Source organism: Hippoglossus stenolepis, chromosome 17, assembly GCF_022539355.2.
Source record: "Hippoglossus stenolepis isolate QCI-W04-F060 chromosome 17, HSTE1.2, whole genome shotgun sequence".
Classification (NCBI taxonomy): Eukaryota; Metazoa; Chordata; class Actinopteri; order Pleuronectiformes; family Pleuronectidae; genus Hippoglossus; species Hippoglossus stenolepis.
In genome coordinates, this window is record NC_061499.1 from 18,894,890 (window position 1) to 18,966,978 (window position 72,089).

Consider the following 72,089-nt stretch of genomic DNA (forward strand, 5'->3'; position numbering starts at 1 on the left):
ATGGGCCATACAAAAGCCCCAATATATAGCCACCAAGGCAGTGTAATGATGAATGAAGAGCTCTCTGCTACCAAGCTTCATGGGAAGAGTGTTTGCTCATATTCCCTTTTAGTAACTATTGGATATCGATCAAACATGCTGCACATTGTGACCGTACTGTAAAATAGCATGAAGCTCTCTGTGCCTGTAATTCGAGGTTTGTAATTTTGTGCAAAGAATATATATATATATATATATATATATATATATATATATATATATATATATATATATATATATATATATATATATATATATATACATAAGCAGATGTGTTGTAATGCCACTTTCTAATATGATAGAACATATGCCATCAGTAAATATAGAAATAGAATAGAAAACAGAGCTTTAGAGATTATTGTATGACAGTAATGCATTCATACAAATGCTGTGTAAAATACATATTTCCAATCATTTACTTCAGTTCACATCTGGGCTTAAAGTAAAAATGAAACTAGTCAGAAAAGGTTGAAAGGATGACATTTTTCAAGTATTTTTTTTAATGGATTTCCTTTTAAAACAATTATACAGACTTTTAAAATCTAACTCTGAGGGTATAATGTGCCTGAAAGCCATGGCTGGATTAACTTAATTGGGGTCTGAGGGCAAAAAGTGAGATGTGGGCCCTCGTTGACACTATTTTTATTCAGGAATATGCACCATGGAAACTAGCTCGGGCTGCATATTTCTGTCTAAACTGTGAGAAAACTAATCAAGCCCGACCCAATCCTGACAGGCGTTGTGCTGCCTTTGTCCTAACCCAACCCTAATGCAGTTGATTTAAACTGAGTTTATAATACCTCATCCCTGATAGTTATGGTTATCCCTAACTTGTTGTGCAGTAATTTAAAAGATTTGGTCCGAATCCGGCCAGGCCTGTCAACCTTCGATGGATCCCTCAGGGCTAGGATCAAGTTTCCACACTCTAATGTGAACACGATATTCACATTAAAAAACTGCTTTGACATTTTGGAAAATATACATTTCTTTTCTTGCCATCAATATCACACCTGTCCATGAAATATCAAGCCACAGGAGGATTACTGGTTCCTGTAGCTTAGATCTAGAGTTCACTGATTAACTATTTATATCCTATATGTTAAATGTTAAATACAAAACTGTCAAATTATGGTTTTATGGGGAATTATTTGTCTGACTGTTTCTTGGCTAAGTGCAGTGGCTGTGGCTAAAAACCTTGTTCTTTCTCCATGTTCAGACGAAAAGCATATTGGTTTGAGCTTTGGGTTTACTGGAAAGTGGAATTTGAACGTTTTGAAACAACTAGACTGGCTGTTTCCAGTCTAAATGCTAAGCAGAGCCACAGATTCATTGCACAGTATGATATGATAGAGTTTCATAAGAACGATAAAATTATACTCAGAACCTTGTGCATATTTACTGCAGTTCAACTGCTGACAGTTCAGGCAGAGATTTGGGTGTGTCATGCAAGTAGCAGCTAATGTAGCGTCAAGCCACATGCCTCAAGCAGGGATACTTGATGTGTTCCTTAACTCTAAAAATCGCTGCTTAGTCATAACTTGAGGACATTATCAGACTTTGTGTAGCAGAAATAACTATAAAACTTTATATAGGAATGAATTAGTTCCTTGGAGGTATTAGGCTACACACAGGGTCCTTAAGATTAACTAATAATGTAGAACCCTTGATTGTCATGCAAAGTATATACTATAATTTGTATATTTTTTTTATTATATATTATAATAGTGTTTACATTGTAGTGCTCCTTTCATCAAATCAATGCTCGCTGTCAGGTTTGGTTAAGCAGATGGACCCAGGATGCAGAGTTTAAACAAAAGGTGTCCTTTTAATAGGAAATGTCCAGAGAAAAAACAACAAACAGAGGAATCTCACAAAAAAGTCTAAACTGAAAAACAGAGCACACGGGGAAGCTAACAAGAGACGCGAGCACAGGAGATGAAACATAACGACAGGGATAAGACAGGCATTAAGACATCGAACCGACAAGGGGACGCACAGAGACTTATATACACACAGGGAAGGCAGGGGCAATTGAACACAGGTGGAACACATGGCAGGAATGAGTAATAATAATTAAACTGAAAACACTCTTAATAAAAGAGGCAAAAATCACACTAGGAAGACAAAACCATGACAGCTCGCAAAACCTTTAGGGTTCTTAACAGTCCAAAGCTTTAGGTGAGAAGCAGCTGCTCTCATTGTATTGATTCAGTATTGTTTACAAAAATGTAACACTTTAAAAAACTCCTATATTATACCTTTGGATCCACTTTGCTAGAATTTGGTAAACTTATCATATTTCCGTGAATAATTGGCCAAACACAGAAAACAAGTAATGTCAAAATTTGGTAAATCTGGGGGAGAAGGATTTTATGATAATGAAGTGAAGCAGCCATTTTGTGCCTGTTTTATCAGACAGAAAAGTTCAGAGGATGTACTTTTGGGAGCTGACGGATTTGTGTGTAAATCTTATAATCTAATCAATCACCCAATCACTCTCTGCAGCCAATATAAATCAAATTGTTTACCAAAATAAAGTGAACAAAATTTTTTCATTTCACTCACTTGATGTATAAATTGTAGCGCATCTTATTCCACTTTTAATTTGAGATGTATTTTGGATACTTTTGTGCATAACGTTGAAGCGTCAGGCATTAGGGTGGGCATTTCAACACTGGCCTCCTTGGAGCACCACGGACATGTCATAGCTCTGTAAAAAGTTTCCCCTTTGTTTTTCTATGACCGCTCCTAGTTCTTGTTATACACTGTGATTTTCCAAAAGAATGTGGATATTAGAAAAGGCCAGATGAGGTCTAGTTATGTCATATTACATCAGGAGTATTTCATTCAAATCACAACATGGAGTAGCTAAAGTATGGATTTCAGGCAGAGACCCCAAGTAAAGTAATGCTCAAATAACTGATAGGAATGGTTGGTAGCATCGGCCGAACAGCTGGTAAATTTCCAATGTGTCTCAGCTGAACTACTTTGGTCATCACCTACAGCTACGTGATTACAATTTTGACCACGCATGTCATAACAATAAAAAAAAGAAAATACTTTCAACTGAAAACTGTTTAGAGCTTCTAGATATCTACATATTCACTCACAGACCAGAATTACATTAGTTCCAAAGTGATGACACTGCAGCAGAGCCACATGATGCCATCCACACTGAAACCAGACAACCTGAACGGGATGGCTGTCGACAAAGTGAAGTCATCTAGATTTGTAAATATAACTCTTCTGGCCTCGGCTCCTGGAAATATGATATAGTTTATATATTGCCAAGCTATGTGATGGTGTTTATTACCTAACATAGCAGCACATGGTGCCTATGTTATATAATAGTCATTGGTTTGAACATAAAAATGCATTAAATATGCATTAAATAGTCTAGCACCCCTATGGGAAATCACTGCCATTGAGCAGAACCATTTCTTGCAGAGTCATCAACTAGCTAGAATCGTCTGGCTTGCAAGGCCGACTGTACGTGCACGTGTTTGTGGTGTGAATGATCGCCAACCAACATGGAAGTAGTAAGATTAGCCTCAACATAAGAAGTAGGGTCAGCAAAGGTTCCTTCACCCCTCTAGATATATCAGAGACCTGCTCCCACTTATGTCTGCTACCTGTTTGACTGCAGTTCTTCTAGGTACAGAGCGCCAAATGCTTTATCTGTCATCGAGGTAATTTATCTTTATTTGCCCTCAACTGCTTTTTCAAGGGCAGTCTGAATAGAAATGTCCCTTTTGAAGTAGCATGAACTTTAATTAAAATGTCTCAGCGACTCAGAGCACATTTTTAACTGATTATTGTTATTACGGTTCCATTTTCTCACCATAAGTTACCCTCTACAGAAGCTTTAAAGGTTATACCTAATGGGTATATTAATGTGCTACACTGTAGATATGTAGATAACATTTATAAGAACAAATCCATTAAAATCCTTTGATTAGTAAGAGTTCCCAGCTCTAAAAGTCCTGCTTATTTTCTATTCATGTCATTCTTAAGTGTCTTTTCCAAAAGGTCAAAGGTCAGATAGTCCACAGAGGAATAAGAAAGTAAAGGGCTAATTGCACAAAGTCCAGCTGGGGGTGGGCAAACAGGGTGATAGGTTTTCTTTTACAACCTAATTTGGTAAATAGGAAAGCCATTGGTTATAACATATTGGTTATAACGTATGGACCCTTTAAAAAAGGTGCTATATGAGAAAAGTGCTACCATAATTTTTGCATTATTTCTGAATGGGTAAGCCTGCAAGACAACTACTGCATGTGACTGAAAGGAGTAGCAGAAATTCTATGACTACTTCTACTACTACTACAACCACTACTACTACTACAGGGTTCTTGCAGGTTTTAACAAGTTAAATATGAGATTTTTAAAAACTTTTTAAGACCATAATAAATTAAATTTAAGACATATGTCACATATACCAGATACTGTATGAGGAATTATTTACACTTCCCCTTAATTTAAGTTAAGGGGAAATAGCCACTATTCCCGATACATCATGTAACTCCTCAAACAAGACAGGTATCGTTCTTCCCCCCGGCTAAACCGAGTGTAGTGAGATCAATTCTGACCAACATCTGTAGATGATCAGTAATCAGTTCCATCTTGTTTGTAGTTTTACTGCAGCATGGTAATATCTGTATTATTGAGAAAGTTCTACAAAACACTGGGCAATTACAAGCCGGCCCACAAATCGTTTCTTTAAAAATCTAAAAACAGGACCTACTTTAATGTAGTTAAGACCTAACGCATGAGAGTTGGATGTATTCAAGACGTTTGAAGGCCTAAAATTCAGATTATTACACTTTAGAAACCCTGCACTACAACTACTACTTAGATAATTTTGAGTGTTCGGCTGAGGCTAAGATTAAAAAGTTCACTTATTAATGAGCATAGCTATATTTTATTTTTGTTGCCGAGCCTGTGTCGATGTGGAACAAGACGACTGTCGAATTGTTTCTAACATTGTTCCCGTCACCACTATAATGAGGGAAGTATTGAAACTATAAATTTGCAGACAGGCTAGAACTCACCAGTGTATTGTCCTTGACCTTGAGGAGGGGAAAATGATGTTCATGTTTACAGGTAAAAAGTCTTGCAATACTCAGCCATTATGTGGAATGATTGATTCACTCTAGTAAACCAGGGCCACAGATTAAAGCTTGGTGAGTCGTATGAGGCTCAATCTGTGCAACAAGTATAAACCACTCTTCTGGACTACAGACTGTGTATAAAGATAGACAACGTATCTGCATTTTCTTTTTACTATCCAGAGATTAATCATCAGCTCAATTAATCAACTACCATGATGTTTCACCCCATCTTTAAAGTATCATATAAGTTATTAAAACCACATTTCCCTGGAAATTGAACACTTGGGAATTACAGCAGTACGTAGAACATCTGCCTAAAATTATATATTGTTTTTCCCGAGATGGTTCCTTTGACATTTACATTGAGCTTCTCTGTGACGTCATGTCGTCCATCTTTATACACAGCCTATGGTCTGCACCATCAGTAAATGTATACTGTAGAACCAGAGAAGTTACTGGTTTTCATTTTGGCCAGTAAAAAAAGCATTTCAAGCTGACCAGGGACGTTTAGTTGCCCTTGGCCCAGGCAGCATCATTGTTTTGCTATGGAGAAGAAGCCAACTCTGTTGCTTGTTTTTCCAAACCACTGAAAGTAGAAACGTGGTCTGTGTATAAATCCCACTGTGTCTGAATAATTCTTCATAACCTAGATGCTGTATAATGTCAGGATGGTTTATTTAAGTTTATAATTGTGTTGTCTATTATTGAACTGTCCAGAGACATTAAATGTATGATCCTTTTTGTATAACGATGAACACTAATTTAATTTACAATATCCACTTCGGGAATGGATGTGTGGGCCTGCAACCAGTATCACTGCTGCCATTGCCAATCTATGATGACATGAGTCTGTTAATGACATCATTACGAGTCTCGAATCATCTCATCGCTCATGCTCATTCAGGTATGAATGAAATTAAAGATGAAATTAAAGATGACTGATGCATGCGTTGGTCAGCTTGACACTACTAGCAGCTGGATCCAAGGGATATAAGTTTTAGATCCAAATCTCTTGTTCTGTGGTTTTGTTTTAATTGTTTTTCATGCATCTGTTTGTGCTTGCAGAAATGTTTCCCATTCCTCATAAGTGATCCTTTCAAGTGCTTTTTCCTTGAGTTTGTTTTCCCGATTACAAGACAAACAGAAAAACAAATATTGGCTATTTGCAACTACAGCCCCGAAACCTCGATATTGCATCGGTCCACTGGTGACACCCTGATGATGATCCTGGGGAAACATTTACCATGAGCACACATGTAATCATCATTCATAAATTCACCATTCAGGTCTAGAGCATCCATGACATGATTAAATTCATTACACGCCAGCAGAGGACTTCCCCACACAGCACAATCCGATTTTAATAAGGCTTGTCACAGTGTCCTCAGTGAGATTTTCAGCAGCACAGCCACTCCATATGAATGTTGCTTTGCAAAGATGCATCTGCTTTTACAACAATGGACTCCAGGCTAAAGGGGGCAGATGTAACACAGTTCTTCCTGCCTCCTCACTTTGATTCTCAGCCTGTTTACTACCGGTCCTGTCACGTTTTACATCGTCATCCAAAGGAGAGGGTGTCGATAAAAACACAGCAGGAAAGAGTGGGACCTTTATTATGAAATCTACACTATGCATGATGTTGGGTTTCATTAACATTAGTTTGACAGTGATTCAAAATTGAAGCAACTACACATTATTAGCATGTCCAAAAGCCATATCCCATATTAATTCGACACAGTTTATACCATATACTGATTGTCATAATACACTGTTAGGGGTTAGATAGTTAGATAGCCATTTTTACCAATTTATTCGTATATGAATTGATACAAAATATCTCACATTGGATATCCATCAAACTGCAAGTTTGGCAACTCGCTGCTGAATCAAACATGAGTTTTAATTTTCCCAATCACATAATTAAATGTCCCCCTCTGCCCATCCACTACAAGCACACAAGCAGATAGACAGAGAGAGAAAGAGAGGGGTGGGGGGGGCTATGAAGACCATCCGGCATAATGAGTGTGGGGGGGCGGGGGGGATGAGGTGGGGGGTGGGCCAAGGCCATGTAGGGAGACTTCCAGTGTATTGTTACGACACAATACACAGGAAGCTCATTCGAGTCACTCAAGCATAACGTTTCTGACTTAGAGGAACCATAACAAAACGCGCGAGTGTTTTTTCCCCAGAGTTTTTGGGTTGGTAGACATGCCAGATACCCACATTAACCTGTAGAAGCACTAACAAAGTGGAATTTGCATGCTATGTCCCCTTTAATAAACTGCATGGACTAACTGGATTAGCCAACTACTAGGTGCAATTGGAAGAAGAGATATATGTCTCTTGTTCTTATGAGCACTGCATTTATTTTATCTATCTATTGATCAATTCTCCAGCTTGGATAGAAACTGGAAGATTTATTCAAGTTCCAAACACAGTTATCCATCACAAGCAGCTTCTCCACCGACACAGCCTTCAGCCTGACCCTAATCAACGTGGTGGTTAGACCAAATCAATAATAGGCTCCCGTAGAAGTTGCATGGTTCACCACACGTACATGCATCTTATTCATCAACATCAGTAGCTGCACATGATCACAACAAGAACTGAGACAAAAGATCACCATCAGTATGTTGAGGTATGTAAATACTATCTGTGCATCTACAAGGTGCAAGCCTGTGAGGTTGCTTTGACCAACAAATCTTCAGTTGACAATATAGTTTTTTTGTCATAAATCTTCATCTAGTGTAGTCAGATAAAAATAACCAGTGATGACCAGACCTCCACTTCAACAACTCCTCCTGGAGTGATCACAAAAACACTATAATGATGTAAAAAAGCGAAATAGAATGTCGAAATAGAATCAAAACACAAAATACCTCACAACCTGTAGCTTGAACTAACCTGAGTGGGTTTAATTTGCCTATTCAAGAGGAGAACATACAAATAAACAGAACCGTCAGTGCACTATGCTTTTTGTCTGATAGTTTTAAAGGTCCAGTTTGTAGTATTAAGAGAGGTCAGATATGGAGTATACAATATATGATTCTGTTTTCATTCGTGTATAGTAGTGTTAGAATCATTCTTTTATTTCTGCATCAGAAGTTGGTCCTCTTCTATGTCGGCCATGTTGCAAACCCATGTTTGTACAGCAACTTGTTCCATCTTTCCGGCTGAGGGAAAATATGAATTCTCATGACCTCTGAAGTCCTTTATATAAAGCATTAAAAAAACAAAACGAAAAGATTGGTGCTGTTTTTAGTGAAGACAGTATTTGCAGTTATGGAGGAGCAGACATACCAATGGTAAATGGTCTGTATTTATATAGCGCTTTTCTAGTCTTGATGACCACTCATATGTCTTTACAGTACAGTTTGCCATTCACCACTTCACATACACATTCATACAGTGCACTTTTTTTTCTATGAGGGGAAATTCGGTGCCCAAGGACACTTCGCCACAGCCGCCCACGCTAAGGACATATTTATTGTTCGTTAAAAATACTGCTTAATAATGCTCTTTATTTTTGTCCATCCACTTCATGCTCCTAGATTGTACCACTGAAGCTTCTGCTTTTTTAAAAACACTTGAAGATGGGCTTGAAAATTATAATCTACCTGTATCTTATTTTGTACACAAAACATAGTCGTCTTTTGTAGGGCTCTGGTGTAATTTTCAGCTTGTACTTCAGCAGCAATGCTCTGCCAGCTCTGACCGACCACATTTTACATCCCAGAAAAATGTATCACACAAAGTTGTCCTCACTGAAATATTGTAACCTCTCTGTTGCTGACAAAGACAAAAGCACAATGCAGAATTGTTTTTAAAGAAACCAAATAATGTTCAAATGAGGTTAAAAAAAAGTGTCTTCAATTTTTTTCCCAATGTTTCCACCAGTGGCCTTCATCTGTCTGTAGTGTTTTCTGTTTTCTTCTTTTCTGCACTTTAATTGGGGTTTAATCATCTTTTTGAGTGCAAACCTGTGAATGAACTTCTGTGCAAAAGAACAGTCAGTCACTGCCACAGGGAGACATTAAGGTGAAATCTATTTATTCTGCAATAACAGTCCATGATCGTGTCCTGACAGATGAAGAGAAATGATGGAGAGGGTGTGTGTACGGGATGAGTCACACAAGTGGTGCTTAAAGATGAAAGTGTTGTGAATTTATACAAAAAAGCAACAGATATAGTAAGATATGGGCTACAGTAAGAGAGATGTGTTTGTATCTGTTGAGGCAGTCACACTGACAGTACATCCTCCAGCAAATACTCGTTAAAAATTAACGAGACCAAGCAGAATATTTTTATTCCTTTAAGGAAGAAAATAATTAGTGTTGATTTCATGTTGCTACAGCCACTACAGATATAAAACTGGGCATTAAAAAAATAATAATTAAGATAAAAAAACAACCCTACCATGAATGTAGGATGGGTTTGGCACATGCATTGCTTCTGCAGAGCCTCGCTTTTGGTTGTTGACTGTCATGTTAAAGCTAAAAAAAGCACACATCCACAAATTAATATTTGATTCTATGTTTTTTTTCTAGATATTTCTCTACTTTGGTTAGTATTTAAAACGGCTACTGAGCCTGAACCTATTATGGAACACCAACTATTAAAGGTTTAGTGTGTAGAATTTATTGACATCTAGTGGTGAAGTTTCATGTTGCAGCTGAACACCCCTCACCTCACCCCCCATTCCAAACATGAAAGAGAACCTGTGGCCGCCTTCAGTTGTCATAAAAACTCAAAAGGTGTTTAGTTTGTCCAGTCTGAGCTACGGTAAAAAAAAACATGGCGGCCTCTGTAGAGGAGTTTATTCCGCTCCATTCTGTTTCATATTTTATTTGTCATTTAACCTACCTGATAACTACAGTGACTAGTTAGTTGTCACATCAATATAATATAAAATATGATATGAAGTAAAATAAATTGCTAAATATAATACCAATGTTCAAACTGGAAGAGTGCTGTCAAGAGATAAGAAAGAAAGTTTCATTTTTCTTCATCATAAATGCCGTAATGGTGTTTGTTTTAGAGCTGTACTGTACATACTGTGTCATGGTTACAACGTCCTAAAAGCGTGTTGGCAGGATTAGACTTACAAACATGATTGTGCAATAGTTTTTCTCAGCGAAATTCTGAACTTTGTACAAAAAGCTGTAAACTTGTGAAAACATGTTCAAACTTTTACAGTTTGTCTGGCCGTTTGTTGAGTAATGGCAGGCACATTCAATATTCATCAGCAGTCGTGATGTAATATATTATAAAGTTAATTTCACAGACTGAGCTACATGCACAGCGAAGTTTACATTATCCATCACAGCTGTCAGGACTCTTGTCTTTAACCTTTTGTTCTACAGAGGCTGTAATCACTGAAATATACAATGCAGTGCCATAACACCCCATTTCATGAGGGGCACATGGAGGCAGGACAAAGTCTTAGGTCTTTTTGTAACCACTTAGTGTTCCAGCAGGGGTCTAACTTAACCAGCTGATTGCACAAATCGTTTTACAGCCCATTAGGCTCACAGTGTGATCACTGCTGCAAGCACAGGGTCTTTCAAAAGAGAAAAGGGTCACTTTCACTGAAACAGGCTCTAAGCATTGCTTGAAGGGATTAAAGATGTGTCTTGTCAAAGTATAATGACTGACATCTTACTGCATTTGCTAACTATGGAAACAGTCCTGCGGTCCTTCAGATACAGAATGCAAAGCCTTTTTACTGAGTGAGACTCTCCGTCGCAAAACCTACCAGGAACTCCATCCTCTCTTCTGTTGTGAAGTTTCTCTCCTTTTTTTCTTTTGGATCTGTGTGTTTCACTGAAGTTGAAATATGTTCAACTCATGTGTAAGTCTCATTATTACGTTTCACCAAGAACTAACAGCCGTAACACTAACTGTAGGTAATAGTGCCCAGTTAATTAGTTTTGTTTCAAGACAACATTGATATTATACACTCCCTAGCCCATAAGCTAAAGGCCTAATCCGACCCCTAACACTAACCTTGTCAGGGAGTGTGTGACTCACAAATCTTTTAATACATTTTAATATTGTATACGAGGAACCTTAAGCAATTGGAAAGCATTATATTTATATTTTGTGGTATATGTTCCCCATTCTTAAGAAAATAACAACCTTGACATGACTTCTAGTGATCCAGACTTATCTGCTTCCTCCCACTTGATATAATACTGAAATGTTTCTGTTCTAAGTTTTTCGGTTTGACCGTTCGCTTGTACATTGGATCGGTAATCTTCTCTTACAACAGATATTTTGTAATGAACTTATATATTCATGTAAGGACGGCTGAGGCTCAATTTATTTTTTCATTCACCTCCGTGAACTGATCAGTAATTCAGACATCTTTCATCAAACATCTCTGCAGAGGATTCTTCCTCATTTAACTTAAACCTAAAATTAAAAATTTTTAACCTTCAAACAGCCCTTTGATAGGACCAGCCAAAACATCCTCACTTTCCCAAAATGTCCTAACTCCACTTATTGTCCACTGTCATCCTCCTGCTGTCTACAGACTCATCCCGAACAAATATATACACAGAATATACCCATAACAGGGGGCAGAATATTTAAGATTCAAGTGTCTTGTCACAGATAAGAGGAACTGTGAAAGGAATCCAAATTAATGGCCAATTTGTGGAGCAATTGCTGTAGTTGATGCCCAATCTTATTTTAAACCTGAGCAAATAGCGGGTAAACTAATCTGAGCAGTGTTGAAAAGAGGAGCGCTGCAGCCACAGGGACGTCTCATTAGAGGATGAGACACTGTCATCCAACAACCCGACGTGCACTGGCCCAGAGGGCTGTAATATCAAAGACAGAGATGTGCTCTCATTACAGGCGAGGAGCTCACACTGTAAAGTACATGCACAATGCTGTCAGGCTCCCTGGAACCATGCAAGGATGAGTGGCAAAATGAGGAGCCACCATGCAGCTCACAAAAAGTACAAAACAAACCCAGTGAGAGTACAGATATTAGGTTGTGCCCTGAGGAGAAGGCTATGCAGAGCTATGTACCCATACATTCAATATTCAAAGGCAATCCAATTTTTATAGTGACGTCAATTTGATTAGGGTTAATGGAAAAATGTAATGAGAATGTTATTACTACTGCAGGAGACACGTTTTATTGAAGCCGTGACATGCGAAAGTTGGTAATTAATCAAGAGAAAAGCTCAAATTTTGAATCAATGAAATGTCACAAGCGCGCACACGTGAGAGAAATAGTCCTGCACTCAAACTCTTCTGTTTCTTCAATATGCTGCTTCAAGGAAAATTATTTTTTCAAACAGCTTGGGTCTCAATTATTGTACATAATATTGGCTGCCATTCATATCAGTTATGACTTTTTCTCACCACAGTAATTGCTAAGAATGGGGGATGCAGCCACTTTGCTGCAACAACATCCAACAGGGCCTGCAGGAAATTTGATTCATAATATCTTGTTTGGGACCAGTGTGTGCAGCTATGGTAATTTGAAAGCACTGCTGATACAGTCAGTCATTCTGCAATATGTGATAACAGATTTACAGCTATGATTGGCTGATTTCAATCTGAATATCATATCTAACATGCTCAGAGTGACAATGCTAATATTATAGGCATTTGGTCATGAAAGAATATTATAATATTTGGATCTTATGATGGTGCTAGACAGCAAGATCACAAACATGATTACAATTCATCCTGAGGGGACAATGAATATCTCAACAGTCTACAGTCTACACTTTTGGTCATTTAAAAAAACAGCACAGAAAACTTCTTTGACATGATATCAATGTATTTGCGGCTGACTGCATAAGTAAATGTGAGATAAGATATACCTAGCAGTCTGAGTTGGGGCGAATTCAAAATTGATGAAGCACTTTTCTCCTCAAAGTGAAAGGGATTCTCAGATCATTGAGAATTTGGTTGGAGGGCATATAGATCAAGGGATTGACCAGTTTACCAGCCGTCTAAAGCCTTAGAGTTCAAAGCATTTCAGGTTTTTCCATCTTGAATTTTTATGTTAAACAAAAGCTGTGTATTGCAGGTGTTGCTGTAAGGTGTGTGAGGTCAGGGACAATTTGTGTTCAGGTTGCCAACATTTGTTCATTCCACATGAGCTGAGTCACATCACCGAACTAAAACACATGTTACAGTGAATGGCTTACAGTCCAGACTAGATCAAAGATGTGGATGTGACTTCTTACCCAAGTTGGGGTTTTTACTACTGAACAGAATTTTCAGCTAATAAAAAGACTTAAATATAATTTCTAACTTTCACTCTTACAATGGCCGGGTTGTGTAGTGGGCACTCGTAAGGTAGTACAGAATAACTGGGGCCTACAGAGCTGTAGCCTAAAAACATAATGTTTATGGTGTAAATAACTGTTCTTCCTTTTTGTTTCTGATATAAGGGGTAGAAACAATAGATGCGCTCTACCAGATTAAATTTGTGTCTTTGTGATCTTGGTTAAATATCTATCTGTAAATATTACAGAAGTTTACAGAATTGAGAAATGCCTCATACCTGCTCTCTCTGTGAACTGGACTCATCCTTTTGATGAACACTTGATCCAGGCATTACAGGAGTACAATTTAGTTTAGTAGGAGGACAAATGTGTTGACCTAAATCAAAGCAAAGGATTTAGCATTGAGCAGCTACTTCATCACTCTAGTCCTTCTTGGATAAAAGTCATCAGAGTGTCTGCATTAAAGAATCAGTCTCTAACAGCTTATAAATCCAACCTTTCTCACAGCGAGCAGGTAACATGCAGCAGCTCCGCAGGCAGGGCTGTAATTACTACTGCGACACTGACAACCAGGTATACAACAGGTCATCTTGTAAATGTCAGGAGGCTGTTCTCCAGACTTCACAGCTGACCTTAAAGCACGAGAGGGAAATTAAACTAACAACGGAACCCATAAAGACACCATGAAACTCAGACTGACATGAGCCAAACTTGTAATTGTTTCATTTTTCTTTCTTTTCCTATACTTTGCATCTTACACATCTTCACCATCAAACTAAAAACACACCTCTTCCGACTATACCTTGAATAACATTTTTAAACTAACAATTTAGTAGCACTTAAATGGCACTTACTTATAGCACTTTGTAGTTTTGCTTTTTTGAAGAAATGTTACTTTCTCTAAAAGATTTGTAAATAAGACTGACTCTGATATAAGTTATATTGTACTGATATTGATATAGATGTCTTTCTCTTCCCTGCCCTCGTGTAGGGTGTTTTGTCCTTGGTGTGTGTGCGTGTTTCTAGACTCTACTTCGTTCAGTCACCTCCAGTAATATAATGCTACAGCTGCACTCTTTTGTCTGCAAATTTGAAGTAACTTATCTGCCAGTTGTCTGTTCCTGCACTGCTCATATCTTTTGCACGTCAGGATGATCACTTCCCTGCCTGCCAATGCACATCCAGCCAGTTTTCACCTTGATTGGAACCCTGAACAGATTTATCGTCTGTCCACTCAGCTCAGGAACGTGAATTTGCTCAGAAATAGCTCAGCCTCAAAGGTAGGGTTAGTCATTTGTTTCCGAAACACTTGTTATCTGTTTAAATCCTCTTCACGTCCTGACAGCCATCAATAAATAAAGTTGTCCGAAAAAAAGTTCAACACCTGGTGTTTCTGGCCAGTATTGTAAAAAAAACATGACCAATCATTTCATATGTACCTGTCTATCACTAACCGGCCTGTCTCCCTGCGTGCACCCTGCTTGTGCTCTGACTTCAGGCGGAGAGACATGCACCTCTGAAGCAGAGACGATATCCAGGAGTTAGAGTGCTCGCTCACAGGTTTTGGGGCGTAGCTCTGATGAGAGGACTGATGGGTTTTTAGTAGGGATGCACCGATATGGAAATTCTTGGCCGATACCGATATTTAAAACAACAATCTAGCCGATAGCCGATACCGATACCGATATTTGTTTATTACTTGCATGTGGCCTTCTTGGTGTGTAACGCCAGGTTTACACCGGGCGCTGAAGCGCCGCCCCGCGCCGTGCAGCGTTATTCTCAAGCGCGCAGCCGCCTGTATGTAACCCGTTCAATGTCGGGTGTCGGGGTAAATGACGTATTCTCCAAGCAAGCCTTTAGCCCCCCCCCCCCTCTCTTTTTATCTATATGACTGCTTGTGTGGCTGTAGTGGATGGGCAAAGGGGGACATTTAATTATGTGATTGGGAAAATTGGGAAAATTGGGAAAATTAAAACTCCAGGACAACAGAAGGGGAATACAAAGTATGGGATGCATATTTGATCATTTATATCATATAAAATATGTCATTTAAATCGTTTAAAATCATTTTTCAGTCTGTTTCCTGGCGCGATACGCTCGCTCGCACGCCGAAACCATCGGTGAAGGGCGCTGGCGTGGCGCGGCGCATCGCAGCCCATGTGAACCGCACAAAGGTTTAACAGGGGGGTGGATGGGAGGCGCCTGGCTTTCCTTGGCGCTGCGCAGCGCGGCGCGGCGCTTCAGAGCCCGGTGTAAACCCGGCGTCAGTGTACCATAATCTGGATGCCAGATTGGCAGGCTGCAGAAAACATACCAATGAACATCGGCCAATGTTATCGGTGAAAGTCAAGTTTATTACCGATACGCCGATGGCAGTAAACAAGGCGAATATCGGCCGCTACCGATATACGGCCGATACATCGGTGCACCACTAGTTTTTAGCTTTTCCAGGATTACCAACCCTAGCTTTAACGATATAAGAGTAAAGTTCTAACAGCATACAATAGAATATGATAGATGATCATATAAACTGTGTTATTATATCCCAACAATAGTAATATAATCATACAATACATCATACATATAATTGAGGTTGGGATCTCTTTTGCAGCCTCAGCAGAAATACAGATTCATTAGACCAGGCTACGTTTTTCAGAATTGAACTGTCCAGTGTTGGTGAGTCTGTGTCACTGCAGCTTCACATTTCTGTTCACTGACAAGAGTGTGATGTCTCAATGTGCGATGTGTTGTTCAACTTAAGATGCTTTTCTGTTCACCACAGCTGAGAAAGAAGTGTCTGACAGTGACAACCTTCCCATTAGCTCTGACCTCTCGTCCTTCTGAGGAAAAACTGAAAAAGACTGAAGTGTGAGAAAATCCCAGGAGAGAACAGTTTCAGAGACACTCATGCCCAGACAACACTGCCTGCATGAGCAGTTGCGTGTCTGCTGTGTGTCCCGGGGCGTCAAACATGCCCGTATGAAAGAAAAGAAGATTTCCCTGATTCTGAAGTTTAATATGAACATTAACTGAAGTGCCTGTTTAATCAGGTAAATGAATGAGACTGGGACTTGAACACATTCATATTAAGAATTCAATGAAGGAACCTCCCTCAAAGTGAGACGATTTAAAGTTAATGAATTATTCTTAGTGTGTCCTCAAACAGCAGAGCCCCCTCTGCATGCAGATGTAACTGGGGAACACAAACGTCCAAGTAAGCGAGATAGTGGTAGAAGCTGAGTCTGATTAACTATCATGATGTCTTAGGGTTAGAATCAAGAGGTAATTTTCATCAGATTCACACAAGTAATGTATGAAATCAAACCTGACAAGATAAATGAATTGAATAATGTCACATTACAAGTTTTTATCTTACTGAGCGTCTCAGGAGCAGAACGAGCAGAACTTTATTGCTGCTGACAAAGTCGTCTGCTACGGTGAATGAGCATTAGTTCCTGTTGAAGCTGCCTTTGGCTACAAACGCCTCTTTTATCTCTTTTCTCCCCACAGAGTGGTTCTGCATCTGCTGCCAACAGACGAATCCTGCTTTGGTCTAAACAGATGCCAGTGAGACAAACTAGATCTGCCCTAGGTTATCCCCACCACCTGCAGCGCTGGAAATCTGTTCCAAGAAGGTCTCTGTGTCTTCTGCTGTCCCATAGGTGGGGGATGAGACAGCCTGCTTCTAGGCGTGCCAAGTCAGTGGCCTGAGGGCAGGACATGCTGCCAGGGCACGTATGAACCCTGTGTTCACTCATATTTTAAACACATAATAGTCTCGGTAAGGAATTGAGCTGGAATGAATTTTTCATGCAGTGAGAATGAAACAGAAGGGAAGTTAATGAACATTTTAAAGTTGTAAAAACTCTGTCACTCAGAACATGCTCAAACAACATTTTGTAGCAGTGTTTTCGTTTTGATTTTGTGGTTTTACTTTTTAGTGTTACATCGTCCCCAAGACATCATCTGCCATTCTGTTAACTTCCAAACCAAATCACTCCCTGAGATGCTCTGTCCTGTGTGTGTGTGTGTGTGTGTGTGTGTGTGTGTGTGTGTGTGTGTGTGTGTGTGTGTGTGTGTGTGGTGTGTGTCACAATCACATTATGGGGACTTGTTTTCTTTATGGGGACAAAAACCCACAGGGCTCACCATTCAGCCAACCAGTGCCGAAAAAGTAGTCCGCTTTTTTAATTGTTCCTGACGGTTCAGCACTTTTGTAGTTAAAGGTAATTTGAGGTTATTTATTTTGATGGACAGGAAGCAACTCTGATAGACCATTTGTGTTGAAAGCAGGTGAAAATAATTCAATGACTGCATACACAATAATATATGATGTTGAAAATCATTTAAACTTGATTTGGAGTGTTTGACATTAGTTGAGTGTCGTACTCATGTGACAGATGGCTGTTTTCATTTGTGTTTGCAGTTTAAATCAGATGCTTCCGCTGTAAAAAGTGCAATGTCAATAAAGAGTATTGATCCATTCGTTAATTAATTAAACTCATAACCATCTGCGTGATGTAGATGGAAATGTATCTCTCAGGGGATTTTTAATGCTTACTGCACAATTATCAACTTACTGACAGTGCTTTATGAAGTCGCCCTCATTCGTCTCATGAGCATGTGGCCATCAGTCCTTTTGCTGATATTTGTCAAACACTGAAGACGACTCTCCACTCTTCTCTCGACAGGACAAACCCTCAGCAGAGCAGAGATGTTTCTCTATTATCATGCTCCATAGTTTTGGAGCAGAGGGCATTGGTCAATATATACCTGCACTGAGAATTGCTACTTGTTAATAAAAACTACTTTTATTTAGAAGCAATACATTTTGGTCAAGCCCCGGCCTCACAGCTACCCCCTGACCTCCAGCCCATCTCTCCCTGTGCTCTGAGGGAAAAATCTTCTATTCCATTCTGCACTTCAGCTGTCTCTGTAACATTTAGCCAAACAAGCATCTTACCAGTATAACATATCTATTGGAAAATATGAAGACATGGTACTTCAAAATCCACCATCTCCTGCCCTGAATTGATGTGCATTAATCAAGCAAAGAAATCTCAGGAGCAACTGAGAATCCTGTTATTTACTGAGACGGCTTCTCTCCGATCAACCTTGATCAGCTGGCCCCAACTATCTCACTGTCTAAACTTGTATCTTCTTTCCCATTCCAACAAAGTTACTTAAAGAAATTCTGCCCTTAATAAATAATATTATCAGGATATGTACCACAGTCCTTTAAGCTTGCCGTAATTAAATCCCTTCTCAAGAAACCCATTCCGGACCCAAAGGTTTACAGACTGTTCAAATATCCTTGAGTAAGTTGTAGCCAAGCAGCTGTGAGATTTTTAGTCAGGGTTTAAGCTCATCACAGCACGGAGACAGCCTTGACAAAAGTCACATATAACCTTCTCATAGCTTCAGATCATCTACAGAGACTAGGACAGTTAATAGGCATGGAAGGAAACACCCTGAACAGGATTAACTCCTATTTATCAGATTGATTCAAATTAGTGTCTTATCAATACATGTTACTGACTTGACTTTCTTCCCCGGAGTCCCTTTGCCTTATCGTCCGCAGATCCAGGGCCGCGGCAGTGGTGGATCGTGGATTATTATGGTGGATCGCGAATCAGAGATCGTGAGCGTAATGGCGGATCCTGTATGGTGCTGGCTGATCGGGATCATATTGGCGGATCCTGTATGGTGCTGGCTGATCGTGATCATAATGCGGTCCTGTATGGTGCTGGCTGATCGGGATCATATTCAGATCCTGTATCGCGCTGGCATCTGATAATGGTGGTGGACCATGATTGAGGTGGTAGCTGATGGTGAATCCTGATGGTGGCAGTGGATTATGATTATATTCGGGAGGCAGACACCATCTCTACATTTAAAAGTAGGTTTAAAACCTTTCTTTTTGATAAAGCTTATGTTATGCTGCTATTGGTCTAGAATACTGGGGGACACATGGAGCTTCTCTTTCCTCCTCTCCCTCTTTATCACATATGTCTCATCAATAAATGTAACTGACTTGACATCTTCCCCGGAATCCATGTGCTTTATGGCTTGCAGATCCAGGATCACTGCTGTAGCCACATCATGGACCATGAAAATGGATCGTCAATCAGAGATTGTGATGGTGAATCATGTTCGTTGGGGCAGCTGATCGTGGATAGTAATGGTGGATTGTGGATCGTGTACGGCAGAACTGCACAGCAACAGAACGGATGCTCTGTTAATCCAGTTCATTAAGAATGTGTGTATGTCATCGTTGCTGTTCTCACAAATCACAGTTACAGTGGGGGCGGTATTGGTATTTAAAGCATAATGAAAAGCCGATCACTTACAGTACATCAGTGGGGCTACCAGTGGGTGAAATGACAGAGAACTATAAATTAAAGCCAACACCACAGGTATTGTTTACTGCTGTTTACCCCTCGACTGCTGTTTACCCCTCGCATCAATACAAACTCAGCATTAATTGTATTTTCCACCAGCACAAGTAACAGCTGGCTTCTGGAGGTCGGAAGGCTGCGCTTTTACATTGGAAAATAATTTGATGGCAAATTTCAACAGTGTACATTTCTCCAGGCTGCATCTCTTTCCAACAGCAGCCAGATTTCCTCCAGGGGGTAAAACACTGACCACCTCAGTCATACTTGCTTACATAAGTGACACCCCCCACCAACACTCCTCTGATTTTCTTGAAAGAAAAAACACCATAATTGCTCTTGGCCATAATAATTAAACCAACCAAACCAAGACACCTGCTTGATTGTCTCTGATTAGAGCAACCTGATTGTCATTAATGCTTATTTGTCCAAATCAATTCCCATCACACACTCTCTCTCTCTCTCTGGACTTTGTATTTTCCTCCATCTCTTCTACCAGCGAAGTTATATAGTGCCACACACAAATCAAGGCTTTACTGCATGATGCCCTCAGGTGTATCACCAACAGAAACACACTCTGCTGGTTTCCTCCTTGTATTCGCAACAGATAACAAAGCTCAGAGCATTTCTGTTAGCAACAATTACCTCACTAACAGGAGAACAAATGTTTCAGTGTTGCAGCCGACTGACTCTTTTATTTCAGCAGTAAGCCGACAAACTGCCATAATAGGACTCTGCTCTCCACACAGACATTTTGTGCACACCAAGCCCTCACTCCAGTCAAGTGTTAAGCAGACAACTTCCAAAGACTGTTTTGGAACAAGATCTGGGCATTTGAAACAAAGAAGAAAAGAGCTTGGACATTGTAAGAATGCAGGAATCGTTCGTCCTCAACTTGCCTGATTCACCAATTTTCTTGTAATTTCTTTCAGATCATGTTGTTCTCTAATATATTGTATTTTTCATTAAGTTGGAACAATTATAACCAAACATATAAATTAAATCTCATAATTATGTTTACACTATTTTCTTTATTGCAATTCAGAATTATAATATAAACGAGCCACACGTTCTGATGTAGTTTTTGTTCATGTGCGACAAACTGCGGGAGGAGTATGCTATTAAAATTTATGGCAGAAGAACTAAGAATAACAATAATAAGAAGTATGGTGAATAATAATATATGTGCAATGAAATGCATTACTGCACACATAATAATGTACCTGCAAAATGTTGCAGGCATATATATATATAGAGAAGGCTGCTTTGACTTGTCAATTATTAACTGTTCCCATGTAAGCTGTGTTCAGATCACATTGGCTGTTTCAACATCGGCCAACGGGAGTAACATAATCAGAGTTCATGGTTTACGTCACATAAAACTGTGTGCATCTTGTAAAGAGGAAGGAAAAAACAGAGCTGCAAAAGATATATCTAAAATGATATATCTTATGTGAATGCAGTTTCCTGCTTTTAACACATTCATGTACATTCTAAATGGCACATTCTTATGACATTTCTCACATGGTGCTTTCCACAAAATGATAAATGGACTGTATTTAAATAGTGCTTCTCCACACTTATTGACAACTTAAAGCACTTTAAAGTATAATCCATCCATTCACGCATATTTCCATCGCATACCATTCATTTGCTGGTGCAATCCTGGATTCAGTATCTTGCCAGGGATTGAACCACTGACTTTCTTTTTAGTGGACCACCCTCTCTGCCTCTTTTTTGAATAAAGGAATAAAGGAAATGAATGGCTATGTACTGTATATGCATCTTAACTAAAAGCAGCATTGTCCATTGCTGCCACAGTGTTAAAGAATAAAACATGTTTTCATTTGGCAGAGGAGGTCACAGTATTTTCTCTCTCAGCCCTTAGTAGTTCCTGCTTCTTCTTCCTCTCAGGCTGCAGGTACAACCACCACCTACCAGGAGGTCGACCAGCAGCCAAGACAAGAGCGTCTATACACCAAGCGTCACACAGTTGGCATTGTGAAACTCCAGGTCGATGTGTCTTGACACCACTGCTGGCTGCTCTACATGCCAGTAACTTCAAGTGAAATTTATCTGAGCTATAATGTGTTTTTTTTATATTTTCTTAAGCGTGCTGCATATTATGTCATAATGCAATGCAAAGAGGAAACATGCCAGTGTAACATCACTTCTAATTGACGTTATCTTGACATCCACCTGCTGCAGTCATCAATCACCTTGCTATGGTCATATAACCATTTCTTCTATATTTCAGTGACTGTGCAACTTACAGGTGTCACAGCGTTAACAGCTCTCTTTTTGTCTGTCTCTTAATTTCCCTTCTGACGCTGCAAAAAAGTCCGAACTTTCCTCACCGAGTCTCTGAGACTTCAATCTCTGAACTTGTTACGTTCGTTTCACTCTTTGATGCCATTTTCATAATTGAACTTCCGACAGATGGGGCAGAAATCGTAGCCTTATATAGTATTATTGGAGTGATAATTATGCTAATTTGTTATCCTCGTACACGCTGCCTCAAATATGCTCGTTAGAAGTGTTTGTTGTATCTGACCGGGCGTACTAGCACATGTAATTTAGGAGAATACAAACATGTTCCTGCATGAGGCCCATTGTTCTACTAACTTTCCAATTATCAGAATCTCTGCTAGAATTCTCTTTGAGTTTTCATGGTGAGACGTGTTCAAGGACAAAAAGAATTGATCATAATAAAAGTCAAAATGATGAACTAGGGAGAAAAGTAAAAGTCAAGGTGTCTCTGTGCAGTAATCCTGAAGCTGTAAATACACAGCGTCTCTCAAACAATTATTGTCTGTATGCCAGCTGCACCATCAGTCACACCGAGCTGCATTGCAGTCAACAGGTTGATAGAAAGAAAATACAAACAGAGCAGAACATGTACTTGGACGTTTAGATTGATATTCTATTTTGTCCTCCTCCGTGCCTCCCACTTATCTCCCTGCTTCAGTCTGCAACCTGCACCATCTCAACACTTTTCCTTTGTAGTCACACACAAGCCTCCTCACTTCACAGCAGGTGGTGTGGTACCAATACCTCAAATTAAATCCCAGAAAGGTGTAAAATATGGGGCCTTTAAGGAATTTAGGTCCACCATCCAGGTACCAGACTTAATATTGACTTATGGGGTAAAAAGCTATAAATCTTTATCCTGCAGAGCTCAACAAATCTTATCTCACATTTTGGTTAAAAAACTAATGTTTTGGAAAGAGATCTGAAGAGCAGCTTTTCTCCTCTGATTTCTGAACAAGAAGCAGAAACTGTCCATTTCGACATCACTGTCCCCTTTATTTAAATCGTATGGCCTCACAATCTGAATACCAACCCTAACCCTAATTTAATGTCCTTTGGCAAAAAAAAAATGTCAGCATCACGTTTGATGCCAATCAATTTAAGAGCAGATGTCAGCTTGGCACCACAATCCTCAATAAACCAAAGGGCGTGTCGACCTGACCAAGATGCTTTGACATTCAGACGGGGAACAGCAGGGCGGCCATTGTGTCAGCTGCAGCCCACTAGTAATGCTGATTAATGAGTTTGCACAGAAGTGGATATAATTTCCTTTGCCACTCATAACATCCCAGTTTTATTATGTTATTATGTCATCTGCATCCACAGAAATTTTTGCAGCAACAATAAAAATTGGTCGTGACTTGGACGTGACCCTGGAGAAGCAGAACATGCCCAACGCTGCAGCAGAGGTGAGACATCAGCTACTCTCTGGAGGTTGTCATTTCCCCCTTACAGGTTCCTGCTCTTTCATAACAAGAAACTAATTTGCACCAGACTGAACATTTTCCCCACGGGTGTTGACGAAATGACAAAAACTCAAACATGCTTTTGTCTCAGAGCTCCACTGGTAAGTCTTGGCATAAAATGGGAGACCAGGATCACTGACCATATGTTATGGCAGAAACCCAGGTCCTTTACAGATCCAGCTCTGCTAATGTCATTTCTTTTTCCAATAGGGTGAAGGCTGGAACTAATGTGACTCGACATTTACCGCCTCACTTCTCCATCTGCTCCGCCGCTGATGAAGCGGTATCCAGAAAGCTCCCAATTTTCGATTGAAAGGGGTCAACATGAAGGATCACATTGGCTGTTTCAACATCGGCATGAGTCCAACATGAGCAACAGAGTTCATGGTTTACATCATAAAAAACTGTGTGCATTTTGTACAGAGGCAGAAAGAAATAGAGCCCAAAAATTTGATATCTTTTGTGAATGCAGTGTCCTGCTTTTTACAAATTTATGTAAATATTCATTACATATCACTTACATCTCCCTTTTATCACATATAATACAAGGACACTTCATAATGCAGACTGAAGGAGCTGGGTATTGAACCACCAACCTTAGTGGACCACCCTCTCTACCAACTAAGCAAAAGCCACCCACAATCACTATCACTATTGTAATCTTATGGAAGCAATACATAATGGTAAAGAAATGCATTTGAACTAAAAGCAGCATTAACCATACTGCCACAAAAACTTAATTCAAGTTGTGTAATGTTTCAGAGGAGGTCACAGTATTCTGTCAGCTCTGAGGTTGTGCTTCCTTTCAGGCTGCACGTACAACCAGCTACTACCAGGACGTCTCCAGTCTGAGAGGCCAAGCTCAGTTCAAAGAAAGTTCACGTCACTCATCACAGCGTTTTAAAGTTATCGCTGAAAGCATACGATATTGTGTGATGGAGGCTCAGAGGAAACGTTTTTTACCATCTCTTTCTTGTCTCATTTCTGGAAGCTGTTTGAAGAGGTTTTGGTGAGTCACTCAAACTGAAATGAAAAAATGAGCTGGGCTGGGATTCTTAAAAATATGGGTGGATGTCCCAGTGGAAATGACTGAAGGACACTTTCAGAAAGGCTTCATTCAGTGAGAGACTTCAGAGCAAAGTTAATAGCGTCCGGCTGACTGTCTCCCCTCTCGTGGCCGAGCCGCCTGCTCATGTTCTTCAAGCCCTGAATCAACACAAGATCTACACAGTAAAAACGCATCAGCAGTTACGGAACAACACCTCCGGCTCATTACAGCAAAACTGAAGAATGGCCAGTCATGATCTTAAATTCAGTGCTCCCTACCTGGCAGTGTCACAAGATGGCAGACAGCATCCCAATACACTCAAGAGTCTTTTCACAGAGAGAAATGATGTGTGATTGCTGGTTGTTAATGTGCTCTCCTTGAATAAATCAGCCAAATTGAACTCCGAACTTAAAGCAGCACTTTAGGCAGATTTGGACTCAAGACACAGAGGACAATAAAACATATATATTATCAGTGTTTGTTCTAGGATTTTTTTTTTGCAACGGAGGCTAAAAAACACATTTTTACAAATTAAAATAAAATCAGTAGTGATGTAGTTGTTTCGATTATTTTGACGCTCTCCACCTCAATGCACTAAGGCTTGTGTGCTGCACCTAAGCCTTAGAGGAAAAACTCCTCTGCTCTTTTCTAATCACCCACATGTAGAAATTATCTTTTTTAATAACAAATGTCGTTTCTTCTGGAAAAATGTCATACATTTAAAAAAAACATGTTGTGTCATCATCTGCGGGAGACTGTGTGTATCTGTGCGTCTGCTCACTCTTCACAAAAACTGATGATCACATTTATTTAGATATAAATAAATGTGCGGGCTGCTGTGGCTGAGGGGTAGAGTGGTCGTCCTCCAACCAGAAGGTCTGCGCTTCAATCCTCAGTCTTCCCAGTCTGCATGCCAAAGTGTCCTTGGGCAAGATACTGAACCCCTCAATTGCCCCGCATAGATGTTGAATACACTACTTGTAAGTCGCTTTGGATAAAAGCGTCTGTCAAATGACATTTAATGTAATAATTCTGGGTCACTTTAACACTGAAGTCCTGGCTGTGCACGTTAAGTCTCATGTTGTGTGTGGGAAATGTTGGGACTTTTTAAGTGTTTTAAAAAGTGTCTGATAAACTAGAGCGAATCAAACATATATGTACTATATGTGTGCTAAGAACTTCTGATTAGTGTTGGTGTTTATTGTTAACTTGTAAAGTGAGCGCAGGTCAGCAGGTGAGCACGGAGGGAGGACATTCGGCACGGAGGGAGGACATTCGGCAGGGTAATACGGCACTGGACAAGGATAGTGGTGGCTGCTGCAAGATGTGCTATAGCAGAAACCCCTATATAAGGATCAAATGAGAAAAGCTAAAATACGTCCTTTTGATCTGTCCCTGTTTGCTATCATGACAAAATCTTGGATATTAACTGCTGTGTGTGGTTGAAAACCTGCCCACTTTAAATTCTCTGTTGCTGGTTGATAAAGCTGCCATGCAGGCTTGAACCCTTAAAGACTGTCCAATAGCCCTGAGATGCTTAGTATGATTCAGATGTTATTGAAGCTGGGGTTATTCAGCTTATAGGAAATGTATTACAGTTCTGAGAATCCTCTTTGAGGAAATATTAGAAAATGTCCTTATGATAAGCCTCACTTCTAGTGGATTTTCTGTCCTGGCACGTAAATAGCCCTTGAAGGGACAATCTGCAATACGCATACTCATAGGCTTTGTTAAACCTGGGCATTTGAGGCTAGAGCCCCATTGGATTTATGCAAAGCCCTAGATCTTAAAATATATAAACTATAATTTTACAGAAATGAGAGCAATAAAATCTGGATCTGTTCATCTGCAAGCATGCATTAAAGCTCTCAAGAGTACTATATTATTGATCAGAACACAGATAGGTTTTGGTCCTCTGTGTGTCATTCAAGCAACGTATCTACTCCACACTACTTGGTATCCGTATATTTTGTGGGAGTGTGGGAGAGAAAGAGCTCACTGGTTGGTATCTGATGGTAGCTAGCAAGCTAATCACTGAGGTAAGATTATATCCAAAGAGGTAGTGGATATAAGAAGCTTCTTCAAACGGAAAATGGATGAAGGCAACAAGTCACGTCCGAAGCTAGAGGAGGTGGAAGAAGAATATCTCCTGCTACTGAGGCAGAAGAGGAAACAGAACGTGAGAAAAGCTTCAGGTTGGTGAAGAAGAGGGATCTTTAACATGCCAACATAGCTTAGTGGTTCTCGAATGTTTTTTCATGGTGTAGAACATGAAAACAGGTATTTCCAGGGCACATATTTACATATGATTAAAAGTACTGTAGGTAAATCATCATAAATAAAACTGATTGTAAGGCAAGCCAATGTTTGATGTAAGACATTGACAAACACAGAGAGGCAGAACTTGAAAGAGAAACAATAAGAGTGCGAGAGGAGAGGTTAGATGATGTTATGGTGGATATATGTTTTCAAAGCATGAACGGTAACAATTCGCCTTATTTAGAATATAAGGGAATTAAATCACACACGTTATTCTTGAGAACGGGTGGATCTGTGATGCTGTGTATGGACGCTGCCCTCTGACCCTCTTACTACAACAAATAATACGACATAAGATCTGAAACCTTATTATTTGTCCCTCTAAAATATGGGAAAATATATATAATAAACGAAATTGACTCATACAAGTTTCAATTATTAGTTTGTATTTCCAAGAAAATTAACTAAACACTCGCCCCACCCAGACGTCAACCTGCAAACAAAGACCGGAACGTGAGCATCTCAGCTCCAAACAATTGACATACAAACAATGCCTTTCCCCCGAACCCCCCCGTTCATATAATTCATCAGATCATCAAATGAAATAGTTTGTGCAACTTAGTCCCAGAACCGAAACATGTCCCGAAACAAAGTTTAAGCTGGTGTGGCGTGGTGAGATTGCCACAGCCAGAAATATAAAAATAATCCACGCTATCCTCACCACCTCTGACCACCCAGAAAAAGATTCCTAGTCCCACAGTAATCCACGAAAATTTCACCAAGGTAATAATCCAGTTGTTGGAAATAATCCTGGTCCCTGGTTCCTCACCGGCATGTAGGTGCCAAGATGCCTTGTGTTGATGAGATCTACCCTGATATGCTGAAGGCTTTGGACATTGTTAGGCTTGTGTGGCTTACACACCTCTTTTATGTGAACGTTTGTGAATTGGTTGTGATGAAAATCCTCACCTCCAAGTTCAAGGGCATCGTTCTCTGCTAGAAAACAGTGGATTGATCACTCCAAATTGGAGGTGAGGTGCTGCCACTGGTCTTTCGAGATCTTCTTCACGAGTGAGGGGAAGATGGAGTCGGAGATGGACAAAGGGATCAGTGCAGCACTGATACAGTGCAGAGTTGTATCAGACTGTGGGCTGAGCTGCTATGCAAAGCCTTTCAATCTACGCTCTGGCCTTCACCTACTGTCATGAGCTTTGTGTGACAGAGGGAATTGCCTCAGAAAATGAGTTTCCTCCATTGAGATGCTGGGTTTAACCTTAGTGATAGGTTATTGAGTTTGTACATCCAGCGTAAGCTCTGGGTAGAGCCACTGCTCTTTCTTGTCGACATTCCTCTCCTCAGCAATGCTTTCCAACCCCATTCTAACATTTACAGAGTAAACACACATCAGCAGTTATGGATCAACACCTCAGCCTCATTACAGCAATACGAAGAAAGGCCAGGGATTGATCTTAAAGTCAATGCTCACTACCTGTCAGCATTACAAGACTAAGAGAACTCCTGCATGTAATGCAATTTTATTTAAACTGTGTTTACGGTCCATAACATTTCCTTTAATTGGACAAGAGACGTGCCGGGCACATGGTCTAAGGCACAATGCACAAGTACCTTTAACACATGTCAAAATTCACTTTTCATGGCTTAACAGAGGAAAAAAGGCAGATGAGATCTGATAATTGAAACTGCCCAGTGAACTTGCATGCAGTATGCTCCCTTGTGCTCTAAATTGACCGATAGGGAAGGTTCTTTACACAACTCCTGCTTGTTGAGCACGACAAAAAGAGCAACAGCAGGGCAAAGAGCACTGCACACATGCACCTCCACAATGAAGCAAAGCACTACACCAGAGATGGATTATGTTATATATAGTATGAGAAATGAAAAAACCTGATCATTACGAAAGTGTGGTGACACAAATTAACTATGGTAAACTCTCAAGGTAACTAATGGGAAACAATGGAAACTAGCAAAAATGTGTCTCGTTTGGCTTTTCTTTGTGGTGGATGGAAGATAGGGCCAACAACATTTTTTTGTTGCCTCTTAATTTACCGATCCTGGTCCCACTAAAGTAAACAAAGTCAATGGACTTGGGTCTGATCGGTTTTCTGTAACCTTCTAAAAGTTGTGAGTCATGTGGACTGATAGTACCACATCTATATCTATTGAAAGACTATCTTTGTGAATATCTCCACATCACAATTGGAATTATTATCAGTGTATGGTAAGGAATAGTTCACCCAAAAATGATAATTCACTCATTATCTTCTCACACCTATGCCAATGACAGCATTTTTGATGGTCCCTGAATGCACCTCGTCGGAAGATATCAGCAGACATTAATGCTTAAAATGGTGTAAATGACCTTGTTTCGAGTTGAACATGAATGTTGGGGCCTGAGGACACTTGGATGACACCACAGGAGCAATATGGAGGCATTTGGGGTTTTTTTCTGTTGTTTTTTCACGTCTGAAGATAAGCCCCTAATATCTTCAGGTGTATTGGATTCGGCTGCTACTCTGTTTACCCCTGAAACTCCTGTAGTGTTTTGTGGACTCAAACACTTCACCCACTCCTCCATCCACATAGGGGTGAGTAGATAATGAGTGAACTATCATTTTTGGGTGAACTATTCTTTTAACCTACCATGTGATGGTAGCCTATACCAAGCATATGTTTGTCAGAGCCATGCACTGCCTGTGAGACATACAGACTTTATCGTAAGTTCAGAACTAATACGTCTCACAATTCATTTCACAGTGCTTGGGGAAAAAATGATAAGATGAGAGAGAGGCTGCTGAACTGAACGTGCTGTCAGGAGCTCAGTTCCAGTGGCTGGTCATTGAGAAATGCTCAGCCAACACAAAATCCATGCACAATAATTATACATAGGCACACAATACTAGACATGAAAGCAGCCTAAAAGCCATGATAAGTATAAAAAAGGCTTTCCCTGCAATTAACTCAAATTTTTGTTACTTTAATCCAAGTTCAGACCTCTTTTGGGGGAGCTAAAAAAAAAACTGCTCTTCATCACTGAATAACACGTTCCCTCTGCTGGTGTGAATGGAAAGTTAATTGACAAAGCATGGCAGTGAAGCGCATCATTGTTAATTGGTAACAAGGTGGGTGGAAGACATGAAGATATCATAGGAACTTTTTTTTTCATTATTATTAAACAGAAAAAGTGAATTTCATTTGAGAGGAAAGATCAGGGTGTCACAACCCAAAAACATTACCCCTGAGGCAAATAATGCAAATTCCCTGGGAATGAAAGAAAGCAAGATATAGGACATATTGACCTGACAGTGGCAGAAGAGGGAAGATCACAGGGTCACTAAAATCATTAGGACCCTTTGAGAAGCATAACCATCCCAGACTTTTCATGGTGTTTGCTTTTACAGGCAGGAGTGAAATTCCAGTAGTGGGAATACTGTCACACATACTAGCTTATTTACCAGTAGTTGCATGACTGAAAATGTGCCCCAGGTTTGCATGGAACATACTTCTCAGTCCTCTGCTAAATTCTTAAGATGTGAGCTATCTGCAGTTGGACGGTTCACGCATTTTCACCATAGCTGAACCAGTCAAGGATTTGGAGGGGAAGAATAACTGAAACCTGCAAGGGACGTAGAGCTGTCATAACCTACAGGTGAAATGTTTCGTTTTGGTTTCAGACTACCTGCCAGATGCAATAGGTTACCAAGTCTTAGCAACAGGACTTCTCAGTTCCTCAGGGGAACAAGAAAAAGAAAACGGTGGTCGTCTGAACTTATATATAGACTCAGGGACGCAGTTCATCAATTTTTAAGTGTTTAATTTATTTATGCCTCTTTTTCTTACTCCCTGCTGCATACTCCATTGATGCAGAAGTTTGTAAGCAGCAGCAAACTAAACCTCAGCCTTCGAATTGCAGCCACTGAGATACTCTCGTCCAGCTTTCTGTTTTTGCGGCACATTTACATTTTTAAACGATGGGCCCTTCATTTGAGAAATAGTCCATTTCGCTGACGAATATGACAACTGCCGCTGGCAGACTTTATCGGCTACAGCAAGCTGCTTAATTAAGGTAACGTTACCTCCAGCTGGTTGTTCTCAGTTTTCTCATTTTAAAACACAAGTATGCATTCAATGATCCTGTTTGCTGCCTTTTTATATTTTGAAAATGGTGATTTTTTACTTTTACGTTAACAGAGAAAAGGCTTTTAGGATTTGGTTTAAATCTGACTAATTTAAACTTCCCTAAACCCAACAAAGATCTGCTACCATCAGTGTAAACTACGACACTTTTATATTCCTAATTTGAACTCTTGTTGGTTAGTAAATGCTCTGTATTTATATCGTGCTTTTCCAGTCTTAACAACCACTGAAAGTGCTTTAAAGTACAAGTCACATTCACCAACTCACACACACATAATATTGTTCCTCTATATGCAGCTCTTTTTCTATTACACACCATTCATACATTGCTGGTACAGACATCAGGGGCAATTTAGGGCTCAGTGTCTTGCCCAAGGACTCCCTCAGAATGCAAATCAAACAAGTGACCTTCTACTTAGTGTACGACCCGCTCTACCTCCTGAGCCACAGCAGCCCCGAGGGAAAATGTAATGTTTGAACTGACACAATATTTTACAGTCTAAATGCAAAATACTGAACCTATTGCTTGCCACCTTCAGACTCTTTAAATGTTGCTTATCTAATGGGAGGCCCCTGCAAACCTCCTCAGCATGTGGAGAACTCTGAAGCCAGTGCCTTGCTCAAGGGTCTATCCACAAGTCAGTGGCACTTGAAGTGAGCCTATTGTTGTTTCTCTCAAATTTTAAACTTCTACCTCCCAGCCTGAGCGAATGATTGACAGTCACAGTCTTCTTTTCTAGTCATCACGACGAGTGGGGATGAGCATCCTGATTACTGGCTGTTACTAAATGTCAACTCTATTACTTGTCTGAGGTGAGGGGCAAATTATCTAACACGACAAAAAAGAAATGAAAAGTGAAGAGAAGGTGAAATACAAAACATAATTATTCAGCAAAGAAAAAAATCACACATTTTCTTTGCTGTGATTAAGAATTCAAACAGTATCTCCGGGAACGGGCTGCACCCTGGGGGCTGCGGCGAACATAAAGCAATTGAAAACTGTGCCGTAGTGAGGAGTACCCAACAGTAATTAAAAAGAGACTTGCTGGAGATACAGCTAGCTCAGTTCTGTTGTAATGGCAGGATGAGAGTCAGGAGAGCATTCTCTGGAAAGCCAGTGAAGGTGAGCGGCTGATGTGGCTGCTGTGGTCAAGGCAGCAGTTCAACGTGAGAATCATCAAAGGGGCGGGGTTGGTGGTGGAGGAGGGGGGGGTAGACACAGGATGTGTTAGGGTGACTGATGGACCCGAAGTGCCTAATGACCTATCTGAATTCCAGCACAGGTAGTATATCTGCAAAGCATTTCATTTCCCAGGGGGGGGCACCAGAGCCATCAGATGAGTGTTGATGGGCAAGTGGAAAAGGTCCAGGATCGATCAGACTTTGTCCGTCCCAGGAGAGCACACAGCAATTGCGGTTTGGCTGAACTTCTGCTTCACCTTGATCAATTCTACGGTCGGACAGCACAGAGGAGATGTGATCTGTTAAGACATTTAAAGTGTAATGCTGTACAGTGGCCAATGTGAAAAGTCTAAAAGTCTACTTTCCTTTCTTAACCTCCGCCAACGAGGTTATGTTTTCACCCCTGTCCGTTTTTTGGTTTGTAAGAAATATAATGCAAAAACTACTGGATGGATTTACATGAAACTTGGAAGAACCCTTTATATTTTGGTGCTGATCCGAATCAGGGGCTGGATTAGGGAAAGGTTTATCAATCTGTCTAAAATTGGGAGATAGGGTGTTTTTTTTTGTGTGACTTTTTTACTGATTGGAATTGATTCCTAATGAATAACTGAGAAATTTGGTGCAGCTTGATTGAATTTAAGGGGACTGTTAGGCCAATTGGCAGAGGTATGTTCTACTGAGTGGCATTCTGGTTTGTTTGTTAACAAAATTATGCAAAAACTACGGTTTACCACTAAACTTGGTGGACTGATGTGGTCATGGAAGAACTAATTCAATTTTGGTGCGGATCCGGATCAGGGGGCGGATCCAAGATTTTTTCTTTCACTTTCATTAACATTGCAGCATTGTTCAACATTTTTGTTGATTTGTCCGATTAATTCATGGATCTTGTATGGGACTGAATGTTACCATATTCTGAGTGTTTTGAAATTTGTTGCAGATCCAAATAAAAATCTGGATCCAGTTAATTAAAATGTGGTTTTATAAGAGGACTGTTGGACCTTGGCAGAGGTACAGTATGTGCGCCACTGAGAACCATTATAGTTATTCAATAGTTTTTTCTTTCATTTTAGGAGCATTATTTATTTTGAGTTTTTTCCCCTGAAATCCTGTCCGCTCTCAATACTCTTATTCAAATTTCCTCCGCTCCAGCTTGAAACTTTCAATCATCAGATGCACTATTGCTGTACAAATTTCCTGTGCTCCCGTCCGTCTGTCTCCTCATGCTCAGATTGCTTCTGTGCACTCACCAAAGCTCTGTTCTCAGATTTCTGCTCTTGCACTTGGCTTTTTGTGAAATAAATGGATAGCAAATACAATGCCAGGTGCACAGTGAGCAATGAAATCATCACATCGAGCCAAAATTCTGGAGGGCTACGATTAGAGCCGGGGGGCCTGGTGCTCCTTTCAGGAAAATATATAAATGAAAAATTTATATTATTACTTTTGAATATATAAAAATGTCACTAAATCGGTTTCTGTAGCTCAGTTATCTCCCACTATATATCAGGGTAAACATTTTCATCAAGAGATGCCATTTATTTGAGTTGTTGCTTTTAATGAAAATGAAACTCACTCATTCACATAGAACATAGATAAAAAGGCAACAGAGGAAGGAAACCTCTCAACATGGTAACAGCTCAATTTTCAAATAGTACAAACTGTACATATATCCTAAAACTCCGAGACAACGTACCCTTAGGCTTGACTCACACAGCTCATTCACTTTGAATGGGAGGACATCATAAAATGTTGAACTGCATAGTGGTTCAATTGAGTCCCGTGGCTTACACAAACTGCAGAAGTTGAGTAGATGCCAGTGTTTTATTCTATTATCCGCATTTCACTGTTTAAATAGTTCAGTCAGACAACTCACGTTCAAACATTTATTGCAGCAGTAGAACATGTTTAGTGTTTGGCGTCTAGGCTCCAACTTAATCACTCCCCCCCCATATGATTACACAGGAATAATGGGAGTGATGAGCAAATACTTGTAACCCCCCCGTCGGAGCCTACAGGTGGATGCTGGGGTGGTGGAGGGGCTGAAGCAACTGGTAGCGGTACTGCAGCAGCAGTGCGAGCAAAGGGGATGATGGGAAATTTATCTCTGCTTAAATAGACCACCTGATAAGGTGGGTGTGTATTATAGATGGTTGTGGAGAGTGAGGTATGTCACATGATGTATGTCACATGATTGGCGCAGCGCAGCTTAAGTTGGCTGCCTGAACTAGATTGCTGGCGTTGCTCCATTTAAGAGCAGTTTGAACCTACTTAATTTGTACCATAGGTATATAAAGACGGATGACATAACCACTCCCCAAAAGTGAAGCCAAAGTGTCTGTCTCCCCCTGGTGGCTGGTCGCAATTTATCTCATTAATCCTACCTCCTTCATGTTAGTGCACGGGACATAAACCAAACTGAGTAGTCAAAGTACACAATAATTTTTCTCAAAGATAGTTTCAATCATTTTCGGTAGTTCTCATCACACTGATGTAAATACAAGTGCTCACTGTTCCGGTAAGTTTGGTTTTCATAACTTATTTGATGTTGTACAAACATGGTAAAACATCTTGATTGACAGCTGCGACTGACTCGTCATTGGTTGTGTATTGGTTCAAGCTTGTGTATCCGCGGAACCCCAAGACCAGGGTTCCATCCTCTAATCCGCACCACACAGACTTTCCAATGATATCCTCGGTGCAAGATGGTATTATTGGTATCCGGCATACTTCGGCGTCCCACTTCGGATAGTGGGAGGAAGGGGGAAAAATGTTTCCATCTTTACATACAGTCTGTGCTCATCCGTCCAGACAGAGCTTGACTGTTTTCATAACCCTGCTGATTGATGCTGAGGCAGAGCAGACAAGAGTCGCCAGTGAATAAGGGAAATACCCTCAGAGAACTGTGCGACCTGATTAGCTGTCAGGTGGAAAACCATCAGTGAGTAGGCAATAAATATCACACACAATTTATAATAGAAAAACACATTAATCAAATTAACTTTTATGCACCAACCAGCAGTAGCATTCTTAATTTAATTGCACTCTGTACAGTACCATGACAATAAAGCCTTTCTATTCTATTAAAATGTGATGATGTGTCAGTGTTTACAACTTGTGTTTCCTGCCATCACTGTCAATTACCATATAAAATATACATCAATTTGACAACTTCATGACAACTGGACACACTCCATCACGTTATATGATGGAATCTTCTAAATGGACCCTGCTGTGGTTAGATTGTGTTGTCAGCTGTAAAACTATTTTTATGTTATATTATATTATGTTATATAATATAAGCTTTTGCTGTGACCTTTGTAAGTGGCGTGGAAAACTCATTTCTCTGTTGCTAATTGTTCTGTCAGGAGGTAGCCTACTGCTGAGTTTGGTTTTCACCCGGTGGCAGACATTAGTGAAACCTTCTCTCTCTCATTCACCTTCCTAAATTACTTCAGTGGGGCCTTTATTGATTTAGACGTGTTTGTCTGTTGGCAGAAGCTGGGTTGATTATTTCCACAGCTTGTAAGCAGACACACCAGTTTAACTTTAACCCTTCCGTTGTGTTTGCTTCAAATTTGACACAGTTTGAATTGGAGAAGTAAATCATATTTTTTGCTCACTGAATACAAAAGGAACACATTTGAAAATATATTTTTATTTAAATGCAAAAAAAACCTCATATCTGTGGTGTTCTGGGAATTGTAGATGGAGTTCAATGTTGCCAAATCATCATAAATAACAAAATATCAACTGAACAAAAATAAAAGCAACATCAATAATAATAAAATCAATACAACAAAGGCATCATAATATAATTCATATGTTATATTAACATTTCCCTGATCGATAAAAAAAAATCTGTCTTTTAATTTATGCAAAGACAGATCAAATTTGACCAATGAACACATAACGGCTCTTGCAGCAGACGCAAAGTGGCACGAAGCGCTACGCAAGTGCGTCGAGCCAAGCACGCAACAGAAGCAACTTTCCCCAGTTTCAGACCGATGCAGTTTTGATTTTCACGCTGTTTCCGCGTTGTTTACATACTAAATGCGCTTGTGTCGATCGGAGCACCCTTGGGTCTGGTGGTCTTGATGGGGTGTGGTCTGCATGGCGCATTGTCGGCGCATTACTATCTCCAGGCAGGGAAACTGATTGTGCTTCTGAACAGTAAAAGACTGGTCTGAAGTCAGTGGCGCAGGATTCCCTTGTCATGGCACATGGTCAACATAGTAAAGGCGAGTGCTCGACGTACAACACACAGAGAATCATGTTGTGTCGTTCACTTTGCGCATGTGGATCCAATTCCTCTGCAGAGAAGCTTCCCTACTTGGCAAAGTATAAGCGCACGTGGCTTTTAAAGGGAATGAGGGGTGGAACTTTGATTGGTTTATTGCATGTCACTAAACACATTAATGATTAATTAAGAGACTAAGAAGATTGTAACCAGTTTCAGCCATGCGCCTGCATTCAGATATGTAAGCCTGCTGCTTGTATCCTCTGCCTTGAGGTTCACCACACCTGGAGACCAAAGGAATACGTAGATGGATCCATACATTGTGAAGTGTTAATTGTCTTTTCCTGCACCGATGCTTGTGATTGGTTGATACTCTTCAAACAGTTCAAGACTGTTCTTGAGCCTATCTTTGTTCTAAAGATAAGAAATACCCATGTGATTGTATAATATGATTGTATCAGATACTTACCGTATAGGTTCAGGCAGGGCGCAGCCATCACTTGGCCATTCCCTGAGTGTTGACACCCAAGCAAATGCGCCTCTTTGACGTCGGCGCAAAAGAGCACCCTGTGCTGTGGGGATGGGGATCAGAGAGAGTATAAGATGTGTGCACACAGCCAGAGCGCACACACGCGCGCACACACGCGCACACACGCGCACGCATATGCAGCCGACCCTGGCTGAGGTACCACTCTCTCCTCCTCCATCTGGATCAGTATCCTCAACTCTTTTCATGCAAACCTCTCTGATTCTGCACACTGTCCTTGGAAACTCGGACACACTTTGCTCCACCGGACAACTCCACGTATAAAGCCTGATTGTGTGAGTAAGTTTTCCGCGCCACGGCCGCAGCGGACAGAGCCACAGCGAGCGCGCAGCATGGAGCCCTACACGGTTCCCGGAGATCAGCTCTCCCTGTCCGACCTCTACTCTTACATCCCCTTCAATGTCACATTCCCGGACGAGGGCTTGTTGGGCGACGACCGGCTGCAGAACTACACGGAGCGGCAGAGCCCGGCGAGGAGCGCCGGGGGGATGATCATAGCCATATCCATCACGGCGCTCTACTCCGTCATTTGCGTGGTGGGACTCCTGGGCAACATCCTCGTCATGTACGGGGTGGTCAGGTAAACACTGTTTGCATCACAGTCTTTGGGTTTGAGCGTGACACCTGCGTCAAAGTTGGAATGAGATTTGATAAGAGCTGCACAGCCCAGACTTACATGTGAAACTGCGCTCCTGGTGTTTTCACGGTGTTCTTATTATAATAGCCTTATGATAACCCTAAAAAGAATCGCCCATGATCAAAATTTGAGTATTGAGAGTATTAAAACCAAGTTGGTGCATTTTAATCCAAAACATGAATCTTCATTTTGTTCTTTAACTTTGTTTTTTAATCTATTTCTCTCATTTTTATAAAAAGTACTGAAAACAGACCCAAACAAATTGCTTCTAATTCATCGAAAGGTTTGAAAGAGGAAATTAACTTCAACTCTTTCTAGACAACAAACCTACATATAGAATTATAATGTGTAGCTTTGTTTAGAAACCTGTAAAAATTAACAGAACCTCGTAGAATGGATATGTCATTAACCGAAATCTTTCAAACTAAAATCAACATTAATTGCACCATTTGTACTGTGCACTGTGCAGAGAGAGAGAGAGAGAGAGAGAGAGAGAGAGAGAGAGAGAGAGAGAGAGAGAATTAATTGTCCCTGCTTGCATTGCTGTGGCTGCTGCATTCTATTTGTGTGCATGTCCCAAACAAGAGACCCAGGGTTCCCTGCAGAAGGAATGGAATTGTTTTTGAATTATTCCTGCATCAAGCGACAACATGTGCAAGTTTTATGCAGAAGAAGGTTGGTCCAACCTGTCATCTCCGTCTCTCGATTCAGTCTGACTCGACTGCGCCACGGACAAAGAGGGCTGCTGGAAACAAGTTTCACCATTAGCTCACTCAGATGTGTGGACCATCAAATGTGCACTTCTGTGTTCTGGTTTGATGGGATTGTTGGCTCTCTCGCTATAAATTAAAGTCTGCGTCATGTGTTGGTCTCCTTATTGGCTCATAAACAGTAATGAAGTCGACCATAATCCCGTTTTTAAATTGAATGTGTTATCTTTTTAAATTTTTATGGAAAGTAGTGTTGGTGGTTTTAGACTCTTGAAATGTGGTCTGTGTTGACCAATAGAGTTTTCTGGTATAAATTGATTTTGTTCATTAGTGGATGTTTGCAGCATAATTTCTTATCCATGGTTACAGTTGCCCTTCCCCATTCAGCTCTAAAACCAATATAATAAAGCCTGCAACCACTTTCCCACTAGATACAAGCACCCTGTCATTTCCCAAGAAGCCCCCCCAGCCCTAACCTGTAAGCTTGTCGGAAATAAAACAGCTTATATATTTCGCAACAGCGCTGCTTGTCGTCCATCATCGTGGCAATTACCTGCTAATCTCAAACATTCCCTGTACATGTTCCTCCAATATCACCTGAAGCATTAATTACTCCACCAGGTCAAAGAATTAAACAAGCAGGTAGAATGAACCGTGGTTGTGTTTCAATATATACAGTGTGGGGAGTGACAAGGGAGTACAAGGAAGAGGAAAAAAAGAAAGGCAAAGTAGCCTACAGGAAAAAAGACTCCAGCGAATGCTTTTGAGGCCAAGCTTTAGATACTGAAACAAGAAAAATTCATTTATTCTTAACTCTTCCCATTATTTCCTTTCAAGAAGTCGGAGTGAAATTAATGGGCAGGCCAAGACACATGAGACAAGGAAGAGAAGAGGGAGGGGTGGAGGTAAAAGGGAGACAAAAAGGGGATTGACAGGAGCTTGGGAAAAGGCAGTGAATCAAACAGTGCACAACGCTTCGCCTGGCATCTGTGTTTCGTGTGAATGAGAGGACTCTTCAGTGATGCCAGACAGAGGCAGAGGGGAGCTGAACACATTCACCATCCTGGTCAGAATGTATTATCTGCAGTGGAACAGCTGCTCAGCTTAGACAGCAAGTTTAGACAACAAACCTGTGATACAGATACCGTGATGTGAAGCCAAAAATTTAAACAATTGACTTGCACATGGTAAAATCCTTCGCCTTCCTGTAGTTAAATGTGCTTTGGTGCACACTGTTGATTTGTTCACTTGAAAACTAAAGTGGCTTCACTGGATTTAGTCTACACTAACAACAATAAACAATAAATCATAACGTCTGAGGCATAGTAACAAATATGCAGCTAAAAGTTTCAATCCTCAAGACTTTGACTGTAGTGACACCTGTTGATACTGGTGTTAGGAGCAAGTTAGGGATGATACATCAGATGTGACTTTTAAGTTAGGTCCATGTTCCATCTGCTAATATGGCAGGGGTGGAGTTAATAACCTATACTTCAGCCAGCCACCAGGGGGTGATGGAGATTGATTGAGTTTTGGCTTTACTTTTGGGTGTCATGCCATCTTTATATACAATCACTGTACCTACCAAACTTTTTTGTTGTTGATGGTTACTGGTGGTGCACTGGATCATAGAATTCAGGGTTTGGATCAGATCACGGTTTTTAGGTTTGCATCAGATTATTTTTCGGATCAGCAGTTTCGCCAAAAAAAAAAAAGACACTTCGCAGGGTTTTGCTTCGTTGATTCCTATAGAGTTGTCTGTAGCGCTATTTGCCTCATGCTCCCTCGGTCACACATGCTCGTGCTATCGTCCATAAAGTTTTTACCATTGAAACAATCAGACCTCATAGTTTCAGCTGCAGTTGGGTTTGTATCCGCGAGAGGTATTTACTGGAGTTCTCTGTCACTTGGGCTCTATTGCACGTGAGAGCCAACTGTGTGCACCCATGTTACTGTCAAAGACTGAATCAATAATGTAGGAAACACTGGTCTTGTCGTGTCATCAGTATATTTAATTGGGAAGCCAAAATGCTCCAATGATTAAATGATGGGGGAGGCTTCTCTTCTTACTGTTTTTACCAGTTGGTGGATTACGTTTTACGCTATTATTAGTTTAAAAAGTGACAGCAACAGTAAAACTGTATATATTATGTAAACTTTGCAATTAATCAGAAATCTGGGGGTTGAACACAGATCAACTGTGGTCTGTTACACAAATAACCAAAGCTTCCCTGTTGCTGTTTACTACCCATAGTCTAATTAGAGCATCAAACAAACTCCCTACATCTTAGTTAGTACTAAAAGTTAGTCTAAATCATCCAGCCAATCAGAATGGAGAACTCTTGTTTCCAGAATTCCATTCAAAATGGGACCTTTGCCAAAACCTTCAACTCAAGGTGCATCATAAATGTCAGGGTAGGGTTATGCAGGTGGACCCAAGATGCAGAGTTTTAAACAAAAAGTGTCTTAGCAGGAGAAAACAACAAACAGAGGAATCTCAAAAAGTCAAAACTGAAAAACTAAGAGCACACAGGGGAAAACACTAGAAACTTACGAGACGAGAAGATGCGGGGGACGCGAGCACAGGAGATGAGGCATTAAGACAACGAACCAACAAGGACAAGCGGAAGCACAGAGACTTATATACACACAGGGCAGGCAGGGGCAATTGAACACAGGTGGAACACATGAGGACTGGTGCAGACAGTCACAAAGACAGGAAGTGAAGAAAGAGAACACACTAGGAGCACAAACTACAAAATAAAACAGGAAACAGAACATAGGGAGTGGGAAAACATGAGACACAGAAACAACTCATAATTAAACTGAAAACACTCTTCATAAAGAGGCGGAAAATAAACAGATGACAAAACCATGATATTGTGTAGATTTGTTGCTTTCCTTAATCTGAGTCGACAGCAATCAGAAAATTCAGTGCTCCTCAAACAAAACGAGAAATGTGAAGAATAGGGTTTTGTTGTATTGTGACAGGTGAATTTCACTATTATTAATTGAGAAAATATATAAAATAAAAATAGTTTGTAGTCCGTCCAACAAAAAAAGCAGCAAATAATCACACGTCAGAAGCTGGAACAAGAGTGTCTTTGGTGATTTGTGTTGATAAATGGCTTCACAGATTAATCAAAGACCAGAATTGATTCTGTTTTAGCTCATTACGACAGCCCATTAGAAAGCATCCTGCTTTGATTTATTTTCCTGCCACATCAGGCAGTATATAAATATAGCAAAGGCTATAAATTTTGCATATTTCCCTCCAGTTAGATTCTTGGGTACTCGAGACACTCAGATGCACACAAACCCCATTCATAGCAGCGTCTGCATGGATGCTCACACCAATGTGGTTTGGGCAATGGGTGACACAGAGGGCTCTCAGTCTGATTGCCGATGGAGAGGCTGACACGGACCCCTCTGGAGATGGTCCACTCTGTCACGCAGGAGAGGTCAGCATCACACGGCTCCACTTATCGCCCAGCAATCCCCTACCTCGCCTCCCATTCCTCGTATCACACCTATTAGATAGCAACTGGCAATTTATTGTCAAGTGGCCCCCATTTGAGATCAATTGGATGCACAGCTAGTGGAGGGATGGATTAGTCTGTATGAAAGTGGACATTTAAATGAGCTGCTGCTTGTGAGTCAGGCAAGGCAGCAGATCCTGGACATCGCTTCTATGCTGGACATCAGTGGTTATATAGTAACAAAGACAAAAGCTAAGGCTAAAGCATGAGTTAAAAAGCTTCTGAGCGACTGGAGTGGAAATTTGAAAAAAGTTGCGTGTATCTGTGTGTGTGTGCGTGAGATGCCAGACAGTCAGCCAGTTTATTTCCACAGCGTCTTCACTGCTTGTCTTCGATCTCGCCCGAGCAGCATGTATGTCTTTGTGTGTGAGGCCATCAGCCCTGGAAACAGGGAAGGCGAGCTTGCCTTTTATACGAGCACTGACAGGATTGATGGGGTCAGATCATGTGGTGTAACAGCAGTCGGCATAGAGGGATCGGGACTGATCTAAATACAAATGCTAAAATGCTAAAGTATATGTGAATATATTATATTATATATCTACTTTCTGTTTCTCTTTGACTTGCTGAATTTGTTTTCAAGCTTATTTTTCGGCTCTTGTTACATATATTCACTCTCAGAAGGCTTAATTAATTTTTTGAAACTGATTAAGTTTATCATTTATTTCCATTTTGACTTTGTAAAACTTTGAGTTGCTGACGATGTGTTGCTTGCTGACCGACAGAAACTAACAGAGGTGGCATGGTATGTCTATGAACTACTACTTAGCTTTAACCAGTTACTTTTGTCAGGCTCAATAATACTCAACGTTAGATATTTATACGGAAAGAGACGGAGCCTTTAATCTATACCATGGGTGTCGCCTGGCTTGGGCAATCGGGCTGTACTTTCATGTTATGAAATAAAAAAATGATATTTGAGATTTACAGTATTTGTGACATTGTGTTGTGTAAACTGTCCAGCCTGCAGAAGTGGAGGCATCACATATCTCTTAGGGTGCTCAGATGGACTGGATAAAGGCCTGGTTATTTTAATAATGATTTTATTAGTACAATAACAAGCAACAACGGGCTTAGTAACAACATATAGAAATCTATGCTTTTGGATAAACTTTAAAAACTTGAATTCTGTATTACCGACAATGTTGCCTTCATGCCCCAGTAATGATTTAGCATCAATATAATGGACAAGATCAGCCCCGGATGTTTTACAGTGCAGCCAGGACGGCCCTGATCCATACTACTGCATTCATCTGTATTTGTTTACTAATATGGACAAAATGGAGAAGTACCACATGGAAATCATGAGGGGCAGTGAAGCTAATAGTTCAAGCAAGACAATCAAAGGCCACGAGTCAGAAATTTCAACATGGCTGATGCTCATTATCACAACCTCCAACACCATCGTTATGTCTGTTGTTGTCAGAAAGTCTTGACTCTGTAGTGCCCTCTTGTGGGTGTTGATGTAGTCCGTGTTAATGTGACGGACTTATTGAATTATGTGGGTAGTGACGGTAATTTCTTTTTCAAACTGACGTATCTCTTTTCGTGCGTAAATACAGCCTGACATGATAGCCTGTCAGTTAGAAAGCTGTAACTAACTTTTGCAAATGTTTTACACAAATACAACAAAAAGTTGAGGTGTAGGGATGATCGCATTATGTGCATTGGTTGTATGGTGATGAGTGTGTCGATCTACAAAGCTCTATTGCATCTTTCGACTGCTCCACTAATTTTATACACACACAAACACACTCATACACACACACTTCAGAAATGGTAAAGCACTGGTGCAATTTTCTTCTTTTACCAACTACTCCTCTTCGTTGTGTGCAGCGCTTTCAGCCATTTCTTCATTTCCCAACAAAGCAGAGTGGGGTCAGCATGACACAGGATGACGATAATGAAGCCTGCAGCAGTGTTTCACACAAGTTGAGAATTTATTCGGTGGTTGCGGGGTGGGATGTGTAACCACGTGTATCTAGAGACTTGTTCCGTTTAGCAAAGGTTATTTGCTGTTATGGAGTCTGCTAATATCAAGAAACGAGCAGTTTCAAGCGCAGCACAGACTCCAACAGAAACTCCACACCGGTCAAACTACAGTCTCACATATTCAGACTTATCTCCACACTATTGTTTCAATGCGTGTGCCAGCACTGATGAGTTGAATAGCCTCTAGTCTCAGGTACAGATTATAGTCAAACTAATGTATATGTGTAAAAACAGTGTCATTTTAGTTACCTAATCTATCAACATGATGCAGGTCAATCTCATTTTGGCTGATGCACAGGATGCTTGCTCGCTCATATTGTGCAAGTAACACTATCACCAGGATGACTGCAGTTCACCTAACGTCCATCAGTGGCATTAAGGACAAGGGTTTTCTATATTATATTTCCATTCTGCAGAACCGTTAAAACAAAGTTTCAACCATCAAACAGCCTTTTGAAGGTCCATCCCAGAGTAAGGTCAAATACAAAAATTGGTCCACACTAAGATGGACACACAAATACACACTGTGTATAGGTACGTCCATCTCATCATCTTATAATCATTGGAAATGTGGTGAAAATAAGTAATATCCAAGGTGAATGATTAAAACTAATAAGTTAAACAAATCAAGTTGTACTTTTTAGAGAAAAGATGTGACCTTTTATATTTTCGGAACAAATTTACTAAATTAGATCATTTGTTTGTCTACAGCAAAAATTTGGACCCATTGGATGTTCTTCTTTTCACTGTGCTTTGTAAGTTTCAGGACTTGACATGGAAAACCTCACTTGCAACTCTTGTTGGTTAGTGGGCAGTTAAATAGTGCCGAGCTGGTGGCATTTGATTAATGACAAGCTGAATGGACTCTGATCAATGGCACTCCATCTTGGTGAACAGGCAGAAATCGTTCACATGTTCTTGCCTCCAGATGTCAGAGGTCAGGTTGGTCAATACTTTTTTCTGTCAGTGGAGGCTGTCTGTTTGTTTAGACATGAAGGCCAGGGAGCCCTCTGTCACATGGTAGTTTGCAGCCTTTTTGTTCTTTTAACCAGATGCAGGTAAAGCTTCAAGGTCCACATTAACCCTTGTTTACTCAAGGGAGGTTGGAAGTGGAAGCTTTGCCATGGAGCTGGATATGCTTTGTGCAGGGCCGCCCTATCAGCTTGGATTAGGCAGAGTGGAAAGCGATGTCTTTTGAATCACGATTCACTTATGAAAAGGCGAGCTTTAGGTGTACGAAATCAATGGCTTCAAACAGATTGAGATACAAAACTAAACAGAGAGCAGCCTTTGTTCTGCGTATGAGGCTATAAAGCAGTTTTGATATTGTCTGATGCCATTTTATGTCCAAGACTTTCTGAGCAAAGGCTTTTTTAAAAATGTTTTCCAGGGGTTCAAAGCTTTGCATTAATATAGTGCCTGCTTCATAGACAGACCTTACATAACGATCAAAAGCTCAGTCCTGTCTTTTGCTTTAAGTGTAACCCTGATACAGGCGTCGGATCAGGATGATCAAACATGCAAGGGAATGTTCAGAAGCATCTGTCTGCTGCTGACTTTACTGTTTTACTGTTTCTTCTTGTCCAGATTGAAAAATTGGCAAAAATAAAAAATAGACCTGACTTCATCCTCCACCGTTGAGGTGTAGTCTAATAAAATGGGGCAGTTGAATGGGAGGTCCTGGGAAAGAGACATGAGGCAAACTCTGTAGTGAGGTGAAATTTAGTTAAAAACTCAAACCCCAACACATGAAACATATCGAAATCACTGGGTAGGACTTCTACTTAATCAGTATATCATAACATCAGACGTCCGTTGTGAATAAACATCCTTAACTCTGCTTAGAAATTGTAGAGAAATAAATCTCCAGAACTTTCCTGAGAATCATCAGACCATTGATGAGCTGTTCATATCCTGTTGGCATAATTAGTTTTGTCATCATAGTGGCTCTAAAAATAAATATTAACAATTTAACCCAAGTTTTTGATGTGTTAAATCACTGGTTAAAGGTAGGGGTGGTAAGTTGTTCCTGAAACGCATCTTATCTTACTTGTTGAAATCCTCTTTACATCTCGATAGCCATCAATAAATAAAGAGACCAATCATTTAACAGACACCCTACCCATGTTCCCACTGCAAATGACCTGAGTGCTAAGCCGGAGAGACATACCCTTATAAAGAAGGGATGATAGTAGCAGTAAAGTAAATGAGCGTAATCTTTTAAAATGCAGCCTACTTTTGATAGCTTTTCCAGGCTCATCAACTCTAGCATTAAGAGGAAAACAGGAAGGATGACACAATAAGTGTCACGAGGTGCTGAGTCAGTTTTCCTGAGAGACTACAGATGTCGAATGTTGCAAGGGCACGCCATCAGCCACTTGAAATGAATCAAGGGCCTGTGGCACTTCTATTGTCATGGGTTAGATTTGGTGTTTTTTCCGTGAAAGGCTTATGTTGAAATTGTGACACAGTGCAATGAAAACAGTTTCAGCAAAGAAATAATGGCCTACATAAAGCATGTTGCTCCACTGAGGAGATGTCCAATTAGCACTGTTACAATCTGCGTGGAGTGACAACAAGACTGTAAATCTTCCTTGGAGGAATAGATGAAGCTAACATAATTATCCCACTGAGGTCATGTCTTCACTGTTTTGTGTTTGACTGATACTGTATTAATGACACCATCTCATTACACACACCAGTGATACCTAATAGTCTGACAATGCTGTATATCAGCATTTTCTTGAGCAGATTTTCTGTAAATCTTGTGAAATCAGTGACAGAGAGACACATAAATACACCTGCCAAAGAACTCAAAACTGCCTGTGGTTCCTGCTATGGTGTCTACACCTTCACATATAGCCATGATAAAACACACTGTGTGTCTTGTCTCTCTCTGTGCCTGTATTTCAGGGTGTGCATGAGAGCACGCTACATGCATAATCTTTGACTGAGCTCACGGACATATGTAACCCCTCCTTCCCATCCTCTATCTGCCTGTTTCTATTGATCACTGCTTGATGTGGTCGATCGTTGGGTAATTTATTATTATAACTGTCTGAGTTTAAGATACGGTGTTGATTCAACCCAAACACAGCAGATCTGGTTTCATTTTTATTGTCTGAAAGGATGAGTTAAATGATTACAAGTGACTCCGTGGAGTCTGCGTTTGTGTGTTTGGTTATAACCGAAACCCCCTGCTTCCAAAAAATGCCGCCCCTTCCTATTACTATTACAACCTACGCCCTCAATTTATTTCCTATAGAGCCCCCCATCTTTTTCTCTTTTTTCCATTAAAATGTCAGATGCATTAATCATTGTAGAATGTGCTGTCCTTTTTAATACAACCAATTCTCTATCATTCATTTACAAAGTAGAAGGACATAATAAGTATGTGCAATTCTATATGGTATAATATATACAGTGTGCATGACGCATTGTAATATGCAGTGTACAATATATGGTATATTATACCTTCTGTTCCCTCATGTTTGCCCTTTGTGCCTCTGGGCGGTGTTCAGGGAATGTGAATTGGATTGTATTTGGATGTCCCAATTTATCCCCTAGAAAATCAGCTGAGATTTATATACAGGATAGAAAAAGCCTACATGGTTTGTGATGAGGGATTCCCCAAAAACGGACACAGCTCTCTGGTGCTTTCCCTGCAAATAAGCTGCTTGATCAGAGGCCAACAAACCCAATTGTAACCATTATCTCAAATCACTCATTTTCAAAAAATCTAAGCTGTGATGAATTAGCATATTACTGTGCATTCACAACTCTGCACTGCACATTTATAGCACAGGGGACATAACTCTTCATCTGAGCCATACTTTCAAATCCCCACATCCCATAACAGAGACTTTCATACCCAGCAGCTGCTCTCATTACCACAGCTCCTTATTGTTAATGCTTTTTTCTCTGCTCTGCGATCACAATTAGGTACACCAAGATGAAGACGGCCACAAACATCTACATCTTCAACTTGGCCCTCGCCGATGCCTTGGCCACCAGCACGCTGCCTTTCCAAAGTGCCAAATACCTCATGAACACTTGGCCGTTTGGGGAAGTCCTGTGCAAGCTTATTATTGCCATTGATTATTACAACATGTTCACGAGTATCTTCACCCTCACCATGATGAGCGTGGACCGCTACATCGCCGTGTGCCACCCCGTCAGGGCGCTGGAGTTTCGTACGCCAGTCAAGGCCAAGCTGATCAACGTGCTCATCTGGGTGCTGTCGTCAGCGATTGGAGTTCCCATTATTGTCATGGCTGTGACCAAAGTGGCAGACAATGGTGAGACTGGATTTTCTTAGACTGTCTTTAAAGTACAATTTCTTCAAACAAGTAAAACTACATACTACTACTATATATGTTTTTTTATTCAGCCGTGAGTGAGAGCTGATTCTATATGGCTCAACCAAGTGCTGGAAAAAGGATGTAATTAACAGTTGAGAAGATCCTTAAGACATTTATTAGAGGGTACATGGCACACAAAGGAAAAGCAAGAACAACCATGATTATGAATCCACTCCCACTCAAGGTCCCAAAATGATCCATTGTGGATAATTTGGTCCATTGCTCAGAATCAAAAACCTTCTGTTATACTCACAGAGGCCTTTCTTGATTCTCTTGAGAGAATACCAGTGTCCATCTGCCAGAGGCTGATCAACTGTAAAATGTACTTTTTGAAATACTATTCAACCGACCATAGAGCTGAGTGAGTCAGCTTTTCTTATAGATAGAGTTTTTTGTGGCTGCAATAAGACCATGGGAGATAGGGAGAGTACTAAATTATAATATTTTGATATAGGTATATATTTTATTGCATATATTTTGTTGAAACTTACCATCTGGTAAAACCTAAACTTAAATCTTGGAATGTTAGGCCAAAATTGGGCTTGGATTTTTTTCCTGCTCCTGAGATCAATCGTCGGTCCCCAATCCATGGTCCTTCACTAGACAAATACCATATAATTATATGAATGAATTGAAGCTAGGTACTTCCACCAAGGAGGTTATGCTTTTGTCTGTGTTCCTTAGTTTGTCTGTTAGTTAGCAGGACTGTCAGTAATGCTTGGGTGACTGATATGCATGAGTTTGTACAATGTCGTGCTGAACCAAATAAAAATCCAGTTCTAGTGAATTTAAATGTTGTTTCATGAGGCGACTGTTGGTCCTTGGCGGAGGTATTTACTCTCTGAATGCCCCTCTTGTAATTTTTCAGTTCGACAGTCTCCAGTGCTTACTCAACAATGTAGCAACAGCCTGACTGCACTAGCGTAAATGTGACTCAGTTTATTGTAGCTTTTGTTATGTGAAGTGTGTCTCAGCTGGTGTTAGAGATAAGTACCAACAAATCATTGCTGCAGCCTCAAAGAAGTGGATTTACCGTTAGAGGTAGTCATGTGACTTTACTCAGCCATAGATCAGTTTGTAGTATAATAGTTACAGATAAGGAAGACAGGTGGGATAAGATCTACACAAATCCGGACCTGAGAGAGCAAGATTGTCCTCCACTTAACTAAATGCCTACTCGGGTTGGTCACAAATTCATTGGACAAGATGATTGATTAGTTAGATGGATTTTCAGAAATACTGATACTGACAATGTGCTGCCACATTCTTGCGGACTCTCTTAGGGGTTAACGCTTGCTGCCAAGTTCAGCTTGACAGTGTCCCTGGCGCCAAAACCGGTATCATCACATCTCTTGTGTAGCGCTACAGCATCAGTGGATGTTGAGAGAAAATCAAAGAATTGTGAAAAGTAGTAAATATTTTTAACCAGAAGGTGTAATAGTGATGAAACTTGAGGAGAGGTAGACCTAGTTCATTCACATTTGGTGAGTGCGCTTACCTGGGACTCTGCATGTCACTAAATGAATCTTGAGAGGAGGGAAACCTTGTGTAAGGAACTGATCCAAAAGACTGACCTATATTCCTGGCAATTGTGTTCATATAGGATAAACTACACAATTTACATCCAGTGCCAATGTTCAGAGCCAGCTGTGCCATTTATGGAGCAAAGTGTTATATAACTCTCAGTTCACACAAGTGGTCACTCCTGACCAAACAGAGAACTTGAGAAAAACCCTTCCTTCCAAATGGCTTAATTAACGAAACTGATAATCAGGCAGTGATTGGCCAGGTAACATTAAAGTTAGGGAAATTAATTGCTTTGGAGTGTGTCCCTTAGACACTGCTTTTCCACTTAGTATATAATGATCTTAGTTACTTTGCCATACCATGAATACCTCCCATACAGGAAAGACCATGGTTACCTAAAAACATTATCTTGTCTCCAGTTATTGCCAACTTTTCACTTGAAGTATTTCAAATTAGACATAGTAAAGAGTCATTCTTTTCTAGCATTACAACCATGCCTTTCCCATAGTTTCTTGGCATTAATAGTGCAACCCTACATTAACTAATTCTGCCATCTTTTCCAGGTAGAACCATGTGCATGCTGAAGTTCCCTGACCCGGATTGGTATTGGGACACGGTGACTAAGATCTGCGTCTTCATCTTTGCTTTTGTGGTTCCTGTAATGGTCATCACCATATGCTACGGCCTGATGATCCTTCGTCTGAAGAGCGTCCGCCTGCTTTCAGGCTCAAAAGAGAAAGACCGCAACATGCGCCGCATCACCCGCATGGTGCTGGTGATTGTGGCTGCCTTCATTATCTGCTGGACCCCCATACACATCTTCATCATCGTGAAGACCATGGTGGAGATAGACACGAGGAATCCCCTGGTGATAGCCAGCTGGCACCTGTGCATCGCTTTGGGCTACACCAACAGCAGCCTCAACCCTGTGCTCTATGCATTTTTGGATGAAAATTTCAAGCGATGCTTCAGAGATTTCTGCCTCCCCTGTCGCACCCATGTGGAGCAGAACAGTCTGAGCAGAGGCCGCAACACCACCAGGGAGCCTGTGTCCGTCTGTGCTCCAACAGAAGCAATGAAAAAGCCAGCATGACTAGGCATGGACGGGGTCCCCCATGGCTCTCGCTCAAGGAGGATCCAACAAGATCTGCAATCGGAGGAAACTCAGATCTCCACAACAGAGTTTTGAAATATCTCCACAAGAAAAGCTAGTGTCAAAATACAGTCAAACTACGTATCGTCTCCAGTTTGAGTCACAGGAACAGCTAAAGTTATTGGAAAATTTGTTTCACTCTGATCTTACATTTCTATTAAAGTTCTGATAACAAAGCCAGGTTACAGAAAAATTAAATCTCCACCTCCATGATTTGTCTACCTAGAAGACCATGATTTAAGATAACAGGACGTTTTGATGATGAAAAACGAGACAAGGAAACACCTGCAGGTTTCTGCCTTGTCGAGCAACGAATGCATCAGCAGACACAACCCATCAAAGAGCATTGTACTGAATCAGACAGGCTCTGTCAAGATGAATCTTGTGCAACAGTATAAAACATTGGCCTTTTGAAGTCAGACTTTGTTATTCCTTTTAAGAAACACTTGCCTGTACATTCAGAGAAGCAAATGAGATATTGGTGATGGAGTACTTTGAAGGAAAACTACACACCAGAAACAAAACTTTACATCAACACAAAACAAACAAGCCTTTTAGAGGTTAGCTTTTTCTTTTTTCTCTTGGATGGGGAACTTTTTTCTGATCAAGAGCCATTTCAACTTTTATAAAATTCCTCCTTAGGCCATACTAAATTATTGAACACATATCACACTAACCTCTATAATATGATGGCCGAAACTGCTTCTCTTTGTCAAGACGTCTGAAGTCAGATGGTAGTGATGATGCTTTCGCCTGCTGGATTTAGGCAAAACAACTTGCTCAAAGGCCATAGAGAAAGACTGTCGCGCGCTGCCCTTCTGTTCTTTTCAATATCCTGTGCCATATCAGTAATTCACCCTTTAGAAAAATGTGACTTTGTCAGGTTGAGCAGCAACAAGACCAGCTATTAGCTAAACTTGCGTGTGTAGCATTGTCTCGATCAATATGTGGTCTTGTGAAAGCTGCTTTTTGGACACACAATCTTCGCTGAAGGCCGTTAACTTTATCCAAGAACAGTTGTCGTCAAAGATGAGCTACACATGTTACCAGCTGTAAAGATGCTTGAGATTTGCCTTCTTCGCAACATTTTGCATCATCTTTTCTCTTCTTGACATTTACCATGCTGTTTGTCAGTGATGACACATAATAGAACATGTGTGTTTTGTTACTCTGACAGTGCGCTGACAGGCATACAGCCAGAAGGGACCGCCCTGAAGGACATGAAGAAATTGCTCTCATGAATTGTTTTTGTATTTCTGAGTTGCCTATTTTGTATTGATGAGATGCCTTCCTGGCCGGATCAAACTGTCTTGCAGACTGTATATAACCTGTTGGCTGAAGGTTCCCTATTCCTGCTTTAGACTGATGTAAATGTCTGCAACCATCAACTGTGTTGAAAGTGAGATTAGGAGCTTTCATGGAGGGTGTCGGTCCCAAAGAGAGCCTCCGAGCAGAATCACTGCAGAATGATCAAACCTGTCACTGAAGAATCCTGTTGGCGCCAACAACACTTGACTCCTTATTGGATTCGGTGTTACATCAAATATAGTCATAGAGCATCGACTGAGAGCAGCTCCATCAAAGTGCTGATAAAGATGACTGTCTTGATGTCAGCAAACAAACTGCTTCAAGAAGATTATTGCTCTGCAATTTAAATGGGTAAAAAGGGCTGTCATCTGTCTCACTGAAAATCTTTAGCAGATTGAAGAGATACTGAGTGGCATTAACCAGAGGGGTAAATTATTCTGGGTAATGTATTTACTCCAATGGATCTTCACACCAATCCCTTTATAGGCATCAATCAATAGGTGCTGTGAAGTTAATGAACATTTCATCTTTGCATAACAGATGAGTCAGCAGTATTAATGCAGAGTTGATTGCTGTTGCTCTCATGTGCAACTATTTTAAAGGCTTAATACACTTGTGTTGACACGTTAACACATTATGTTAAATATATGTTGAATGTAAAGTTGGCATTCTGAAGCATGCTGAAGCAGAATAAGCACATTCAAACAGAACATAAATCCAAAAAGGTAAATAATAAAAAAGAATGTGAATTTGTAGATAATATAAAGCTTTTATATTTTAACAATTTGTCTTCAGCCAAAAATGACTAAAAGATCAACCTGTGATTTTCTGTGTTTTCTTCACACTAGATTTCATTAATTCAGTGCAGTGCATTAAGCTCATGGAAAAAACGGAGAACTAAAAGTAGGAAGATTCAGATTCAACAGTTGCTTGTGGGTTAACTCCAGAGTTACCAACAGAGACAGAAACAGTAAACATTTGCTTTTCTGTGTACGGCAAGAGATTGGCAATTTTACAGTGTGATACATTCCTAAATATTTTTCTTGCAAGGAAAGTGGTGATTTAAAGTGTACTGTACTGTATATACCCGCTCTCTGCTTAGCTTTAAAAAAGTGTTGCCTCTGTCAGGTGGAATGTCTCTCATTGTTTTTGCAAAATCAAACTATTTAAGGGCAGCATGTATAAAAATAGTTTTCCTAACAAAAAAAACTCTTGGGGAAAAGCGCATTTGATTAATCGATGGGTTAAAATATATGTAATCAACCACATGCTTTCAGAGTAGGATTAAAGGGCGGGAGTGAGTTAAATGGATTTTCTTTAGAATTATCACATGGGGAAGAAAAATTGATAATGTTTTCATCAAATTGTAGGAACAGAATTAGCCTCATTGTCGATAATTTGTCATTCTTCAATGTTCAAATTGTTACTGGATACTGAATTTGCTCTGTGTGGTCGAGTTCAAAAGGAACATTCAGTAAAATTTCACCATCTCGTTGCACAAAGTGACAATAACTAAGTAGCGGAGGCATCCAAGTGTTACGATCAATGCCGGACATCCAACTTTGGCTTAATGGCTTCGCAGATTTGCAATCACTCTCTTCCACACCTGAGGCCATTCGGAAATGAAACTCTTCTCCTGCAGCTGCCATACCCTCTGACCTTCACTACCATGAAATATGGAGGAGCAAACAGCAGCCAATCAAAATGTCAATGTCAAAAACATTTCCCAAATTACCCCCTAAAACCCATGTTTTGGAATGCCAGCACAAGATAAATTAGAGTCATCAAGCAGGTGGCAGCAGCACGCCATCAAAATTGATTACTAAAATATTCTCTATAATGAGATTTAATTCAGTTAATCAGTCACCAGAACCTTCACCAGAGCTTATTTGTGTGCAGAGTATTAATGAGAATATTAATATTAAGCATCGTAAAACATTGATGGGAAAAAAATCACAGGCTAAAAACACTGAAAATAACTGATCACAGAAAAAAAAACTGAATTACTTTCCAAGAGATATATTTTTGTTTGTTCTTTAAATTCTCACCTGGTCACTATAGGGTTAAGGTTGTGGTCATGGCAACTCAAACACAGGATCTGTCTGTACAAGGCAAACATTGATATGTGAATATGGATAATGTGCTTACATGTAAAACTTGGAAACAGGGTCTGGTTTTTGTCAATTACCCCATGGATGTTTGTGGACACCAGTGTGATTTTCTGTAGTAACTCATTCAAGCCTTGTTTTATCATGTTCCCTTTAATTAACTTAGCTATTGATGAACGACACTGTGTGGATAAGGTGTGTGGGAGGGATGGGAGGAAAGCACGTGGGAGGTGAGGTAGCGGAGCGGAGGCTGTTGCTCAGACATGTTAGAGGAGCTACTGAAGTGTTAATGAAGACTTCATATTACTGATTGCACCTTTATTCCGTCTCCTCTGCTCTCACATCCTTCTTTTCAGTATTTTGTTATTTACCTTGTAATATTGTCATCAAATGTTTTGCCTTTTTTTTCTACTTGCTATAAAACTGCTTTACATTGTAAACTCAATACCGAAAAGCTTGTGTGAATATAAAAACTTGACATTTGTGTAAGACGCAAATTATCTGTAAAACCAATAACTACAGTACAGTGTGTAAGGCAATTGTCTGCTGATGATACTTGACACTATAGTCTGTCTTTTGTTGTGTTAGCTTCTTCATGTGCATTTGTTGTAGAAAACATTTCTAATGTTTAAAGCCTAACTTAGATTGTTGGCAAAAATTCAATAAAATGAAGCAGATAGAAAAATTGCATGAGCTCTCTTTTTAAAAGCTTCTGGTTTGGTTTCCTGGAAACTAGTGCGATCAGGAAAGCATGGTATTTTCTTGACAATGATTGGATCATAATGGAGTAATCTATCTTGCAACACCATGATTCAATTGAAAAGTAGAGAGTGCTTCAGAGTCCGACGTCGTCGTCGTTCCATGGGATTGCAATGTAAGGGAGATAAACACAACGATGGCCCCAGGCTGCAGTGAGTGCCTGGGTGTGCTTTCCATCACTCTCAGAAAATTAAGCATCCAACTCTGCATCTACTCGGCAAATTCAGACCAGCATCCAGTCGCCATGGAGACAGGCAGCACCACAGAGTGCTCTAGCTTGAAGAGATGAAGAATTTCGATTTTATTACGGAAGTTTCCTTCACTACCAGCCACTTATCAATTATGCTGATTGCTCTATCCACAACAGCAGAGAAGCCTCCCTGCAGACCAACTGAGGCTGGCCACTTTACCAACTGAGGGGAAGGCTCATATCCCTAGTGTGATACTCAACAGTCGTTGTATGTATGTATTCTAATATGCAGGATACTGGGCTGCTGCTGAAGTTATTTTATATCCCAAGATCTTGGTGAAAAACCTTGTCTCATTGAAGTCACATGTAACCTATCAGGTCACAAAGGGTACATATAGAAAACATATGATAAGCATTCAAATGACAAAGTCTATTTATGTTGGCAAATAAAGCCTGACTAATGTGTTTTTGTTGGTTTTATGCACACATAACACTTGCTATGACTAAGAGGAGGTCTTTGTTGATAGAGAGCAAGACGTTGGGCCCTATCTTACACCTTGCACATGACACTAGTATTATTGCTATAGTTTCAGACCAATGCAGTTGTTATTTTCCTTTCCATTGAAAAGCAGTTTGCATCCACACTTGCATCCCCATGGAGGCTCCATGGGGGTTTTGGTCTCAAAATGAAGTGTTGTTAGGTGCACTGCCTGCACATTCCTTCATGATCTGCCTGGTTGATTAAAGTTAACCTGGTCTGAAGTCAGTGGTTCTGTATTTCACAGTATTTATGGAAATGTTACCAAAATAGTAATATGCACCTACAAAGAATAGCAGGAATGTTTCAAGGGACTTTTGGGGACACATGCGAAAGAGAGCTAGGGGGCACTACAATGAACCAAACCGAACCCCTCATTCTAGTCTTCAACCTACCCTCTAAATGACATACTGTGGTGTAGTTGCAGACTCCTGTATATAGATGATTATAGAATTTTAGGGTTGTTCTCACAGATTTGCTGTTGCTGTGGATAGCAGCACTCTTGTGCGACGACCCTGAAGACATGTGCAAAACACTCTAGCTGGTTTCACGTATAGTCTTTTAATAGCAATCTGCCAAGGATTTTAAAGGGGATGGAAGGCCAACCGTTGTGAACAATGCACCTACTGCAGCAAGCACTTTTCATGCTGATAAACCAATAAGGGTGGATTTGGACACGTCTTAAATGGACCTCAAATATTCTATAGCCATGCAGTGGCTCTGAGGGGGTACTTATGCACAGCAGGGATTTGAGCTGAATTCAAAAGAATGTTAGCATGTTGACGTACAATGCTAACAGGCTATGTTTAGTGTATAATGTTTACTGGGGTCAGCATCTTAGGTTAGAATGTTAGCATATTAAAATGCTTGCATCCGTTTAACTAAGAATTAGACCCAGTAATGGAGCTAGATGAAAATTCAGAGGATCACTCACATTATTATATGAACATCTGAACAAAATGTTACGGCAATCCATGTGACCAATGTTGAGACATTTCAGTCAAAACCACAAATGTGGTGGAAATCAGGGGATTGCAAAACTAGTTGTATTTAAGTGCAATTTTTAGAAAAGAAGAATTTTGTGATTAGAAATCAGCCAGCTCAGTATTTAATGCATAAATATGCACAGTCTTGATTATCAAATGTAACACTTTCAGGTTAATTGCATTACTCTGCAGGCATACTCCACTTAAATACTACAAATCCATCTCTTCATCTGTTGGTTTGAGTCACATATTCCCCAACATCAGTTGTGTTTTTTGGGCTGAGCTTGTGCTAGGACAGCACAGATGTTATCATTGAGAGCAGCCATTCAGTTCAAAGATGTGTAGGGCACAGTAATGGTTAATGGATAAAAAGAGAGGGACCTTGAGTCTCATGCCTTTCAGAGACATTTGTTAGCTAAAGGTATGCGTCTGGGTCCTTCAGAGAAAAATACTGCGGATCAGAGCATGTGAACAAGCAATCGATAACTTGGGGTCATGCTCTTTTTACTGCGTCGAGATTATAAAGAATGGTGGCGGAGAGAAGAAAGAGAAACGGAGCAGTTTTAGCAAAAGAAGAGTAGTGTTCGAGGATTAGAGACGGCAAGAGGTGATGAATAATGCATGTTTAATGTATGTGTGGGAAATGAGAGTACAGTCAAAAGCATACAAAGGGATTAAGGCAGCATCTACGCTCCACTCCGCTTCCTCCCAATGTCTTTTACAGCTTCTACATGTGCATTTAACTGGATGTAGAATGGTGAGGTGAGATGGTGAGGACCTTTACACTGGGATAAAGGAGATGAGTGTGTGAGTACATGTCGAGGTTAGTAAAGGTTGTTATTGATCACAAACATTGATATGGCCTATTAATCACAACTTCACTTCCAAGGTTACTGGCCCACTCATACATTTACTCTATAACTCCAGCTGCCTCTCCTGCATATAGGGGGGAAGTAACGATATACATAAAATATTGCTATTGTCTTTTTGGACTATTTATTAAAAAACAGTAATTTCACTGTAAGGCCTCTATGTAAGTAATTTAACTGTATTGCTTTGCTACATTTAAAGCTGAAATTTTCAGAGTGAAAAAGAAGCAGACACACATAATACAAACAACATCCATAAACTAAAAGTTTACATTCACTGCAGGGTCAAGGTGCGTGAGGGGTTCAGGTCTAATAAAAAACACGGATTAAAGACTTTTATACCTTAAAATAACAGCTTGAAAACCATTTTGATGGTGTGCAAACTTATAGTAATAAAAGCATGTCTGTCATTGCCACAGCGCCCCCTGGATACATGGAACTGCACTATGTGACTCTGGTGTTCCACGCTGGAACATTACCGCCTGCTTTACAGCATACGGCACACATCAACTACCAGAGCCGGAGCTAGCAGGTAGCTATAAGAGACACCTAGCTCGCCATTCTCAGTGTGGACATCATTGCAGAGCCGCCAAAGAAACTGAAGAGGACATTGTCTGAACAAAAGAAGAAGAGGAAAAGAAAAAATGGGTATGAGTATGAAACCAGACAAGAGTGACTATGGGAGCATATTTCCCTCGCTGTGTTTAATGCAGTGAGACCAGGGAGGCTGAGAGGACTGCTTAAGTTTTACAGTTAGATAAAGGAGCAACATAGTGTTTGTCTGTTTGTTGCAGCTACAGTTTATGTTGTTAATATAATTGTTAATACACCACCCACCTTACATCAGTGAAGGTTGGCTGAACAACAGAGTCACCTCTCTGTGTAATGCAATACAGCATCACACTCCACAGCCTCCAAAAGGTTCACACAGTTGAATCAATAGACGCTGATTATTATAACCTTCATGAAGAAAGATTTAATGCAGGACTGTAATATTGTATTACACTGCTGTAGGTGTACCAAATACATTTATAACTGAGTGTATATTTGTATTCAACAGGCTGCAAAGTGCCTTACTGGAATTTGTTTGCTTTGTAAATGTAACGCTGTAACATTTATTCTTGTTACGTTTGAACTGATCCCACTATGCAGTTTTACAACTCTGAGTCCATTACTCAGTAGCAGTACTTTTACTTGCTGTAAGGAAAATTAGACGTTTTCTTTGCCACCCTTGCCCCCGATGATTCATGTGCAAAGTGTAAAAACAGTAAACTTCCGCTTTTACTACTTTTATTCCACAGAGAGTTGATGCAACACTTAGTAGGATACTGCTGCTCCAAAGAGCCACTTCAGTTAAACACAACACGCCCATCTGTACTTTTCAACATCCTGTAATTGCAACAACAAAAAACAAATCGATACTTACTAAACTTGGAACATTTATTGTGTATGTGATTGTAGTTTTGGTCTCAACTTAAGTGTTGATTGTATTGGAGCCTAACTGTGTTCACTTTGGTGACTGTTCTCTGAGAGAAACAAATGATTAATTAATTGTAATCCACAGGGAGCATGTGTTCCACTGTTCTTCTCTATGATTCATTTTAATCAGAAACTTACTATACTTTGAATATGAAGGCTACTCTGGAGCACTGTGATGAGAAGATTATTATCGATCTCACAAAGGAAGAGATTCCCTTTATTATTGAGATTTTTGAGGCCCACACCAGAAATGCTCCTTTAGTTGACCGGTGCATGTATCTGATTGACAACTGATTTGATTGACATTCATTTTGATGTATTGAGCTAGCTGCTAACAGACTGTAAATAAGGATGGACGCAATAACAACTCCTCCAAAGTAAAGCCAAGGCATCTTGATCGCTTGGTGTCTGGCTTCAGTATAGGTCATACACCCTGCTTGCTCCATGTTAGTGAATGGGAAATGGGCCAGAAAGGTGTAAGTAAATGACTAATACATGATTCTGTAATTCCAGGTAGTTTTTTGGCTTTATTTAATTATTTGATGCCATAGGAATACAGTGAAATGTTATACCTTACTGATTCATAATTGATTGAGCGCATGTATTGGTGGGGATTGTCTAAGACAACTGTTCTAACCTTATTCATGGATGTTTAACCAGTGAACATCTAGGGCTCTTTCTATTTGGGGGAATTTGGAAACATTAACTATTATTCAAAAATAACTACAGTGCTAATCTTAATTTATTATCAGAGCCACGTGACATATTGTTGAGAGGGTCTCTGTCCCAATAAGGCTGCCTTTAACCTTCAATGGCCAATGGAATTTTGAATTAAATTTCACTCTACACCATAAAGATTGTAATATGTAAAGATTTATTTGGGTTTATGGAAATGTTGTCTCAGTTTAATCAGAAAAATTCACCTTTTTTGTAATTATACACAGCAGGGAAACTCACAAAACTAAAACATACAAATACATTTTTATTTTCCGATTGTTTTCTAAAACGAGGGCAAAGATAATATAAATTGCAAAGCAGTTTTGTGTGCAGAGGTCTGTACACTGCAGCTGGGGAAAAAAAGCATTCAATTCAATTTCAGTCAGATTGGATAATCCAACACTTGTGGATTATGCAAAGATGTCCCAAATACTGTATGTATGTAAATCTACACTGGATACTCATAGGCAGTGTAGATTCAGGTCCAGGTGCTTTCGGAAAATGCTGTCAAGCACTTACACCTTATCTAAACTTTAGATAAATAAAGTCATTATCCATGTTTCAGCCGTTTCATGGGCTCAATTTAAGTTGTCATGGCTACAGAAAGCTCTGCTGGTTCCTAACCAGCGCTCGCTTCTGCCAGCACAACGTAACTGCTGGACTGAAGATTGCTTTAATCCACGGAGCTAACCTCTGCGAGGGTTTGAAATCTAAACCAGATAGGCCTCATCGTTTACAGTAGACGGCATATGGACATAATGACGGGGCTTACCCCACAGCTTACATTTAGCCGCCCACCTTATCAGAGCCACACAGCGTTTGACTCTGGCCTGTGTGTGGCTGTTGGTGCTGCTGATAGCAGCAGCTTTGATGGACAGAATGAGTGGCCCTGTGGGTGCTGAGACAATAGAGGAGCTCACTGCCGGCCTGACTATCCAGCCCTCCAGCCCTCAAACCCTCCATTGTAAGAGACAAAATTGAAACTCTTTTGACTGCAACAATGATCGATGTCTGCTTCTGTCCTTTCATAAGACAAAGCCTGGATCCACAAAAGAGCATTAAATCCTATTGTTACATTACAATCTTATGTATGGAGACACAACGTTTTAGATAGATAGATAGATGGATAGATAGATATATAGACAGGAGTTCTGGTTGGTTTCTTGGTGGCGGGAAAAAAATATAAATATTCATAGCATGATATTCTTACAGGTCTGACTTCTATCACTGAACTTATGTCCTCTGCAGCAGTCCTCTCATTTGTGTACATTTCTACAAAAACTGAAAATTCTAAGTGAAATACAAGAATTGCCATGTGAAAACTGCTCGTATGATGTCTGGTGTTATCATATACAGAGGTTGTGAAAAAATAGCACCTCTCCTCCATGAAAGATAAATTACATGCAGAGCACAACAGTATATGTTCTACTACCCAGGATTCCTTTAATTTGTGGATAGTGATCCACAGTGGATATAGATAAGATAAGATAAGAAAATACTTTATTAATCCCAAAGGAAATTATTGCGCCAGCTTGCTCCAACTGTACAATATAAAAAAGAATAGAACAAAGTGAATAAAACAATAAAGAATTAAGTCTAAAAATGTAAGCCAAAAAATTAAAGTATTGTAGATGAAATATAATATAAAGTTTATACCGAGTAATGCAGATCTTTTCCAGGTCCTAATAGTAAATATCGTAAGTTATGACTATAACCATGGATCTATGAGACCGAACGATGACCTTCACTTTGCACACACACACACACACACACGCTGTATTTTATCAAGTGCTGACAGCTTGTTTCTGATGACACAGACTGCTGACAAAATGAAAGACATTCACTGAACTTCCCCTGAGTGACAGCGGTAATGAAGCTCTCACTAACATGTACAGTTGCTGTGTTGCTTTACACGTGCACTTAGTTCTATACGCCGCCATGTTTTACTGCTGCAGTATGTGGGTTATTCCATCTACTGTACGCTCACTGTGGACCACAAGATGTACTGTTATTAGTGAATAGTCAGTAGAATGTATAACACCAGTTAGTAGATCATTGATTTAACAACCCTCTACATTCAGATCTGATTGGTGCATACTTAGTAGTAATCTTTACAGGCCAGTGGAATATGGCATTCAGTATATGTTACTGCTCCTGCTGTGTGCAGGAGGGCTTTATGTTTTGCTCCAGTATAACACCAGTATCATTTTCACAGTAACTCACCTTCACACTGATAGTGAGTGTGTGTGTGTGTGTGTGTGTGTGTGTGTACTAAATTTGGTTACCTCTTTAGGAGACGACAACACAAACAGTGACTTTGTCAGGACCAGCAAACCTCATGGTGACCAAAGCTCAGTCTTAATGAGGCAATAGATCATTTCTGAAGTCCTGGTCAAGGCATGGGGTTGGGTGAGTTGTGGTTAGGTTAAGGTTAGGGTTAGACAGAGTTTGGCTTCCTTGTGATGTCAGAGAGTGGTGATGAGCACTGAGGAAGCAACTGCTTTGCTCCTGACCTTGACCTTGGCCTGTTGTCTTTTGGTCCACTACTAGGCTTCATATCTATGACATTATCTCTACTGTTCATTTTGACTAATTATGCTTTTACTTTTTCAAGACGCATATAAGAATCTAAGAAGGGAGATCCTGAAGAGGAGCCAGTTCACCTCCTGGTCAGTGTTTGGAGCACCCCCACATAGCAGCTCCATCACGCTCCCCAACAAATTCTGTGTCCTGTGTCTACACATGTGTATTAAGGCTAAATGGTGTAAAAAAATTTTTTTAATTAAGTCTCCTCTCCAACCCCTCTCCAACTGTTGAATATCTGCTTCAGATCTAGAAACTGCAAAAGTCATTGCATATGATTCCATATTTATTATACTTGATTATGAGTTAATTATGCAAATTAAACAAATAGCCCAACATACAACTCTAGCAACCAAGTTGAATTGCAAGACAGGAAGTAGTATTTGGGTAGAACAATAATCCAGAATAAAACTAGGGTCCCAGAAATCCCAGTTTCTAGTCATCCAATTTCGTTAGGTGGTGCTGCAGCCTCATCACAGGTACATATTGCCTCCCTACCTAGTTACAGTTACTACTAGAACTTTATTTTACACCATGAAGAAGCATCAACTACCACCTCCCCTCCTGCCCAAGACCATTCTGGTATAATTTTAATTATCCCAATGGTTGAATCAAATCATAAACAGATGGGTAATGGGGGTAACTTTTTCATGAAACTGTATGGCTCTATATTACACTCTGCTCAAAGGAGTGCACCTGTGTGGGGTTCTGCCAGTTTATTTTTTCGAGTCGAAAATGCACTTACTAACACTACGTACCTCTATTAACTGCAGCAGGGGAGGCATGTGGAGATGTGGCAGCTGAGGCATATCAGGGCTGCGTAGGTCCTGCCGTGCGAAACTTTCCCCCCTGCTTGTTGAGAGAAACTACTGCATGTGATGACTTCATGTGGCCTTACAAAAATGACAAATCAAGATACATCCTTGTTTTTTATTTGATTTGGTACATGCAGAAGGCTCCTACCATGTACGTGTATAAACAACATGACTATCCCAGAGACCTTGAATTGATCACTTATCATAATTTCAGTTCATGCATTCATTGTTGCATGAAGACAGTGTCATTTTAAGATTATGAGTTATGTTCATTCTTTTGATTGTTGGTTTGCAAAGACTTTAGTCCAATTCTTCTGTGTCGAAGCAATGCCTTAGGTACATTCATAGTTGTGGGTAGGTGTGTGTGAGTCGCACTGCAATTACACCGCTGAAACGCTAGTGGCAGAAGAGTTTCTATGCTGGCGTTGAGTGTCTTCCGGTTTCTGGTCCACTTATTTACAAATTCTCTGGCGTCTCTGTTTACTTCAGAACAATGGTGAGTGTTACTAAGCGGATAGTGTCGGAGTTGGAGCTGATAGATGTTGAAGAGCAATTACTTTTTCTTAAATAACTGCAATGAAGAAAAGAAGTTGCCTGTGTTCGTTACTTCAACTCAATTCAAAAATGGTGGCGAGTCTGCCGGAAGCTCGTTTTTGAGGCGGTTCACGTCAGGGTACGGCTTAGGGCTCTGCGTAGGGTACACGTCGACACCTAGGCTACGGCGTAGCTTCGACGCAGAAGCATGAATTGGGCTCTACCAGAGTTTTGGGCACTGTGATGATTTGTTTTTGGTACATTTTGAGAAAATGAGCACTCATCAGAAATATTCTATGAATTGTTCCCAGCAGATAGATGATGTCATATAAACAGTAACATATTTAGAAGTGATTATTTTTGATTCAACGTGAATCTAAGTTACTTATATCTGTGCCAGTGCTTACGGCTGTTGGCAGTGATCAGGCAGATATATAAGTGAATTTCTTTTACTGTTCAGGAATGTTCTTCCCAAAAGATTTTTTATCCTCTGTGGGTGTGGATGAGGTTATCCGTCCTTTTTTATGATCTCATCTGGATAACTGTCGCTCGTTCTGCATGAGTCCCAGTCACATCCTGCTCAGAATGCAATAGACTGGATATAGTAGAATGAACAAACATTTCCTTTGCTGCGGCTGCCCTCATCGAGAATTTATTTTGATACTTCACCTTTCACTTTAAAAGCTCCTCAGAAACCGGACATCTGCTCACCAGATGTTTATTGAGGCAGCATAAAGAGAGGGAGCACTGTTGAGGGAAAATACAGATGGTTTAAAATGAAGATGATGCACAAAATCTGCTCTACCATGTCTCTAAAACCCACCATCCTTCACATGGAGCAGTCTCTTTTGCATGTTGCAGAGGTCTTACATAGCAGTGGTGCTGATGTCAATCGATTCAGTTTTATTTGTATAGCGTCAAATGACAAGACAAATTATACCAAGACACTTCACATTGTAAAGTCTATGTGACTTTGGGGTTTCTAAGCTCAATACCTTAGAGAAATTCCAAAGTTCCCACAATGAGGAAGCATTAGGCAACTGCTAGTGGTGATGATGTCATCAGGGTTTATCTCAAGTTACAGCATACATTATCTCAAGGCACTTCACACAGTAAAGTCGAGAACCCAACAGTTCCCTCAACAAATCAGTGAATGTGGAGAGAAAAAACTCCCTTTATACAGGAAGAACCCTCAAACAGAACCAGACTCAATGTGGGCGGCCATCTGCTTGGACCGGTTGGATTGAGTGCATAGAAATGGGGAGAAGTTGGTAGAAAAGAGGAGAGAGAAGAGACAAACCAGGAAGGGATGTGAAACGTATATAAGCTCTGTCAGACTGATTGTTATAATTGTTATGACCAGCTCATTTTAGGCCACAACAATTAAGGGAAGCCTACACAGATAGCTTGAATCAAAGCAACTTGTTTTAATATTATCAACAGAATAATAAAATGTATGAATGTCAAATCAGTTATCAGTGTGTGGTGGAGGTGTTGAATGTAGTGAAAGCCATGTGTATTTAGCTGGTGTTGTATGGCGAGTAGAGCAAAAAGTACAAACAAGGAGCAGGAGCTTGGCTGTCCAGGGAGAGAGCGAGATCAGTCGAATGCAACCTCGCCTTTATACTCGGCTTTGCAGGTGCAGTGAGTCAGCAATCAAGAGTAGGCGGAGCATCGAAGTAACCAGGAAGTCAGGCAAAACAAAGCACCTGCAACAGAGAACACAGCCAGGAAAACACATATGGCCAGGGCCGTCACAATAATGAAGATGATATTTATAGATTTAATGATGTTATTAATGATAACAGGAGCAGGTAATAATAATGATGATAATCATCATAATCTGGAACCTGAAGCTCTGGAGTCAGAGATTCGTGCAGAATAAGAGAGAGAGAGAGAGAGAGAGAGAGAGAGAGAGAGAGAGAGAGAGAGAGAGAGAGAGAGAGATCATCTGTGTACAGGAACAACAACAATTAGCTCTGAGCAGCAAAGGGGATTAGATAAAAGGGCAAAACATTATTGAGTTTCTGAAGTCAAAGTGTGTCTGAGTATGAAAACAAAAGGAGCTGCAGATGGTGGAGCATGGGGATGCTCCATGTATGGAGAATCTATTTTAGCTGGAAGGAACAGACGAGACAGAATCAAGTGTGAAGTGAGCTGCTGTGTATTGAGCAGTTGCATCTTTTTTAATGGATCAGAACTCAGTGCATAAATGACTCTCATGCTCCGCCTGGTGTATATTCAATTCACAAATTATACAATACACACGCTACATTAAAGACTTAATAGATGCTGGTTTACTTTAAAGCTGTCGAACTGAAAAGCTCCTCCTCTGCTGACATCGGTTCAGCCTCACTGTCGCCTGCTCTGATTATACAGTAATATTCCCAAAAAGACAACTAAATGGATCCCTTCAAAGAGATGCACCAATCACACTAAAGACCCTGCTGAATTAAAGTCAGAATCCAATTTGCATTATTATGTTGCTGTTTTGAACAAAGGGTTCTTCTTTTTTTTCCTGCTACTTTCATTACCTGAGAAATCAGTATTACTATATTACAGTACAAGGCTGAATTCTAGCCTGGCAGGCTGGCTTTATGTTGACTCATAAAGGAAAAAAGAAAGATATTCAGTAGAGCACCACACAGTCATCAGGTAAAAGTATCCAGCATTTAACAGATCTAATAGACCAGAATACAAAAAAAATGAATAAAAGCTAGAAGAACAGTGTTGCTTATCACTGTTTATTTAAATACATTTAACAAATTAGTTTCATGTGTAACTAAAGACTATTCCAACTTTGTTTTTATTTCATTTTTCAAATTTTTTAATGGTATACGTATAAAAGGATTTTTTTGTTTTTCTGGAATGTCCATGTTGTTCCCCATTTTTTGTCAAAATTTAGCTTTGGATTAGGCTGGGAAAGATGCCCCCCACCCCTACCCCATGGAATTATTATTGTCTAAAGACAAGCTGCATCATTATTTATTCATGACAAAAAAAAAATCAATTAAGAGAAATCCTAGGTGCGAAGAGAAAACAATATAATTGGCTAATTAACTATAACGAGCAACAGTAATTTCATGATCGTCAATAGTTTAATCATCTCATTTTAAAGAGAAACATTTCCTCTTAGATGCTGCACTGGAATATTATTTTAGTGTATCTTAATAACCACACCTTTTAGGCTTATAAAGGAATTATTCATTCATATCATTTTGATGGGATATGTATTTGCTCTGCAGATAAAATCTGAATCCTCTCCAGGGATTTCATATGAGCAGTTGTAGAATATAAATGACAAACTGACCATCCCTCCGGCTCTGCAGGGCTCAGGCTATATCAATGCAGCTCCATGAGCAGAGCCTAAAACAAACTTACCTAAACATATAGGCGAGTGCTGCTGGTGCTCATGTGTCGACAAAGTGAAATCACAGAACGTGCTCTCACTGCAGCTCAGCCACTGCTGCGGAGAGGTTGTGATTTGGTTCACATGCTTTTTTGTTGGATTATTTATTTGCTTTTTGACAGTCATTAAAGTAATGTTTTTCTCTTGCCAAAAACTGGAGATGGTTAGCCTAGCTAAGCATGAACACTGAGTTGGGGAAGTCCCTCTTCAAGATATGTTTTGATTGAAATAAGCTGCAACATGGCTGACCATTTCCACCTTAACACTGCAATAAACAAATTCCAGTCCGGAAAAAAAACATTTTGTGCACTGTCACACATTCCCAAATTGAACCTCCATGTGAAGCCCGCTGTGGATTTACTGGATGATGTCACAAACCTAACAAACCAATTATGTCAACTTGTGGGTGTGGCTCAGTTGCTGGAAAAAGCTCCTCAGTGAATGGTGACTCTGTGAGGGTGGGGGGGACGGAGAGCAGGGGCGGGGCCACATAGTGATAGATCCCAGTCACGAGATCATGAATGAAGATTGTATGTAGAGTTAAATTGTAACAATTTTAAGGCCATGCAGACAAAGGAACAAAGACGGGTTTTAGGATGTGTCATAAGCTGCTGGAGTGGGGCCTAAAGTGTAAAAATCTCTAAATCTTATATAAAGCATAGAAGTTTACATAGTTTGGTAACTATTAGCAATAAGTGTAGCAAGCATGATGCACAGGTGAGAGGAGAGGCACAAACACGTTCAAAATGATGTAGTGTAAAAATAATTATTCTTATTTATAATTATATTCTTAATTTTATTATGGACGACCTGTACAGCAGCCAGGCACTAGGTAGCGAGCAAGACGCTATCGCTTCACTTTTTAAGACCTGTTATGTTGTCCATCTTTATGTACATCATGGTCTGGACCAGCCAACTGCCAGACCAACATTATCATTCCATATAGAATATTGCAAATCAATGTTCTGTTTTTTTGCCATCTTCTTTACTTAATTGGAGAGGTCAAAATTGTAATTATAGTGTGGGCTTTATTCCAGTGCTTTTCAACTGTAAGGGATTATGCATAAACTATTTCTTGGCAAACAGCAAGACTCTGCATGGTTGTTCTTTCGAAATGTATTTCTCATGCTGAGCATAAACCTTCCTCACCCACACATTGTCATTTTTACTTAGCTCTATGCATATGGATAAAACAAACATTATACATCATGCTTATTAGAGAGCTTTAATGATCTTTGGTGCAGACTGGAAGTCTGTTCACTAATGAACTTACAGACTCAGGATCTCCTGCCCTCCCCTTTCCACCCATACAAACACATTATGTATGTACCCAGCCATTTTCAAACGCCTATGGACAGTGCACAGCAGACATGGCAGCTTCATTACCTAGCATTTTTGCCTGGAGCTGCAGACAGCAACCAGTCGTCCTATGCTGAAATTCAACCTGGCCCCATGTTTGTCCTGTGTCAAATTAGTTTGCAGCAATTTGATTAAAAGTAATTTAATTAGGAACACAAGACCATGAGAGCCCAGGCCATAATGGGGGAAACCCACTCCCCTAAGCCCCAACAAATCACCACAAACCAGCTGATGATACAGTGTGTGAGGTCTGAGACTGACAATCCTTACCCACTTTGTCCACTTAGGAATCCCACTCACATAGATCTCACATAGACCAGATCTTCAGCTACTGCATCATGATCCAGTTGTTCACCACCTCCACACTCTATCTAATCATATTTCCATGCTGCTCATGGCAGCATGACTACCCCCATCAAAAATAACAGTTTTGTGATGAGGCCATAGCTGAAGGTTCTTTCTATCTGTTCAGTGTTTCTAGTATTGCACAGCCTCTATGCCAATTATATTAATTGCATAAATAACTCTAAGACATTTTTTCTATTAGTTTGTCCTGATTGAAAGATGGACATGATGTGTAAACCTTAAACTTCTGATTGCTGCTGCTGTGTGCAAACATGTAAATTGTCCTTTTTGCTTTTCTTCATTTTTATTAGGGCCCGAGCACCTACGGTGGGAGGCCCTATTGTATTTCAAAGGATTTTTATTTCCCTTTTGGGGCTTTTTCAGGGCCTAGACATGCTCAAATTCATACCAAAGTTTGCAGGAAATTAAAAACCCCAAAAAGTAATTGTATTCTAGAGTAATTTGAAATGGGAGTGGCAAAATGGCTCAACAGCGCCATCTAAGGAAAAGCCCCTCAGTTAGCTTTCACCGATCTTCACAAAAATCGTAGCCCAGGTGTATCATGACCAGACAAAAAAAAAAGTCTCGAAGTGCAATGGGAAAAACGCAACATTTTGGCCATTTTCTACATTTCTACTTTGACGTACTTGTCTCAGGGTTAGGGATATCCCCCCCCCTTTTTTTTTTGATTTAATTTAATTTATTTTCTTTATTGTGCTGCTCGGCAGCCGTTGTTCTGTATGTGTGTGTGTGTGTGTGTGTGTGTGTTTGTGGACGTCTGTTGGAGTGTTGTTTGTCCCGGTCAGGGTCCGACCTGAGGGTGGGTTTTGGGTGGGTTGTGGGGGGGCATGGGTCAAGGATATTACTGACATACTACTGTACACTCCTGCTGTATCAGTCACTGTTTATGACCATTGTATGTCATGTCATTGAAAAATTCAAATAAAAAGAGTTGAAAAGAAAAGAAAAAAGTGTGATGCTATAGATCAAAGGAGGTTACTATGACAACTAATCAGAATGTTCGAAAAAACAATGTTGCACTTCATCAGCTGCAGACAAACGTCAGTTGCACCCACGATCCTGAAGAGAGCAGAAGCATTTTGAACTCTCCACGATCCTCAACCAAACTTGAGCCCAAGTTTCTGACGTGCTTTTCTTTGTCGACCATGCAGCACCAAGACAGTGTGACGAGCCTCAGAGCCAAACTCTTCCAAGCTAACGGTCAGATTAAGGTTCTCGAAGAGGGAAACTCATCTCTGCAGGAGCAGGTCGAGCAGCTCCAGGAGCAGCTGAAAGTAAGAGATGAACTCTTACGAAAAGAGACCAAGAAACGGCGTGCTCGCTTCAGGGCCTACGTGGACGTCCTGGCCCAGCTCACTGAGTATCAGGCCAAATGTGAGACTCTGGAGACCCGTCTGCACCAGGAGCCGGCTCAGCCTGAAACAAGCTGGAGCAGAGAGGCGGAGGATCTGAAGAAGCAGGTCAACCTGCTCAAGACCGGACAGAGGAGGCTTGAAGATGAGCTGAAAAAGAAGGACGAGCTCATCGTCACCGAAACAAAGAGACGGCGTATTCAAACCAAGGCCTACCTTGACAGCCTGGCCATGCTCACGGTCAAAGAAAGGGAGGTGAACAAAAGTCAGGCAGAGACACAGGAGGCAAGGCTGCAGCAGGAGATGACTCAGACTGAGGGAGTGAGCAGCAGTAAGGTGGAGGCCGTCGAAAAAGAAAATGAGACTCTGAAGGAGCAAGTTCACAAACTAAAAGGTGAACACACAAAGCTCCAGGAGGAAGTCAGACATAAGGAGGAGCTGGTGAAAAAGGAAATCAGGAAAAGACAAGCTTCTACCAAGTCGTACCTTGCCTCCGAGCTGGACAGCGTAAAGAGGAAGTGGAGGAGCAAGGTGGAGCAGCTGGAGACATCGAAGATGGAGGACCAAGATGAACTCCTGAAACAAGAGACAGATTATCCTCCAAAGAAGAGAGGAATGAGAGGACGTCTGACCTGAAACCTTGTACCCTTCATCCCTTCTTAACCCACCCACTCCCTACTCCTCCCCTCCTACACTCCCTACTCTCTCACCCCTTTCCTACTCCCCAAAACAAAGCCCTCAATGCCCACCTCTAACCAATAATATAAAAAATGTATATAATAATATAATACAATAATATATGTATAACATTTACCTATGTGTTTTTCTGAATATAAATAAATGATTCATTATTCTAATATATTACAGTGTTGGTTTTGTTTGTTAGTTTCTATATTTAAATGCATCACAAGTCGACAATATGAGTTCACATATCGTTGTGAATCAATTAGTGTGTGAATCATTGTGGTGATGAGTGGTCTTCAAACTCTTAAAGAGCACTGGGTCAACACGCTTCACTCTGACAACTGAGAGGAACAAAATTAAATATCATTAATGTGTCTTTTACACCAAACCCACTGAGAAGAGGCGACTGACTCCCAGAAGAGTTTACTTCTGTTTTTTAATCTGCCTGACAAAAATCATTCTCATGTTTGTTTTACTGTCAGCTGAGCCACACCTAGTTCATTTTTACCATTAACTATTAATTAACATGAATATGTAAATTGACTGTTAGACTGAATGTCTGCAGGTTAACTCCAGGTACCCAGCCCAGTGCAGAACTAAGATGTGACACAGAAATACACTCAAATACACGGTTTTAACCCCATTGTGAGATTGTGAGAGCTTTTCCCGCTGAGAATTTTGTGCAAAAGTAGTGAATATGCAGATAGATAGATAGAGTTGGCTACATTTTGAGGTACTTATATATGTGCAAACAACTCAGATAAAATGTTTATTTTTCTTGCTGTTTAAAGTGTGTTTATCATGTAGTTCAAATCACAGTTAAAAGAGTGATGCTACTGATCTTACTCAATTGGAAGCTCACCTGTCCCCCCACACACGACCGCTGGATTAAGGAAGTTCTCTGTAATTTAAAACTCGAAACACTTAGATTTTCACTTTCAGGATCTACCAAGGTATTCCAAAATACATGGAGCCCTTTCCTTGACTTTTTTTAAACGTCCTTAATCCGTCTCCGGACTTGGAAGAAGCCTAGGCTCTCACTCACTCCTATTACACCCCACACTCCTGTACTACTGTGGTAGCTGCGCACCCCTTAATCCCACT

General features: G+C 40.3%; 1 protein-coding gene across 1 annotated transcript; it reads left to right on the top strand.

Moving 5' to 3' along the window:
• The first annotated feature begins 37,116 nt into the window (after nt 1-37,116).
• oprd1a (opioid receptor, delta 1a) lies at nt 37,117-54,948 on the top strand. Its single transcript, XM_035182005.2, has 3 exons — nt 37,117-37,590; nt 47,831-48,186; nt 50,340-54,948. Exons 1-3 carry the CDS (start codon nt 37,343-37,345, stop codon nt 50,867-50,869), a joined length of 1,134 nt encoding a protein of 377 aa, XP_035037896.1. The 5' UTR covers nt 37,117-37,342; the 3' UTR covers nt 50,870-54,948.
• Nucleotides 54,949-72,089: the final 17,141 nt, after the last annotated feature.

What these genes read in the sequence shown, in the direction of transcription:
- oprd1a (XM_035182005.2), top strand. Translation starts at nt 37,343, where the DNA reads ATGGAGCCCTACACGGTTCCCGGAGATCAGCTCTCCCTGTCCGACCTC. An exon ending in GTCATGTACGGGGTGGTCAG is followed by an intron (nt 37,591 to 47,830) that starts GTAAACACTGTT and finishes GATCACAATTAG; the next exon opens with GTACACCAAGATGAAGACGG. An exon ending in GACCAAAGTGGCAGACAATG is followed by an intron (nt 48,187 to 50,339) that starts GTGAGACTGGAT and finishes CATCTTTTCCAG; the next exon opens with GTAGAACCATGTGCATGCTG.